Source organism: Bos taurus, chromosome 4, assembly GCF_002263795.3.
Source record: "Bos taurus isolate L1 Dominette 01449 registration number 42190680 breed Hereford chromosome 4, ARS-UCD2.0, whole genome shotgun sequence".
Classification (NCBI taxonomy): domain Eukaryota; kingdom Metazoa; phylum Chordata; class Mammalia; order Artiodactyla; family Bovidae; genus Bos; species Bos taurus.
The window spans coordinates 19,361,262-19,433,350 of NC_037331.1; positions in this window are offsets into that span (position 1 = coordinate 19,361,262).

A 72,089-nucleotide genomic window follows, 5' to 3' on the forward strand; every position below is an offset into this window, starting at 1 on the left:
CAAAACAGGTTTTTCTCATTAGTCAGAATATTGATGTTATTGAAAACTTCTCTGCCTTTCAGAAATATAGATGGACATTGTTCTGAACCTTGATCCTGGTTATAGCTAGGAAGGGATGACTGTTCAGGTGGTGTCCGTGGCATTATTTCACTCCTAGGCCCTCTGGTTCCCTCTCTGTCTCCTCCCAAGTCCTCCTGATGCTGCCTCCCTATTCCTGGCAGTCCACTAGGGAACATGGCTGTTTTCTCTCCCCACCCCTATCCTGCTTTGCTCTTGGGATTCAGCCTCACTTTGCTATTGACCATTTGTAGCTCTTAAGAATTCTGGAGAAAACACGTTTTCCCTCTTGTTGAGTTATAAATATAACCAAACTCATCTTAATGATGATGTGAGATTAAGATAGTCCCTGGAGGTATTGCCATGCTTTGGGTCATATTTTCCCCACATTGAGGATATTAAATTGTTGCTTTTCTACTTGCTTTTCTGCTTTGATATATTTTTTATTCTCCTTCATCTTAAAACACTTTTTTTTTTACAACCTGGGGTAAATTTGTATACAAAGGAAAAGTAGATAGACCCTGAGTAACGGATGAGGGTTGTTTTCCATTGCATATGCTTATGGACATGTTTTTTTTCAAAAGGTACAGATTCACAACTTTGTTTTGAATGACTAGGACAGCCAAAAATTCATTTCCACCTAAGTTGGGTATTATTCTCTTTTTTCATTTCATTTCACGTTATTTGTAAATATGAACACATTCTTCCTCATTTTATTCCTGGATAATTCTAGCAAGCTTCTATTCTTTCTGTTCACACTGCATTCTCTCCAGTCCAGCCCCTCTATGGCTACGTGAAGAGCTTCTCCAAACCCCCACCTACATTATAGTCTAACTTGATGATGGCATGTCTTCATCAAATAAACTGAGAACTCTTCCTGGGATTAAATACAGTTTGTTTAAATAAACTAGAATGGAAAGTTTAGAATGAAGACTCAGCTAATTAAAGTTGGGTTTTATCTATTAGAAATTATCAAATAGGTTTATGATGTTGTTGTGTTTTAGTTGCTAAGTCATGTCTGACTCTTCCGTGCCCCCACCCCCGGTATCCCACCAGGCTCCTCTCTCCATGGGATTTCCCAGGCAAGAATACTGGAAAATGGGTATTTTTGGAAAATGGGTAGCCATTTTCCTTCTCCAGGTGATCTTCCTAACCCAGGAATTGGACCTGTCTCCTGCACTGGCAGGTGGATTCTTTATCAGTGAGCTACCAGGGAAGCCCCAGGTTTATGATAACTGTACCACTAATTCTAATGTATGGTAAATCACCTTCATGTGTGAAAATGAGTAGGAAAAAGTGATTTCTAATTGAATATGTGTGTGTGGGCTCAGTTGTGTCCTACTGTCCCCTGATTAAATAAAGACTTTTAATATAATAAAAGTCATTTAAATGTCAATATAAATACTTTTAGTTAGTATATTATGTTGCTTGAGCTATGTGAGTAGTAATGGAAGTAACACTGGTGGCAGTTTGATGGAATACCTACAGTGAGACACTGATGGTGATGAGAACCTCATACAGATTCTCTTTTGATCTCCAAAACACCCTATAATGTAGGTACTAATACCATCCTACAATTTACAGCTTATTTTAATTTCAAAAGTTAGCACACTTTTTTTTTTTCAAATTCTAAGTAACTATCAGTCCTATTTTCATCAGTCAATAAAAATTGCATGTTTCTTGCTTGTCTCTCATAGGTGTGTGCAATACAGTGGTTTAGGGAAATGAAATATCTTGTATTATGAAATATACTTCTCTAAATCAAGATTTATTATAGCTGCTTGAAGCTTCCACCTGGGGGAATTTTCTGTCATACAAGTCAAAGAACTTCTATTTGTTCTGCCTAGTTTAGCTGTTCCCTCTACTTTGCTGGATAAAATAAAAAAGATGTGACAAAAGGCGACATTAATATCCACAAATCCTTCTCTACAAAAGTGAAAATTGGTAGCTTTTATGATTCCTTTGGCAAAGAGCTCCTTTTTGAAGGGAGCAGCAATTATAAATAATACTAATAGCTGGGGCTGCAGTAATAGTAGTACATTTGTCTTAGAACCTTTTTTTTAATATACTTTTATTTTTCCAAGTGAACCAAGATAGAATAAAGTCATAGTGTCTCTATTATAGTTGTAGTGTAAAGGTAGATTAGGAAGAAAAAAAATTTCTTCCTAAGTAATTTTCTTTCCTATTGAAATATGCTATAAAGTCATCAAGCATGTCACTATAATGCTCTTAAAGTTGTCAAATCTCTATTCTTTCTGAACTTGTTTGATTTAGAACAATGACTTTGAGATAACAAACTGTAGACTACAAACAGCAGCGAGATAAATAGACTCCAATTTATTTTGCATATGTAGTCAAATAAAAACCAGTCCTCCCAAATATATCCTCCCCCCAAAAAATCTCTCTTGTAGAATCATGTGGTTGAAATAATTCAGAGAAAATTCAAAATTAATTGTGGTTCAATGTATAAAATATATTAGAGAAATAAATTCAGCACCAGTCACAACATCATTAATTCTCTCAATTTTTATCTTTGGGTGTACAATATAGAAGTAATGTGAAATAGAAATGTCAAAGGATGCATTCCAATGAATGAAAAAATAGTAAAACAACTACTAATTTAGGTACTGTACATCTTCCAATGATAAATGCCTTTAACAATCTCTTTGCCTGTACATGCATATGTTCATTTGCCCAGTTACTTGTGACACTTGAATAATCATTTCGTGTTACGTTATTTCAACTAAAATCAGGCAGTGATTCAAGGGAGTAGGAAAATACTTCTATAAATAATAAACCACTTCTGAGTGATTTTGATTCTTCATATTGCTGTAGTACACTCAATTTGGTAAAGTTAGCAAATCAAAAGGTTCACACCCCACCAGCCTTTACATAGTCTTGAGTCTTTTGTGTCTTGTTAATAGTGTGTATTATCAACTCACAATCAATGGAATTAACCAATGTATCCTTCCAACTTAGTCAGCTTTTGCAATATCCATATTATTTGTATTTTTTATTCATACTTAAGGCCCTCTCCTAAGCTCCCAGGCTTGGTATCTTAGTTTCAGTTTGAATTAACACTTCATCCTTGTTCCCACCTACAGCAACAGGTTTTTGTTTTTTTTTTTAATAATTAACTTAAATTGGAGGCCAACTACTTTACAATATTGTAGTGATTTTTGCCACACATTGACATGAGTCAGCCACGGGTGTACATGTGTTCCCCACCCTGAACCCCCTCCCACCTCCCTCCCGATTCCATCCCTCTGGGTCATCCAAGCCCTGAGCACCCTGTCTCATGCATCGAACATGGACTGGCAATCTATTTCACATATGAAATGAGAGGTTGTTGCTGAACCATGAAAGCCGCTGGGATTCTTGTCCTCCAGAGGAGAGGAATTCAATCTGGGGCCAGAGACAAGGCTTGATCGCTCAGAGCTTTGATGTAATAAAGTCTTATTAAAGTATAAAAGAGACAGAGAAAGCTTCTAACATAGACATCAGAAGGAGGCAGAAAGAATACCCCCTTGCTAGTGTTAGCAATGGCGTTATATACCTTTTAATTAGTTATTACAATGAATCAAAAGAATGTCTCAAGTTTGTGGAAATTTTACCAGACCCACTCCCACAATTTATATTTTAGGATACTGCTAAGTCACTTTAGTCCTGTCCGACTCTGTGCCACCCGATAGACGGCAGCCCACCAGGCTCCCCCGTCCCTGGGATTCTCCAGTCAAGAACACTGGAGTGGGTTGCCATTTCCTTCTCCATACATTTTAGGATAACAAGATTAGAATTAAACAATAGAAAGATCCTACCAGACCCACTCCCATAATATACATTCTAAGATATCAGGATTAGTCAGAAAGTTTTCAGGAAGGAGAAACTGTCCTCAAGCAGGATACATTGTTGTTGTATAATCCCTGCTAAGTCACTTCAGTCGTGTCCGACTCTGTTCGACCCCATAGATGGCAGCCCACCAGGCTCCCTCATCCCTGGGATTCTCCAGGCAAGAACATTGGAGTGGGTTGCCATTTCCTTCTCCAATGCATGAAAGTGAAAAGTGAAAGTGAAGTCGCTCAGTTGTGTCTGACCCTCAGCGACCCCATGGACTGCAGCCTTCCAGGCTCCTCCATCCATGGGATTTTCCAGGCAAGAGTACTGGAGTGGGGTGCCATTGCCTTCTCTTGTATAATCCCTAGTGCAGAGTTTAAACTGAGTTGTGTACATCATGAGAAATGCTGGGCTGGAAGAAGCACAAGCTGGGATCAAGATTGCTGGGAGAAACATCAATAACCTCAGATATGCAGATGACACCACCCTTATGGCAGAAAGTGAAGAGGAACTCAAAAGCCTCTTGATGAAAGTGAAAGAGGAGAGTGAAAAAGTTGCCATGATCTCCTTCAGAAAACGGAGATCATGGCATCCAGTCCCATCACTTCATGGCAAATAGATGGGGAAATAGTGGAAACAGTGTCAGACTTTATTTTTTTGGGCTCCAAAATCACTGCAGATGGTGATTGCAGCCATGAAATTAAAAGACGCTTACTCCTTGGAAGGAAAGTTATGACCACCCTAGATAGCATATTCAAAAGCAGAGACATTACTTTGCCAACAAAGGTCCGTCTAGTCAAGGCTATGGTTTTTCCTGTAGTCATGTATGGATGTGAGAGTTGGACTGTGAAGAAGGCTGAGCACCAAAGAATTGATGCTTTTGAACTGTGGTGTTGCAGAAGACTCTTGAGAGTCCCTTGGACTGCAAGGAGATCCAGCCAGTCCATTCTGAAGAAGATCAGCCCTGGGATTTCTTCGGAGGGAATCATGCTAAAGCTGAAACTCCAGTACTTTGGGCGCCTCATGTGAAGAGTTGACTCATTAGAAAAGACTCTGATGCTGGAAGGGTTTGAGAGCAGGAGGAGGAGACAACAGAGGATGAGAAGGCTGGATGGCATCACTGACTCGATGGATGTGAGTCTCAGTGAACTCCGGGAGTTGGTGATGGACAGGGAGGCCTGGTGTGCTGCGATTCATGGAGTCCCAAAGAGTCGGACACGACTGAGCGACTGAACTGAACTGACTGAACTGAGGGATTGTACCACTCCAGTATTCTTGCCTGGAGAATCCCAGGGACAGGGGAGCCTGGTTGGCTGCCGTCTATGGGGTCGCACAGAGTCGGACACAACTGAAGCGACTTAGCAGCAGCAGCAGCAGGGAATGTAGACAATAAAGTTTGTCCTTTCCTCCTCCTTGAGAATTCCAGACCCCTTTCTCCTCCTTGGGGACCCTGGACTTCTTATCAATTTGCCTAGGAATTGACTCTCTCAATAATATACATGTTTCAGTGCTATTCTCTCATATCATCCCTCCCTCATCTTCTCCCACAGAGTCCAAAAGTCTGTTCTTTGCATCTATGTCTCTTTTGCTGTCTTGCATATAGGGTCATTGTTCAGTTCAGTTCAGTTCAGTCTCTCAGTCGTGTCCGACTCTTTGTGATCCCATGAATCACAGCACTCCAGGCCTCCCTGTCCATCACCATCTCCCGGAGTTCACTCAGACTCATGTCCATCGAGTCAGTGATGCCATCCAGCCATCTCATCCTCTGTCGTCCCCTTCTCCTCCTGCCCCCAATCCCTTCCAGCATCAGAGTCTTTTCCAATGAGTCAACTCTTCGCATGAGGTGGCCAAAGTACTGGAGTTTCAGCTTTAGCATCATTCCTTCCAAAGAAATCCCAGGGCTGATCTCCTTCAGAATGGACTGGTTGGACCTCCTTGCAGTCCAAGGGACTCTCAAGAGTCTTCTCCAACACCACAGTTCAAAAGCATCAATTCTTTGGTGCTCAGCCTTCTTCACAGTCCAACTTTCACATCCATACATGACCACAGGAAAAACCATAGCCTTGACTAGATGGACCTTTGTTGGCAAAGTAATGTCTCTGCTTTTGAATATGCTATCTATGGTGGTCATAACTTTCCTTCCAAGGAGTAAGTGTCTTTTAATTTCATGGCTGCAGTCACCATCTGCAGTGATTTTGGAGCCCCAAAAAATAAAGTCTGACACTGTTTCCACTGGGTCATTGTTACTGTCTTTCTAAATTCCATATATATGTGTTAAAACACTGTATTGGTATTTTTCTTTCTGACTTACTTCACTCTGTATAATAGGCTCCAGTTTCATCCACCTCATTAGAACTGATTCAGATGCATTCTTTTTAATAGCTGAGTAATAATCCATTTTGTATATGTACCACACCTTTCTTATCCATTCATCTGCCGATGGACATCTAGGTTGCTTCCATGTCCTGCCTATTGTAAACAGTGCTGTGATGAACATTGGGGTACACGTGTTTCTTTCAATTCTGGTTCCCTTGGTGTGTATGCCCAGCAGTGGGGTTGTTGGGTCATATGGCAATTCTATTTCCAGTTTTTTAAGGAGTCTCCACACTGTTCTCCATAGTGGCTGTATTAGTTTGCATTCCCACCAACAGTGTAAGAGGGTTCCTTTTTCTCCACACCCTCTCCAGTATTTATTGTTTGTTGACTTTTTGATAGCAGCCATTCTGACTGGCATGAGGTGCTACCTCATTGTGGTTTTGATTTGCATTTCTCTGATAATGAGTGATGCTGAGCATCTTTTCATGTGTTTGTTAGCCCTCTGTATGTCTTCTTTGGATAAATGTCTGTTTAGTTCCTTGGCCCATTTTTTGATTGGGTCATTTATTTTTCTGTAATTGAGCTGCAGGAGTTGTTTGTATATTTTTGAGACTAATTATTTGTCAGTTGCTTCATTTGCTATTATTTTCTCCCATTCTGAAGGCTGTCTTTTCACCTTGCTTATAGATTCCTTCATTGTGCAAAAACTTTTATGTTTAATTAGGTCCCATTTGTTTATTTTTGCATTTATTTTCATTACTCTGTGAGGTGGGTCATAGGGGATCCTGCTGTGATTTATGTCAGAGAGTGTTTTGCCTATATTTTTCTCTAAGAGTTTTATAGTTTCTGGTCTTACATTTAGATCTTTAATCCATTTTGAGTTTATTTTTGTATATGTTGTTAGAAAGTGTTCTAGTTTAATTCTTTTACAATTGGTTGATCAGTTTTCCCAGCACCACTTGTTAAAGAGATTGTCTTTTCTCCATTGTATGTTCTTTCATTCTTTGTTGAAGATAAGGTGTCCATAGGTGCATGGATTTATCTCTGGGCTTTCTGTTTTCTTCCATTGGTCTATATTTCTATCTTTGTGCCAGTACCATACTGTCTTGATGACTGTTGCTCTGTAGTATAGTCTGAAGTCAGGCAGGTTGATTCCTCCAGTTCCATTCTTCCTTCTCAAGATTGCTTTGGCTATTCCAGGTTTTTTGTATTTCTATACAAATTTTGAAATTATTTGTTCTAGCTCTGTGAAAAATACCGTTGGTAGCTTGATAGGGATTGCATTGAATCTATAGATTGCTTTGGGTAGTATACTCATTTTCACTATATTGATTCTTCCTATCCATGAACATGGTATATTTCTCCATCGATTAGTTTCATCTTTGATTTCTTTTTTCAGTGTTTTATAGTTTTTTATATATAGGTCTTTTGTTTCTTTAGGTAAATTTATTCCTAAGCATTTTATTCTTTTGGTTGCAATGGTGAACAACATTTCCTTAATTTCTTAATTTCTTAATTTTTCCTTAATTTCTCTTTCTGTTTTCTCATTGTTAGTGTATAAGAATGCAAGGGATTTCTGTGTATTAATTTTATATCCTGCAACTTTACTATATTCATTGATTTGCTCTAGTAATTTTCTGGTGGAGTCTTTAGAGTTTTCTATGTAGAGGATCATGCCATCTGCCAACAGTGAGGGTTTTACTTCTTTTTCAATCTGGATTCCTTTTATTTCTTTTTCTTCTCTGATTGCTGTGGCTAAAACTTCCAAAACTATGTTGAATAGTAGTGTTGAGAGTGGGCACCCTTGTCTTGTTCCTGACTTAGGGGAAATGCTTTCAATTTTTCACCATTGAGGATAATGTTTGCTGTGAGTTTATCATGCTGCTGCTGCTGCTACTGCTGCTGCTAAGTCACTTCAGTCGTGTCCGACTCTGTGCGACCCCATAGACGGCAGCCCACCAGGCTTCCCCGTCCCTGGGATTCTCCAGGCAAGAATACTGGAGTGGGTTGCCATTTCCTTCTCCAATGCATGAAAGTGAAAAGTGAAAGTGAAGTCATGTCTGACTCTTAGCGACCCTATGAACTGCAGCCCACCAGGCTCCTCCATCCATGGGATTTTCCAGGCAAGAGTACTGGAGTGGGATGCCATTGCCTTCTCTGGTGGGTTTATCATATATGGCTTTTATTATGTTGAGGTATGTTCCTTCTATGCCTGCTTTCTGGAGGGTTTTTATGATAAATGTATGTAAAATTTTGTCAAAGGCTTTCTCTGCATCTGTTGAGATAATCATGTGGTTTTTTACCTTTCAATTTGTTAATGTGGTGTATCACATTGATTGGTTTGCAAATATTGAAGAATCCTTGCATCCCTGGGATAAAGCCCACTTGGTCATGATATATGATCTTTTTAATATGTTGTTGGATTCTGTTTGCTAGAATTTTGTTAAGGATTTTTGCATCTATGTTCATCAGTGATATTGACCTGTAGTTTTCTTTTTTTGTTGCATCTTTGTTTGGTTTTGGTATTAGGGTGATGGTGGCCTCATAGAATGAGTTTGGAAGTTTACCTTCCTCTGCAATTTTCTGAAAGAGTTTGAGTAGGATAGGTGTTAGGTTTTCTCTAAATTTTTGGTAGAATTTATCTGTGAAGCTGTCTGATCCTGGGCTTTTGTTTGTTGGAAGATTTCTGATTACAGTTTCAATTTCTGTGCTTGTGAAGCGTCTGTTAAGTTTTTGTATTTCTTCCTGGTTCAGTTTTAGGAAGTTATACTTTTCTAAGAATTCATCCATTTCTTCCAAGTTTTCCATTTTATTGGCATGTAGTTGCTGATAATAGTCTCTTATGATCCTTTGTATTTCTGTATTGTCTGTTGTGATTTCTCCATTTTCATTTCTAATTTTGTTGACTTGATTCTTCTCCCTTTTTTTCTTGATGAGTCTGGCTAATGGTTTGTCTATTTTATTTATCTTCTCAAAGAACCAGCTTTTAGCTTTGTTGATTTTTGCTATGGTTTCCTTCGTTTCTTTTTCAATTTATTTCTGCCCTAGTTTTTATGATTTCTTTCCTTCTACTAACCCTGGGTTTCTTCATTTCTTCCTTTTCTAGTTGCTTTAGGTGTAGAGTTAGGTTATTTATTTGATTTTTCTTTTGTTTCTTGAGGTAAGCTTATATTGCTATGAACCTTCCCCTTAGCAGTGCTTTTACTGAATCCCATAGGTTTTGGGTTGTTGTGTTTTCATTTTCACTCATTTCTATGCATATTTTGATTTCTTTTTTGATTTTTTCTGTGATTTGTTGGTTATTCAGAAGCATGTTGTTTAGCCTCAATATGTTTGTATTTTTAATAGTTTTTTTCCCCTGTAGTTGACATCTAATCTAACCGCATTGTGATCAGAAAAGATGCTTGAGATGATTTCAATTTTTTTGAATTTACCAAGGTTAGATTTATGGCCCAGGATGTGATCTATCCTGGAGAAGGTTCTGTGTGCACTTGAGGAAAAGGTGAAATTCATTGTTTTGGGGCAAAATGTCCTATAGATATCAATTAGGTCTAACTGGTCCATTGTATCATTTAAAGTTTGTTTTTCCTTGCTAATTTTCTGTTTAGTTGATCTATCCATAGGTGTGAGTGGGGTATTAAAGTCTCCCACTATTATTGTGTAATACAGCCACAGTTTTGTCAATGCTTTGTTTATCATGTGTCTCACACCCCATTTTACGCATTTTGATCTCGTTAGTTCAGAATCTTATCAAACCATGTTTTCATCATAACCCTGTAACATATGGGATAATATCCAAAATCTCTAGCCTGCCATTCAAGATATTTAGAAACTAAAGCAAAAAAGTTCTTTCTGACTTCCCTTTCATTTCTTTCACATTCTATTCCAACTAACTTTATCTTTTATCTATTTTGGTACTCAGATTCTCTTTGTCTGTCCTTCCAAAGACCTCATAACCTCCTCAGATCATTTCCATTTATAACAATCATTCCTACATTTGAAGTCCAAAGAATGTTATTCTCAACTTCACTGTTACTCTGTGCTCTTCTTCAGCACAGGGCCATACATATATTTCATTAGTCTCTCCTTTGAGCATATTTTATTGCCCTTTAAATATCATCAAAAATCTTTAGTGTTCAAATGAAGCTACTTAGGAGAATACAGTACACTGAATTTTATTATTCCAAAAGACATGCTGTGACACCCCTTCTAACTTTTTCAGACCCAAGTCCCCTACCAATTCAGAGGTGTATCACTTAGACTGAATTATGACACACAGAGGTTGAGGATTTTTGTCAATGAAATATTTCAACAGGGCCCTTAATTCTACAGGCACATATTGCTTCTATGCTCACCACAGAATAAATAGCAAGGATAGTACTGTTTTGGTTGAACACGTATGTGGGACAGACTTAATCTACAATTAACAAAAGTTCAAAGGTTAAAAAAATACCAAGTTTTGGTGAAAATTAGTCTAAAGTCTGAATTAGTATACTGTAGGGAAAGAGCAAATTAGCCAAGATGGTGTGGTCAGGCTAACTTGCCCCACAGCCTCTTGCTCTTGCTGCATGTTTTGTAAATAATGATTATGTAACAGCTGAGATCACTTATAGTGCTGCACATGTGTGTCACAAGATACTCACCTGGACGTGGGCTACTTTTGATATATAAACTTCACCTGGAAAAGCCCAGAGTCGTATGGTACACCTGTATGAGCTAAACCATGAAACCCCTGGCTGCTGCTGCACTGGGCCTACATTGGAGTGACGTCATGGTTATGTTATATGAGGTTATGTTATGGCTACCTTATGGTTATGTTATGGCTGCTGCTATGGCTGCTAAGTCAGCCAGAAGAAAGGCTGTGTTATGACTGCTGTGCCAGCCAGGAGAGAATAAATGTGTCTGCAGTTCCTATGGCTCCTTGCGTCTTCTTCCAGCCTCTTATGTCATGCCTTGCCTACCCTAGGTTCAGCGAATAGTGTGAACAGTATGAACAGCAAGACAACTGGTCACATGAACAGGATGAAGTGCAGTACATGAACTTATTTTGACATTTATTTTGAGCCTATAAATAGTGGCATTAAATTTTTCCTGGACTTTTATGTATGGTTTCAAATGCTCCTAATATCCTGATGCGTGCTAAGTCACTTCAGTCATGTTCGACTCTCTGTGACCCTATGGACTGTAGCCCACCAAGCTCCTCTGTCCATGGGATTCTCCAGGCAAGACTACTGGAGTGGGTTACCATGCCCTCCTCCAGAGGGTCTTCCCAACCCAGGGATCAAACCCATGTCTCCTATGGCTCCTGCATTGCAGGCAGATTCTTGAACCACTGAGTCACTGGGGAAGTCCTAATATTCTGGTACCTCATAATAAAAAAAAATAGTCTTTACTGATGTCTCTATAAGTTATCAAAATATTCCTGAGTTTTTAATATTTCAGAACTTAAAAATATATCTTCTAGATAACCTCTTGCCAACAGAAAGTAATTTGACCACCTGTATCTATGTATTGAGTCGTTCGTATTGGTTAAGGGCTCCAAGTGGATCAGATAGACAGTTGATTCAAATAGAAAATTTAAAAATAGTTTATGTTTAAAATAGTTCTAAGTTCAGCTAGACCTAAGAACCTAGACCTAGAAGACAGAAGAAATAGAGAAGTGCTTTTGGCTCATAAATTTTATTGGGTAAGAATGTCTTATTTCAGTAAGTTTGATTTTGCATTAGTTACTGAATTTGACAATTTGAAACACAGTCATAATATAGCTTAATGAAAATATTAATACTATAGTTTTCTAAAATAGAAAGCTTTTTGGAAGCTTTCTTGTGAATAGTTAATGGGGTGAGAGTGGAACAGAAAGGGTGTGACCCTTGGGATAATGCAAATAGTTCTTGGAAGACAAACTGATCTATGTTTCAGAACTAGCTCTGCCATGTAATAGATAAATATCCATGGGAAAACTATCTAACTTCTTAGTATATATCTCCATTTATAATAATATTTCCTTCACATACTGATAATGAAGGTTCATTAAAATAATATAAACAAATTAATAGCACTGTGTCAGGCACCTGGACACTTTTATTATATTAGCCCCTTGCCCTTCCTTAATAGAAATAATTTAGATTTCAAATAATATTGTGGAAGAAGGGATTTAGTTAACAGAATAACAATATAATATATAAATGTATAAGCATTTGCTCTCCTATATGCCTATCCAATAAAAATATAATGTGAGCCACGCATGTAACTAAAATTTTTCTAGTAGCTGTATTTTTAAAAGTAAAAAGAAACAAAGGAAATTAATTTTAATATATTTCATTTAACCTAATATTTTCATAATATAATTTCAATATGTAATTAATATGAAACATTGTTAAGGAGGTATTCTACATCTTTTTTTGTAATAAGTCTTTGAAATTCAGTTGTTTTTCACACTTACAGCACATCTCAACTCAGAATAACCATACCTCAGGTGCTCAATAGCCTCTGTGACTAATGGCTGCTCTACTGGACTATGCAGACCTAGGCACTTTTTGTGGAAGAAAAAGGAAAGAGGACATCAGTCTGTACAACTGAGGACTTACTCTGAAAGAGGTTGTTTTAAACAGATAGGAAACTGTTCATACTGGTAGAAACTGGTAGTGTTACCTGAACAGGGTATCCATCAGGACTTTTACTTTCAAGTGGCAGAACCATTGCTGGTTAATTTAAGCAGAGAATCAGATTTACTAAGGCTGAGTTCAGTTCAGTTCAGTTCAGTCATTCAGTCATGTCTGACTCTTTGTGACCCCGTGGACTACAGCACGCCAGGCTTTTCTGTCCATCACTAGCTACCAGAGTTTACTCAAACTCATGTCCATTGACTCGGTGATACCATCCAACCATCTCATTCTCTGTCATCCCCTTCTCCTCCCACCTTCAATCTCTCCCAGCATCAGGGTCTTTTCCAGTGAGTCAGTTCTTTACATCAGGTGGCCAAAGTATTGGAGTTTCAGCTTCTGCATCAATCCTTTCAATGAATATTCAGGACTGATTTCCTTTAGGAGGGACTGGTTGGATCTCCTTACAGTCCAAGGGACTCTCAGGAGTCTTCTCCAACACCACAGTTCAAAAACATCAATACTTTGACATTCAGCTTTGTTTATAGTGAAATTCTCACACCCATACATGAATACTGGAAAAACCACAGTTTTGACTAGAATGGACCCTTGTTGGCAAAGGGTCTCTACTTTTTAATATGCTGCTAGGCTGGTCATAACTTTCCTTCCAAGGAGTAAGCGTCTTTTAATTTCATGGCTGCAGTCACCATTTGCAGTGATTTTGGAGCCCCGAAATATAAAGTTTGTCACTGTTTCCCCATCTATTTGCCATGAAGTGACGGGATTGGATGCCATGATCTTAGTTTTCTGAATGCTGAGTTTTAAGCCACCTTTTTCCATCTCCTCTTTCACTTTCATCAAGAGCTCTTTAGTTCTTCTTAGCTTTCTGCCATAAGGGTGGTGTCATCTGCATATCTGAGGTTATTGACATTTCTCCTGGCAATCTTGATTCCAGCTTGTGCTTCATCCAGCACAGCATTTCTCACGATGTACTCTGCATATGAGTTAAATAAGCAGGGTGACACTATACAACCTTGACATAATCCTTTTCTGATTTGGAACCAGTCTGTTGTTCCATGTCCCTTTCTAACTGTTGCTTCTTGACCTGCATACAGATTTCTCAGGAGCAGGTCAGGCGGTCTGGTATTCCCATTTCTTGAAGAATTTTCCACAGTTTGTAGTGATCCACATAGTCAAAGGCTTTGGTGTAGTCAGTAAAGCAAAAGTAGACGTTTTTCTGGAACTCTTGCTTTTCTGATGATCCAACAGATGTTGGCAGTTTGATCTCTGGTTCTCTGCCTTTTCTAAATCCAGTTTGAACATCTGGAAGTTCACGGTTCATGTACTGTTGAAGTCTGACTTGGAGAATTTTGAGCATTACTTTGTTAGCGTGTGAGATGAGTGCAATTGTGCAGTAGTATGGGCATTCTTTGGTATTGCCTTTCTTTGGGATTGGAATGAAAACTGACCTTTTCCATTCCTGTGGCCACTGCTGAGTTTTCCAAATTTGCTGACATATTGAATGCAGCACATTCACAGCATCATCTTTCAGGATTTGAAATAGCTCAAGTGGAAATCTATCACCTCCACTAGCTTTGTTCATAGTGATGCTTCCTAAGGCCCATTTGACTTTGCATTCCAGGATGTCTGGGTCTAGGTGAGTGATCACATCATCGTGATTATCTGGGTCATGAAGATCTTTTTTTGTATAATTCTTCTGTGTTTTCTTGCCAGCTCTTCTTACTAAGCTATTAGTTGGTTAACAATTGCTGTGACTGCTTGAAAACTAGACTTGGAGGCTACCTAGTCAAAGTCCAAATCATTCTGCAGCAAGCATCCATCAAGACAACGCTGCTGAGAATGAGTATCTCCATTGAAAGTACCTCCATGATCATTGCTGGACAATAGAGATAATGCTGGAACTCTTTCTGTTGCTGCCAACTTTGGGATATGGATGCAACTGTAGCTCTTACTGGCAATATTGAAAGAATGGATTTTGCACACTTCCTGCTTCTGTGTATCCCAGACTCTAAGCCAAGGTCTAGTGTGTGTATATTATTGGTAGAAGCTAGGTCATGTGAAAACTGGGAGAAAAAATTCAGTTCCCAGAGTGAGCAGTAGTCACTGCCTCTTATCAAGAGTCTTGGAGTAGGAGATTCCCCATGAATAGAGTTGGGTGGGAGCAGGGCGATTGCTATAGTCCAAAGAAAGACAATGTCCACCTAAGAAGCTTGGGTTTTCTAGTTATTGAGTAGGATAAGATAAGGGCTCATGAAGAAGATTAGATTTTTTAAATTAATATTAAAATATTATATATATGACACCTTTTATTTCCAATATAAATGTAATACCCATGAAATTTATGACTTTTTTGTGTCAAAACTATAATGTGAGAGGATTTTTAAAAGCTATGAAAGTATGTTTACTCGATCTTCAGTTTTTTCTGTAAGGTGAGTTCTAACATAGCTTTAGAAATGAGTAGATACATAGAAGTGAATGTCTTATTTTGATACTGAACGTAATTTAAATACTTACTACCGCAAAATTGCACTCATCTCACATGCTAGTAAAGTAATGTTCAAAATTCTCCAAGCCAGGATTCAGCAATACGTGAACCATGAACTTCCAGATGTTCAAGCTGGTTTTAGAAAAGGCAGAGGAACCATAGATCAAATTGCCAACATCTGCTGGATCATCGAAAAAGCAAGAGAGTTCCAGAAAAACATCTAGTTCTGCTTTATTGACTATGCCAAAGCCTTTGACTGTGTGGATCACAATAAACTGTGGAAAATTCTGAAAGAGATGGGAATACCAGACCACCTGACCTGCCTCTTGAGAAACCTATATGCAGGTCAGGAAGCAACAGTTAGAACTGGACATGGAACAATAGACTGGCTCCAAATAGGAAAAGGAGTTCGTCAAGGCTGTATATTTTCACCCTGCTTATTTAACTTAGATGCAGAGTACATCTTGAGAAACACTGGGCTGGAAGAAGCACAAGCTGGAATCAAGATTGCCAGGAGAAATATCAATAACCTCAGATATGCAGATGACACCACCCTTATGGCAGAAAGTGAAGAGGAACTCAAAAGCCTCTTGATGAAAGTGAAAGTGGAGAGTGAAAAAGTTGGCTTAAAGCTCAACATTCAGAAAAAGAAGATCATGGCATCCAGTCCCATCACTTCATGGGAAATAGATGGAGAAACAGTGGAAACAGTGTCAGACTTTATTTTTTGGGGCTCCCAAATCACTGCAGATGGTGACTGCAGCCATGAAATTAAAAGATGCTTACTCCTTGGAAGAAAATTTATGACCAACCTAGATAGCATATTCAAAAGCAGAGACATTACTTTGCCAACAAAGGTCCATCTAGTCAAGGCTATGGTTTTTCCTGTGGTCATGTATGCATGTGAGAGTTGGACTGTGAAGAAAACTGAGCGCTGAAGAATTGATGCTTTTGAACTGTGGTGTTGCAGAAGACTCTTGAGAGTCCCTTGGACTGCAAGGAGATCCAACCAGTCCATTCTGAAGGAGATCAGCCCTGGGATTTCTTTGGAAGGAATGATGCTAAAGCTGAAACTCCAGTAGTTTGGCCACCTCATGCGAAGAGTTGACTCATTGGAAAAGACTCTGATGCTGGGAGGGATTGGGGGCAGGAGGAGAAGGGGCCGACAGAGGATGAGATGGCTGGATGGCATCACTGACTCGATGGACAAGAGTCTGAGTGAACTCCGGGAGTTGGTGATGGACAGGGAGGCCTGGCGTGCTGCGATTCATGGGGTCGCAAAGAGTCGGACATGACTGAGCAACTGAACTGAACTGAAGACAACTAGAATATATAGGAGTCTGAATTGGCTAATAACACCCTTATTCTCTGCTAATGTAGAACTGTTGGAGATATAGTTACAGGCAGATGAAGATGAAAATGTCATTACTTTTATTGCTAGTGTGAAGAATGTGGCTTAAATAAAAATAAATTAGGTTTCTAACACTTTCCAGATGGAGACCTACCCAGTATCACTGCCTCCCAATCATTGCTTTGGGTGGCTAGGGAAAAAAAAAAACTAAATTCTTGATGTTTCAGAGATGTAATAGAAGACTCCACCTAATTTGGAAACCTGATTTACTAATTTCTTCCCACAAAAATAGTAGGTGAGCAGTGGCCATGAGAAGTGAGGAAGTGGTAGTGCAAAGGCTTGGAAACCTTAACTTAAAATTTCTCTCTGTAGAGAAGCATTACAAAGAGTGAGGGATGAATATTTTCCGTAACATCTCCAGCTGTTTGTTTCTCTAAACCAGTTGGCTTGGCAATGAGCCTGTGGTTTCCCAGAATGTGTCTATGGGTCCCAGAGGAGATCACTGCCTACAGAGCTATACTCTGAGCTTCATGAAGCTGTTCTCTGAATTCCAACAGGGCTCTGCTGTGCAACCTGGACCACTGGTGAGCAGTGTAGACTTTGGTTTAGAAGGCTCTAAAAATGAGTGAGAATGGTACATTATTTCAATTAATCCCAGATCCTTGCTCTACCCAGTGCTTAGAGGTCACCTCCTTCTATTTCTCCTCCCATATTATTTCTAGACACATGGCCTAGTAGAGGGCATGCAGTGAGATTATACAACAACATATATTCCAAAAACAAAATGCCTCCAATGTAGGAGGCCCTCATACTTGAATATCTGCTCAATGCTATCATTAAATTGCCAGGGGAAAATTAAAGCTCAAAGACTGAAAACACAAAGAAATTAAATTCCAGAATTCTCAAGTTAAATTCCAAAGCAAAGTCCCAAATCATATTCTCTTATCCTTGTGAGTTATAGATCCAATGAATTAAAGTGTAATTTTTTTCCTCAACCACTTCCTATATAATAGGATTAAAAAAAAAAAAAAGACCCTGAGGCCTACTTAGTCACCGTCTCTTTATATATCTGTCCTGAGTCCAGAAACATTAGCCTATAATACAGTTCCCAACAAAAAGTCACATATCCCCTTCAGGAAGAAATCTGGGCCAGTGACATGATAAACAGTAAGTGGTCAAACAGCCACCAGTCACACCTATTAGATAAGTTTTTTTAGATGACACATTGTCACATTTTTTTCCCCAGTTAGAATGAGGAATCAATCTCTCATCAAAAAAATGAGGATGCCACAATTCCAGGACAGTGTCTGTGGTTTTTTCCTTCAGAATTGCCTGGCACACCAAGGATGCTTAGGTCATTTATCATACAACTGGCACACTTGAAATTCTAGCCTGAACTTCCTTAGGGGATGGTTATGTTACAAATAATAACACAGATACACACACAAAAAAATGGTACAAACCCAGCAAAATTTCCCAGGTCTCTAGATACCTGGAGGGTGTTTGATAAAATCTTTCCTCAAATCATAGCTGTTCTTTTTTACATTCCAGTAGCTATCATTGAGGGGCTTCCACCACTGATGGCTCAGTGGGTAAAGAATCTGCCTACAATGCGGTAGATGTGGGTTTAATCCTTAGGTTAGAAAGATCCCCTGGAGAAGGAAATGACAACCCACTCCAGGATTCTTGCCTGACAGAGGAGCCTGACAGGCTACAGTCCATGGGATCACAGAGTCAGACATGACTGAGTGAGTGCAAACACCCGTTTACCACTGAATTTAAGGGATTATCCAAGTCAAGTCCTCCAATGCAATGGTCTCACTCCTTTGGATTGAAGTCGTATGTCACAAAGGGTCAGACACGACTTAGCAACTGAACAGCAACAACCCACATGGCATCATTTAAGAGCTCCCCATTCACACCTCTATAAGGTTCATATGCTTCAAGCCACCAGTAAATCCCATGGAGTACTCCAGTGTAGGTGACAGTCTATATCATATAGGTGGTTCCTAAAAATTATATGATTTCACATTCTGTGCCTTTATTTCTCAGTCTGATAAATTTTCATGGCCACAGTTCAATATATGATTAAATAACTTTTATTAAGAAACACATTCATATTTGTGTTATGTTTTCTTTCTTCTGTCTGTGGAGGTAGAAATCAAGCTCTGGGATATTTGAAACATTATTTTAATGATAACTAAGGAGTATTATAAGAAACACTCCCACTAACTTATGATCCTCTTCCTTTAAGACAGAAAACAGCTACAGTTTTTGCTTTTATGTTTGATACAAGAACAGCTGATGAAATCACACTCATATATACTATCAGAAAGTGTACCTGTCTTGAGAGAAGACCAAGTGGAAAGTCCTGAAGACTTGAATATCATCTCTGAACAGGTGTCAGCCAACCTGGGGGCACATTTACAAATGGGATCCTGCTGTCAGCCCCTGACACCGGGTGGTGTTCTCTCGTCTTCATGGGGAAAGGTTCCATCCATTGGGATAATTGTAGCTTTTTAACACATTTCACTATAATTAGTGAATCTGCATGTCAGTGTTTTTTAGTGTATTCCCTGATTGAATTGGAGACCGTTTTAGTTCTCCCCATGACCCGTCAAAGATAAAGAATTTGTTTACTGTAAATTGCACACCACTCACTCCTATGTGCCATCTGCCACACTTAACTACCCAGAGTTACAATTTTCTAATAACAGCTCTTCGAGCTCAAGAAAAATCATCAGAGGTGCTAATCATACATGCTAGGGGAATATTTACCTCTCTCATCCTTTTTCTTCTTGGTGGGATTTTCATTCTAGTATATTACGGTGAGATGACATTGGGCTTCTACTAAATAGTGCACAGCCAAACAGGGTTCAGAACTTTCCCTAAGTGGTAGTCACTTCACATAATTTGGGAGGTGCACTTCAAGTTTCAGAAAGGAATTTAGATTTTTCCATGGCTCTTATTGTCAAGTCATGGATAAAATCTGTGATGTTTGCTTCTGGAGCTTCTCACCTCCTGGTTTACTGTTTTCTCCTTTTTTCTTCATCTTTTATGAAAATCTTGGGTACCCATGAAGTTTATATGCCATGTTCTTAATTTACTCCTCTCATTTTTTATTATTCCCAATGGCTTTCCTTAGCAGCCATATTGGAAAGAGTAATCAACAAACTTGGAGAAGGCAATAGCACCCCACTCCAGTCCTGTTGCCCAGAAAATCCCATGGATGGAGAAGCCTAGTAGGCTGCAGTCCATGGGGTTGCTAAGAGTCGGACATGACTGAGCGACTTCACTTTCACTTAATGGCAACCCACTCCAGTGTTCTTGCCTGGAGAATCCCAGGGACGGAGAAGCCTGGTAGGCTGCAGTCCATGGGGTCGCACAGAGTTGGACACGACTGAAGCGACTTAGTATTAGTAGTAGTAATGCATTATTAACCAACAGATCTTGAATGTCAGCAAAGTCTTCTTTCAAAGAAATGATTTGTTGAAATTTACCTATCAATGGTAACATTGGATAGATACTGGGAGATTTTATTTGGTTGGAAGTGCTCACAGTCCTTTTTACTGAAATATCTGCCTTCAAATGAGATATCTGTTATGACTGTGGAGTCAGAAAAATTAAATTTTTATTTATAAAAATGAAATACAACAGCAGCAACAACAAAACCGCTAATTCACTACCTCTTTACAAAGCACTATAGACCATTGCTCCTTGAAAGTTTTGTTTTTCTCACTTGGATAATCTTAGAGGACACGGCATGATGGAGAAAAGCCAGCTGGCTGGACGTGAAGGGCAGGTTGAATCCCTTTTTCAACATTTAATATTTATGTTCTCAAATATATCCCCAAACATTTGAGGATATTGATGTTACGACTTTATTTTGCTATCTCTGAGTCATTGCGCTGCCAGAGCCCTCATTTAACTAACTGTGATGAAAGAGCAGCACAGATAGTCTGTCCTGCAGAGGACAAGCTGTAAACTTTTCCTGTGAAATTTATCTTTTGTACTTTGATATTTTTGTCACCAAATGTCCCCTGTGCTTCACAAGCTTGTGGATAAAATGAAATTGCATTTGTATTTACGACCCACATTTCAATGGCTTTAAAACCTCTCCCAGTTTACTAGCAAGGTTCCCCTTCCCCAATTTTTCTAAGACTCCCCAGGGATGCTTACTCATGACCATGAATCAGTTATTTCAGAATAAATAGAAATTCAGACCTTTTGTCTGGACCCCACTGAGACTGACATCTGGATAACTTTATCTGTCAGATACATCCAGTCTGTCATCAAGTGCCTCCAGGGTCATTGGAGCCGCATCTCCTTAAGCCAATGAGAGCAGGCTGAAGGGCCCCAGGAGATTCACAGAACTATGGTTCAGTGAAATTTTCCATTCCTCCTGGTTCTGGTGCCTCATTTGCTGATCCCATTGCTATTACCACTGAATCTCTCATCTCTTTGGAGGTTTTGTTCAGCCTTGAAATCTTCTTGCATTGAGGAAGAAGACATTACTTTGCTTGGTATCACTCTCTGAAGGAAGCTGCCCACAGCTAAACGACTTGGGTTCCAATTTTTACTAGTCATGCTGCTTCAGTTCTTTGGCTGCACATACAGAGTCATTTTACCAGACACACCCACAGTGCAAGAATGACTGAATAAGCATGGGTTCCAAAGTTAACCAAAAACAGAATCCAGAAGCAACATTTCCATCTATAATGCAGGTCTAAACCTCTTCTTCCTTCTGTTACATTTTCAGTCAGAAGCCCTCATTTTCCTTTATTGAAGAAATACATGATTTTATGTTTTTATATATAAAATATACTTTAAATTTTGAACTTTAATGTTGATGGTGGATTACCGAGTGGCAAAAAGAGGAATCATAGTCCAAGTTTTTATCTTCCATGAGATTCCTATTCCTCTACATAAATTTGTGTCATCAAATGTAGGTATTGAGGGAGAGCTTTTTCCTCATTTCCTCTTGAGCCAAGCCACTGGGGAAGGAATGACATTTTATTTCTATCACTCATTACATATAACCCCAGATTTTTACTCAGGTAAAACTTCTTGTAAAATTTTGCATTATTTGTGATAAAATGTTCTGGATTCTTAGAATTAATGTATTCATTTTGAGGTACGTCAAAGACCCTATTATATGAGGTTAGAACGTCAGTATGAGAGTTGAGGTAATGATTGTAATTTGAAGAATATATATGAACAACAGTCTCATTTTTTTCTAACTTGAAATAATAGCATTCATTTAACTTAAATGAAAACAGCATGAATTTAAGTGATGAAGAGGTTTGTAAATTACATGGTAGGTTTTTCCCTTTTCCTCTTCTTAATTACCCATGTTCTCATTATATTTTTATTCAGCTAGCATCTATTTTAATTTTAACTAAGTTATGACTTAGAAATACCTTTATAAATTAGATGCAACCCTCACTCTTAAGGAGTTCATGATCGGAAGAAACTGAATAGGTTAAACACACACACACACTTTGCACTTTATCAGAAACTCAAAAAAGGTCTGAGATTTCACCCTGTTTAAATGCTTACCAGGGCTTCTTACATGACTCAGTGGTAAAAATCAGCTTGCCAATGCAGGAGATACAGGGGATGTGGGTTCAATCCCTAGGTTGGGAAGATTCCCTGGAGGAGGAATTGGCAACACACTACAGTATTCTTGCCTGAAAAATTCTCTGGACGGAGGAACCTGGTGGTCTACAGTCTTTAGGGTTGCAAAGAGTTGACTGGCATAATACATGAGATTCCTGGCTCAGAGAAAAGGACAAGATCAATCTAGTCACAGCTATGGTTTTCCCAGTAGTCCTGTACAGATGTGAGAGTTGGACCATAAAGAAGGCTGAGTGCTGAAGAATTGATGCTTTCGAACATCAAAAGCATGTTGGAGAAGACTCTTGAGAGTCCCTTGTACAGCAAGGGGATCCAACCAGTCCATCCTAAAGGAAGTCAACCCTGAATATTAATTGAAAGGACTGATGCTGAAGCTCCAATACTTGGGCCACCTGATGTGAAGAGTCAACACATTGGAAAAGACCCTGAGGCTGGGAAAGATGGAGAGCAAGGGGAGAAGGGGGCAACAGAGAGAGATGGTTGGATGACATCACTGAGTCAATGGCCATGAGTTTGAGCAAATCCAGGAGATAGTGAAGGACAGGGATTCCTGGCATGCTGCAGTCCATGGGGTAGGAAAGAGTCGGACATGACTTAGTGATTGAACAACAACAACAACTCGTGCACAGCAGGTGGCACGAACCTCATACTCTCATGGAATCCTTCCTGACCCCCACCAAATTCCATGGCGGCAATGTAAAGTGCCCAGGCAGGTGTGTATATAGGAGGTTGATATCAAAGCTGAGGAACCCTAAGCTTAGGAAGCTCCCAGTGTTGTAAAGGAGGCTGCTAGTGAACTTGCCTAACCTCAACTTGGTAAAAGTCACCTTCTTTGGTATCAATGCATTAGGGAAAAAACCTGCCTTTTTCCCCCTCGAAGGAAGACATTCTCTCTGTCTTGAAAGACAGTTTGCCATACAGACATCCTTGAAAAGATAGTTGGAAGCAAAAGCTGTCAATATCTTTGCTCAGATGGGCAAAAAGGCAAGAATCCTATGGAAAATTTTTTCTCACCAGTTATCTAGAAACAATAACAACAGTGTGATAAATGCTGTGGAAGAGTTATGGGTATGCCACAGAGAAGGGCACAATCAAGTCTGACTCCTAGAGTCTAGGAATAAAGAGAGATACATTTTAACCTGATAAGGGAAGAAAAGCCCAGACAAAAAAATTTCATCAGCATGAAAACACTTACTGCTGCTCCAAGACTGCCCTCTAGTGTGTGCAAAGGCTTCACCTCCCTGACATTTGGCTTTGATGTCTGCAGGATGGGAAGATGACCTGTGCATCTCTGAACACTGTTTTTCGTTTGTTTTTCTGTATTTTTTTAACTTAATTATTATTTTATATTGGAGTGTGTGTGTTAGGTTGCATTAGTTCAGGTATACAGTAAAGGCAGATCAGATCAGATCAGATCAGTCGCTCAGTCATGTCCGACTCTTTGCAACCCTATGAATCGCAGCACTCCAGGCCTCCCTGTCCATCACCAACTGCCGGAGTTCACTCAGACTCACTTCCATCGAGTCAGTGATGCCATCCAGCCATCTCATCCTCTGTCGTCCCCTTCTCCTCCTGCCCCCAATCCCTCCCAGCATCAGAGTCTTTTCCAATGAGTCAACTCTTCGCATGAGGTGGCCAAACTACTGGAGTTTCAGCTTTAGCATCATTCCTTCCAAAGAAATCCCAGGGCTGATCTCCTTCAGAATGGACTGGTTGGATCTCCTTGCAGTCCAAGGGACTCTCAAGAGTCTTCTCCAACACCACAGTTCAAAAGCATCAATTCTTCGGTGCTCAGCCTTCTTCACAGTCCAACTCTCACATCCATACATGACCACAGGAAAAACCATAGCCTTGACTAGATGAACCTTTGTTGGCAAAGTAATGTCTCTGCTTTTCAATATGCTATCTAGGTTGGTCATAACTTTCCTTCCAAGAAGTAAGCGTCTTTTAATTTCATGGCTACAGTCACCATCTGTAGTGATTTTCGAGCCCGGAAAAAATAAAGTCTGACACTGTTTCCACTGTTTCTCCATCTATTTCCCATGAAGTGGTGGGACTGGATGCCATGATCTTCGTTTTCTGAATGTTGAGCTTTAAGCCAACTTTTTCACTCTCCACTGTCACTTTCGTCAAGAGGCTTTTGAGTTCCTCTTCACTTTTTGCCATAAGGGTGGTGCCATCTGCATATCTGAGGTTATTGTTATTTCTCCTGGCAATCTTGATTCAGCTTGTGTTTCTTCCAGTCCAGCATTTCTCAAGATGTACTCTGCATATAAGTTAAATAAACAGGGTGACAATATACAGCCTTGATGAACTCCTTTTCCTATGTGGAACCAGTCTGTTGTTCCATGTCCAGTTCTAACTGTTGCTTCCTGACCTGCATACAAATTTCTCAAGAGGCAGAGCAGGTGGTCTGGTATTCCCATCTCTTTCAGAATTTTCCACAGTTTATTGTGATCCACACAGTGAAAGGCTTTGGCATAGTCAATAAAACAGAAGTAGATGTTTTTCTGGAACTCTCTTGCTTTTTCGATGATCCAGCAGATGTTGGCAATTTGATCTATGGTTCCTCTGCCTTTTCTAAAACCAGCTTGAACATCAGGAAGTTCACGGTTCACATATTGCTGAAGCCTGGCTTGGAGAATTTTGAGCATTACTTTACTAGCGTGTGAGATGAGTGCAATTGTGCGGTAGTTTGAGCATTCTTTGGCATTGCCTTTCTTTGGGATTGGAATGAAAACTGACCTTTTCCAGTCCTGTGGCTACTGCTGAGTTTTCCAAATTTGCTGGCATATTGAGTGCAGCACTTTCACAGCATCATCTTTCAGGATTAATTCAATTATGCATATATATTTATCCATCCCTTTTCAGATTCTTTTTTCTTTTTTTTAATTTTTGGCTGCACCACAGGGCATGTGAGGTCTTAGTTTCCCAACCAGGGATCAAACCCACACTCCCTGCAGTGGAAGTGCTGAGCCTTAACCACTGGACTGACAGGGAAGGCCCCTTTTCAGATTTTTTCCTGTATAGGTTATTACAGAATATTGAGTAGAGTTCCCTGTGCTGTAGAGTAGATCCTTGTTGATTATCTATTTTATATATAGTAGTGTGCACATGTTAATCCCAAACTCCTAATTTATGCCTCCCTCTCCACACTTTTTCCCTTTGGCAACAATAAGTTTGTTTTCAACGTCTGTGAATCTGTTTTGTAAATAAGTTTATTTGTATCATTATTTTTAGATTCCACATATAAGTGATATCATATGACATTTATCTTTGTCTGACATTTCACTTAGTATGATAATCTCTAGGTCCATCCATGTTGTTGCTAATTTCATTCTTTTTTAATGGCTGAGTAATTTTCTATTGTATTTATATATATATATATATATATGCACAAATACATATGCTCAGGCACTAAGTCAAGGCTGTCTCTTTGTGACCCCATGGACTGTAGCCTGTAGCCTCCCCTGTACATGGAATTTTCCAGGCAAGAATATTGGAGTTGATTACCATTTCCTTCTCATAAATATATATATGCCACATTTTCTTTATCTACTCCTCTGTAGATGGACATCAGTTGCTTCCATGTCCTGGCTATTGTAAATAAGAATGTGTGTATCTTTTCAAATTATGGGTTTCACGAGGAGTGGGATTGCTGGGTCATATAGTAGTCCTATTTTTCATGTTTTAATGAACCTCCATACTTTCTTCATAGAGGTTGTACCAATTGTATTCCCACCAATAGTGTAGGAGAATTCCCTTTTCTCCACACCCTCTCCAACATTTATTGTTTGTGGCTGTTTTGATGATAGACATTCTGATTGGTGTGAGATGATACGTTATTGTGGTTTTGATTTTTTTGTTGCGCTAGAACTTAATAATGTTGAGTATCTTTTCATGTGTTTTTTGGCTATTTATATGTCTTCTCTGATAAAATGTCTATTAGAGCTTCTGCCTATATTTTGATTGGGTTGTTTGTATTTTTTATATTGACCTGCATGGTCTGTTTGTATATTCTGAGGACTGTTGCTTTGGAGCTAAAAATTGGCTCTCTAGTATACCACCTGGATATCTATTTCTCTTGATACTTCTAAGAATTTATACTAGTACTACATATTTCTCTCGCCTTGAAGCTTTGTGCCTTTATGTGGTGAGTTTAAGGGAACATTTTCTCTTGGAACTGGACAACAGAAGAATAATTTATTGGTTTTGATAGCTACCCTCTTACTGCCTGTAGATTATAAGTGTATGACATGACAGTCTGGCCCAAATAAAAGGCATCATGAAGACAGAATTTTAGAGCTAAAAGGTTCCTAGCATTATCTAGTAACCCCTTCTTTTTTCCTTCCCTATTTTCTCTTTCTCAAATACTTGAACTGCTTATTATATATTCATGAACCTTGCTGGAGATACGAAAGTGAAGAACAATGGTACTTTTTCTTAATGTCCTCACAGAATAGTATGAATAAAGAAACATGGTCAGTCAATTATGAGAAACTGAGATAAATTCAAAGACAAAGGAAACTGCATGGAGCTGTGACTAGGAAGCCTGATTGAGATAAGGAGGCCATGAATGAATATTCACAGGGGATAATTCTTGAGTTGGGTTTGGAAGGATAAGCAGGGGATATGAGGCAAAAATGGGTAGGGAAGAAGTCTTCCCTAGTGACTCAGATGGTAAAAATCCTCTGCAATGCAGGAGACCTGGGTTCAATCCCTGGGTTGGAAAGATCCTCTGGAGAAAGGAATGGCTACCCACTCCAATATTCTTGCTTGGAGAATTCCGTGGATGGAGGAGCCTGGCAGGCTACAGCCTGCTGCTAAGTCGCTTCAGTTATGTCCGACTCTGTGCAACCCCATAGATGGCAGCCCACCAGGCTCCCCCGCCCCTGGGATTCTCAAGGCAAGAACACTGGAGTGGGTTGCCATTTCCTTCTCCAATGCATGAAAGTGAAAAGTGAAAGTGAAGTCTCTTAGTCGTGTCCGACTCTTAGCGACCCCATGGACTGTAGCCCACCAGGCTCTTCCATCCATGGGATTTTCCAGGCAAGAGTACTGGAGCAGGTGCCATTGACTTCTCCGAGGCTACAGTCTATAGAGTTGCAAAGAGTCAGACATGACTGAGCACTAACACAAGTCCTTATCAGGGCTTTTAATCTCATGCTGAGAGTCTGGATTTTATCCCAGCTGGTACCAAGGAAATTTTGGAGGATATTTATCAAGGAAGTGATATTATCAGATTTGCATTTTAGGATGATTATTTTGGCAGCAATGTGGAGAAAAATTGAAAGGCAAAACACTGGGGACATTGGAGATCAATTAAGATACTGTTATAGTGACCTAGGCAAGAGATTAATGGGGCTCTGATTCAGCCATTAACAAACAGAATGAAAGGAGTGTCTAGACACTAGCAATAAAAGCAATAGAATTAGTAAAAGATGAGGGGAAATGGGAGCAAGTGAGGATTCAAAGATGACTCTGAGGTATGTTGTGTAACTGGGTAGCTGGGCTATCATCAAACAGGATTTGGAGAAAGAAAATCTGATAGCAGTCAAGATTAGTTGAGGTTTTGATATGCTGTGACTTAATCATGTCTGGATCCTCCATACAGAAGTAGCATCTGGACTCAGGTATATAGGTGTAGGAGCTCACTTTTATTGTACTCTTTCATTACTTGATCTGTATTTATTCTAATTTTTTATTTCTTTCTGCAATCCCTTTTGAAGTCATCATTCTTGAACAATGGACAGGCTATTGCAAAGCATTGCAGGTTCTCTACTTCACTGAGTACATTTCTTACCTCTGAATGCTCATACATCTAAAGGTACTTCTTTCATGTAAATCTTTGCTTCATATTGAATGTGACTTGAAATTACTGTAGGGCTCGCACCTTTATTTGAAAGTCACTTAATTCATTGGTTCTCTGTCATGAAAATGTTTTTCAATAGAATCTGCATTTCCCACCCCCCACCCCCCCCTCCCCCATGGGAAGTGTTTTGATTGTTCTGCAAATGTGCATAGCATTCGCAGAACTCTATTCAGCTTGCCCAGTACTTTTTGAATCTGTTGTAGATTCATATGATAACAAAAAATAGTTTCAATTCTTTTGTTACTATTTGCTGTTTGTGGAAGTTGGTTTCTACATTATATTTATTCAGCATGAATAATTTAAGAATAGGGTATATAATGTGGCATTTTACACACTTAAAAAAATGATTTTTGCTCTCATTTCATAGTCATATTTTGCTCCATGCTGTACAATTCAGCCTCTTAACAGTTGCAGTCAATTTTACTGGTAGCTTAAGATCTACTTCATCTTTTGTATTATGCTGAATATTGAGTATAGACTTACTTTTTAAAAGATTTTTCATCTTTTTTTGAACAGAATGACTCTAAGAAGACAAAAAGAAATGGTTTATTTCCATCAGAGAAATGAAACAATTAGAAAGGAAGCAGCCTGCAGTGTACATTTAGTGTTAGTTGCTCAGTTGTATCTGATTCTTTGTGGCCCCATTGACTGTAGTCTGCCAGCCTCTCTGTCCATGGAGTTCTCCAGGCAAGAATACTGGAGGGGGTGGCCATTCCCTTCTCCAGGGGATCTTCCCGACTGAGGGATTAAACCCAGGTCTCCTGTATTTCGAATAGATCCTTTACCATCTGAGCCACCAGGGAAGCCCTTGATCCTTTCAGATGTTTTGAGTCTGCACCTTTTCCTGGGCATGTATGGTCACTTTCTAATTTTCCCTATATAAGCAGTTGCTTTAGGATGCCCTAATCTTTAGTTTCTGGCTTTCAAAAGAGAGAAACAAAAAAAGTTATTTGAGGAGAAATAGAGCTAACCCTTTAGGTCCCACTTCAGTCCTGGAGGGTGGGGCTTGTCAATAACAGAAGGCGGCACAACCACGGTGACCACCCACGGTGACCACCCACGTCTATGTCTGCACTTGGTGATCACAAGCAGCAATCAGAGCACAGGCCTCTGGTATTTGGAGGTCAGGGTCACTTTTGTCCACCCTGTCTCCTCCAGGCTCTGTGCAGATGGCTCCAGGATCATGTGCACAGCTGCCTGCCATGGAGTTGGTATTGGGAGATGGGCAGCTGCTACTGTACTAATAGCTGAAACTGACCAAAATTAACTGCAGTTGTCCAAGGCTTCCCCTGGAACATCCAAGGTTTCAATAGAGTCCAGCATCCTAAAATAGTTATATCAGATAGATTCTGCCAGTACAAGTTATTTTCTTGGTGAGGAAATAGGTTCCTGGTGCTTCCTAATCTGCCATTTTCATTTTTTTCCTCCTCCCTCCCTCCTTTCCTCCCTTCCTCCCCTCTTCCTTCTTTCGTTCCTCCCTCTTTCCCTTCCTCCTTTCCTTCCTTTCTTCTTTTTCTGGAGAGCCAGTTTACCAGCATGCCACTGGAAACGCTGCAGACATGTGCTCCTTGGTACAAGCTGCATTGGGATCAACGGGGCCAGCTGCTCTGACTGTAGTTCTCTAATTAGTCTTCTTCACATTGCCCTATGGCCATCTCCCATTGCTGCCTCAATTCACTGACTCTGTGAGCTATTTTTGGGGAAAGTGCTTGCATCCTGTGGTCCCTAATTAATTTCAAAATATGGATCTCACTCTTTCCTCACACAGGGTTCTCATATATGTCCTTTTTCTGCAGACACTTGTCCTACCTAAGCACAGAATTGCTTTCTCCCACCTTCAGGCACTCTATCAGATGTAATCCCTTAAATCTGTTTGTACAGTGGAAGTGACAAATAGATTCAAGGGATTAAATCTAAAAGAGTGCCTGAAGAACTATGGACAGAGGTTCATAACACTGTACAGGAAGAAGTGAGCAGAAGCATCACCAAGAAAAAGAAATACAAAAGGTAAAATGGTTGTCTGAGGAGGCCTTACAAATAGCTGAGAAAAAAAGAGAAGCAAAAGGCAAAGGAGAAAAGGAAAGATGTATCCATCTGAACGCAGAGCTCCAAAGAGTAGCAAGGAGAGATAAGAAAGCATTTTTAAGTAAACAGTGCAAAGAAATAGAGGAAAACAATAGAATTGAAAAGACTAGAGATGTCTTCAAGAAAATTAGAGATACCAAGGGAATATTTCATGGAAAGATAGGTACAATAAAGGACAGAAATGGTATGGACCTAACAAAAGCAGAAAATACAAGAAGAGGTGGCAAAAATAAACAGAAGAACTATACGAAAAAGATATTAATGACCAGGATAACCACAATGATATGTTCACTCACCTAGAGCCAGACATCCTGAAGAATGATGTCAAGTGGATATTAGGAAGCATCACTACACACAAAGCTAGTGGAGGTGATGGAATTCCAGCTGAGCTATTTCAAATCTTAAAAGAAATGCTGTTAAAGTGCTTACACTCAATCTGCCAGCAAATTTGGAAAACTCAGTGGCCACAGAATGAAAAAGGTCAGTTTTCATTCCAATCCCCCAAAAGGGCAATGCCTAAGAATGTTCAAATTGCTGCACAATTGCACTCCTTTCACATGCTATCAAAGTAATGCTCAACATCCTTCAAGCTAAGCTTCAACAATATGTGAACTGAGAAATTCCAGACGTTAAAGCTGGATTTAGAAAATGCAGAGGAATCAGAGATCCAATTGCCAACATCTGTTGGGTCATAGTAAAAGCTAGGGAATTCAGAAAAACATTTACTTCTTCTTCAATAACTACACTAAAGCCTTTGACTGTGTAGACCACAACAAACTGTACAAGATTCTTAAAGAGGTGGGGATACCAGATCACATTACCTGCCTCCTGTGAAACCTGTATGCAGGTCAAGAAGCAACAGTAAGAACCAGACATGAAACAATGGACTGGTTCAAAATTGGGAAAGGAGTACATCAAGGTTGTATATTGTCACCCTATTTATGTAATTTCTATGCAGAGTACATCATGTGAAATGCTGGGCTAGATGAAGCACAAGCTGGAATCAAGACTGCTGGGAGAAATATCAATAACCTCAGATATGCCAGTATACCACCCTTATGGCAGAAAGCGAAGAGGAACTAAAGAGTGACAGGTGAAAGAAGAGAGTGGAAAAACCTGGCTTAAAACTCAACTTTCAGAAAACTAAGATTATGGCATCTGGTCCTATCACTTCATGGCAAACAGATGGGGAAACAATGGAAACAGTGAGAAACTTTATTTTCTCAGGCTCCAAAATCACTGCAGATGGTGACTGCAGCCATGAAATTAAAAGAGGTCTGCTGCTTGGAAGAAAAGCAATGACAAACTTAGACAGTGTATTAGAAAGCAGAGACATTACTTTGCCTACAAAAGTCCATGTTGTCAAAGCTATGTTTTCCCAGTAGTCATGTACGGATGTGAGAGCTGGACAATAAAAAAAGGCTGAGCACCAAAGAATTGATGACTTTGAATGGAGGTGCTGAAGAAGACTTTTGAGAGTCCCTTGGAATGCAAGGAGAAGAAATCAGTCAATCCTAAAGGGAATTAGTCCTGAATATTCACTGGAAGGACTGATGCTGAAGCTGAAGCTCCAATACTTTGGCCACCTGATGCAAAGAGCCGACTCATTGGAAAAGACTCTGATGCTGGGAAAGATTGAAGGTGGGAGGAGAAGGGGATGACAGAGGATGAAATGACTGGATGGCATCACTGACTCCATGGACATGAGTTTGAGCAAATTCCCAGAGCTGGTGAAGGACAGGGAAGCCTGGTGTGCTGCAGTCTATAGGGTCGCAAAGAGTCAGACACTACTGAGTGACTGAACAACCACCACCATCAGTCCATACTTAGGCTCTCCAATGTTGTCCTCTATCATTGATTTCTCATTATTGACTAGGCCATTTCTATGAGTATGCACACACACCCTCGGGCCTTCTTCCTATTGAAAAAGCAATAACAAAAGCAGACTGTCTTGATCCATCATCTCGTTCTGGCTACCATTCTGTCTCCACAGCTTGTCTTTTTTTTCATGCTTCCTGTTGTTGTTCATTCACTAAGTCATGTCCAACTCTTTGCTACCCCATGGACTGCAGCACTCCAGGCTTCCCTGTCCTTCACCATCTCCCAGAGTTTGCTCAAACTTCGCACTTCCCATGTACCCTTTTTTAAAAAATTTTTTATTTATTTAATTTTATTTTTGACCGCGCCGGGTCTTCATTGCTGACCGCAGGCTTTCTCTAGTTGTAGTGAGCAAGGGCTATCCTTCTTTACGGTGCTCAGGTTTCTCATCGTGATGCTTTTCTTGTTGCGGAACGCGTGCTCTAGGTGTGTGTGCTCAGGAGTTGTGGTACGTGGGCTTTGTTGCTCCGCAGCACGTGGAATCTTCCCGGTCCAGGGATTGAACCCATGTCCCCTGAATTATCAGGCAAACTCTTAACCACTGTGCCACCAGGGAATTCTTCCCACTTACTCTTAATCTTGCTTCATCACTTCAATGAAACTATTCTTGTCAGTCACCAGTGACCTCCATTTCCCTAAATTCAGTGGAATACTCATTCTTGCTTTAGAGCTTGTTCTTCATATATCTTCTTCTGCTTATTTCACTCTCTCCACAGTTCTTCTAAACCCATTTTTCTAATACAACTTACATGCTGATGATTATCAAATGTATTTATCTAACCCTGACATTTTCTCTGAGAATGTCATATAGACAGATGTTTAATTGACACTTTTATTTGGAGGTCTGCTAAGGTTTTTAAACTCTACACATTGAAATCTGAACTCCTGACTTCACTCCCAAACCTATTAATCTCTTAGTCTGTCCTCAGATCAGTTATTTCCTCAGTGACCCAAATAGAAAGTCAGGGAATTGCTTTCATTTCCCCCTTTCTCTCATGCCCCATTCACAAACCACAAGAAAGTATTCTTAGTTCCTCTGTAATATATCTTAAATCTGTCTACTTCTATTCTTCACTATATTCTAAGCCCTAATATTTCTTACCTAGAGTACAGCAAAAGTATCCTGACTAGCCTCTCCATAATTCCTTCTTTACAAACTAATATTTAAAGAATACAATAGATCTTGCCACTTATGCACAAAACAGTTGGTGGCTTCTCCATGCTCTTAGAATAAAGTTATATCTCTTCAGTATGACCTAAAAGTCCAAACCAGCTGCTTACTTAAACTTCATTGCATATTTCTCCCTCCCCTTTCTCTAGGCAAGGTCTTTTCTGATTTAGTGGAACCACTCTAAGGACAACTATTATAATTAAAGGGTTATATGATATATGATCTAGGGTTGGAAACCAAGAGGTAATTATTTTTACCCCGTTACTGAGCTTACAAACAGCTACACTTTGGATATGTGGATTAGTAGGAAAAGTCAGATTTATCATCTTTTCCTGCTGTTTTGACCCTCACTTCATCACCTGGCTCCCCAAATGTCTATAAAGACCTCTCTGCTGCTCTCCCCCAGGGCTTGCAAGAAACAGAATAAAGACATGGCACACATGTTGGGAAAACCATACCTGAAGGAGATCAACCCTGGGTGTTCATTGGAAGGACTGATGCTAAAGCTGAAACTCCAGTACTTTGGCCACCTCATGCAAAGAGTTGACTCATTGGAGAAGACTCTGATGCTGGGAGGGATTGGGGGCAGGAGGAGAAGGGGACAACAGAGGATGAGATAGCTGGATGGCATCACTGACTTGATGGATGTGAGTCTGAGTAAACTCTGGGAATTGGTGATGGACAGGGAGGCCTGGCATGCTGCGATTCATGGGGTTGCAAAGAGTCGGACACGGCTGAGCGACTGAACTGAACTGAACTGACCCCTCACCCTCTTGGGTGTAGAGGTAAGATTTCTTCTTTTGTACCAGTGTCTCTTGTCCATATTCTTAACTAGCACCTGGCTTATTTTTTATACTCTGAAGTTAAACATTCTATTGTTTAATTTACATTCTCTAATTTTTTCACACGGTATTAGTTGTCTGATTTTGTACAGCCTAGGATTAAAAAAAAAAAATCCTGCAGGGGGAATGTCTGGTGCTTATATCAAGCATTTGTTTGGTTTGTTGTAACTGAAAATAAATTTGGGGTAATATTAGAAACTGACAGTCTGAGTAGATTTTTATCTCCCCTAAGTAGGATCAGGATTACTGAATACTTCGTAGATATCTGCACATGTGATTTAGTACTTTCAGGCAACCCATAATCTCTATGCTGTAGAAGAGTGAGTGGAGCAGTCATACTACTTTCATTCTGTTTTACTAAGAATTGGCACCCACTCCAGTACTCTGCCTGGAAAATCCACGGACAGAGGATCCTGGTGGGCTGCAGTCCATGGGGTCTCGAGGAGTCGGGCACGACTCAGTGACTTCACTTTCACTTTTCACTTTCATGCATTGGAGAAGGAAATGGCAGCCCACTCCAGTGTTCATTCTTGCCTGGAGAATCCCAGGGGCGGGGAAGTCTGGCGGGCTGCCATCTATGGGGTCGCACAGAGTCAGACACGACTGAAGCGACTTAGTAGCAGCAGCATTTCTTCCTTAGCAATCACTGTGCTTATGTGATATGCTATCTCGTGACTACTTTACCTGATACCCATAACCCATTTGTGATGTTTAATCCTGCTCAGAACCTTAGATACCAGCTGGTTTTCCTGATAAATCTTATAACTGTTCTTATTCCCTCTGTTTAGGCATATGTCCCATGTCACCCCAGAAGTGATTGTCATGTCACACGACATATTGTTACTGATAATTCTGGAATTATTTCCCCCTCAAAACAGTATCTAACGTAGTGATGATTTTGGTGTGTTTTTTCTTAAGCAAGAGCAATATAATTTATCTTTAACACTGTCATTTTTAAAAGTCCATTAGTAAGTTACAATTTACTATTCCTTTTACACAAAGTGCCATTAAATAACATTGAGCTATGTACACACATCAAGGATTTTACAGACTTGTAAAATAGCAGGCCATTTCAAGGATTTCTTTCTTGGTAGAGACATTTATGGGGAAAAGAGAAGTGAAATTAAAAAGTAAATTTAGTTTCAGGTCTAATGACAGTCATCTGGGTTGGGTGGGTTACTAGATTCTTCAAAGAGGTTTTAATCCATTTTACATTCATCAGAAACTGCTTAAACAGTTCATCAGGACTACCAATCTTTTCTTGAGATGAGGTTGTACATTATATTACCAGAAAAAGATTCTGTCTCAGAGCAGATTTGGACAGTTTTTTAAAGTCCTCCTTTTGACTCAGAAAATCTTCAAAGATCTCTCTCAGACCAAAAAAAAAAAAAAAAAGATTCTCATTGCATATTTGTGCTAAGATCACTCACTGGATGTTTTTGGCCCAGTCAGTCTCTTTTACATTTTGTAATAAATGGCAAAAATTAGACATAGTTTCATCTATGCACTATATATGGAATCATGCTTGCAATGGTGTTTCATCATATACTGATATCCTTTCCCAGTGTAATAGGAAAATTTCCAAACAAAATCTTGTGGCAACTCAAGATCAATATTAGCTGTTTTATATAGTCTATGGACTAAAGATTTTATATTATCTATGTTCTTTTCAACATGGCCTATCTTATTTACCTAAGTTCAATTAAAAGTGTTGATTAATGCCTTTGCTGTTAGCTTAACAAAACTAGAACTACTCCATTTTAAAGACAGATAATTAATTTCTATTCAGAGATTAAAAAAAAAATCCAGGCTCCATTATTATTCCAGAATTTCCTTTTCTCTCCTCCCATCCATGTCCTTTCTTCTCTTCTCTCTCCTCCTTATTCATCTCCTTCTTTACTCAACTTTTTCTCTCCTTCCTCTCCTCAATTCTGTACTTTCTAGTTCCCTTCCCTTCCTTTTTTTATTTAATTTTTCCCTCTTTCTTTCCCCCTTCCTTCCAAACCTCCTTACTTGTATCTGCTCTTGTCACCTTGTCTACTCTGAGGCAAGGAATCAAAGAAAAAGTGGCTGTTTTTTTCTAGGATTAACCACCATCCCTAAAAATGTAGGACTGATGCTGAAGCTCCAACACTTTGGCCACCTGATGTGAAGAGCCAACTCATTGGAAAAGACCCTGACTCTGGGAAAGATTGAAGGCAAAAGGAGAAGAGGCAACAGAAGATGAGATGGTTGGTTAGCATCCCCGACTCAATGGACATGAATCAGAACAAACTCTACTTGATAGTGGAGGACAGAGGAGCCTGGTGTGCTGCAGCCCATGGGATCACAAAGAGGCAGACACTGCTGAGCAACTGAACGACAACAAAAATAATTTTTCACCTCTAAGAACTCAAATTCATGATTGTATCTGACTTTCCAGGAGTGATGATATATATTCTTGTAAGGCTGGAATCCTATTAGTCATAGAATGGGTACCAAACCAAATCCCATACATGAAGTTCAGTTCTAATTCTTTTAGAGTGGGCTTGTCCACTTAATGAAATGCACTTTGCCTTCAAGTGTGACATTTCTGGTACAGTTATGATTATAAATTTGTTTTTTCTAATTATGTTGAAACCATGCAAACAGCTACATTGCCATGAATGGTGTACAGGGAATCAGGAAAGACACTGTGCTTATATAATATTTGACCTATTTAATAAGTAGCTTTATAGCAAGGCCAATTCATATATGTACTATTTTTACAAAATCATCATAAGTTCTATCAGCACTTTGATTGTTTACAGATATTATGTGGTTAGAATTCAGTTCAGTTCAGTCACTCAGTCATGTCCGACTCTTTGCAACCCTGTGAATCACAACACGCCAGGCCTCCCTGTCCATCATCAGCTCCCAGAGTTCACTCAAACTCATGTCGATCGAGACGGTGATGCCATCCAGCCATCTCATCCTCTGTCGTCCCCTTTTCCTCCTGCCCCCAATCCCTCCCAGCATCAGGGTCTTTTCCAATGAGTCAACTCTTCACATGAGGTGGCCAAAGTACTGGAGTTTCAGCTTCAGCATCAGTCCTTCCAGTGAACATCCCAGACTGATCTCCTTTAGGATGGACTGGTTGGATCTCCTTGCAGTCCAAGGGACTCTCAAGAGTCTTCTGCAACACCACAGTTCAAAAGCATCAGTTCTTTGGCCCTCAGCTTTCTTCACAGTCCAACTCTCACATCCATACATGACCACTGGAAAACCATAGCCTTGACTAGATGGACCTTTGTTGGCAAAGTAATATCTCTCCTTTTCAATATGCTGTCTAGGTTGGTCATAACTTTCCTTCCAAGGAGTAAGCGTCTTTTAATTTCATGGCTACAATCACCATCTGCAGTGATTTTGGAGCCCCCCAAAATAAAATCTGACACTGTTTCCCTATCTATTTCCCATGAAGTGATGGGACCAGATGCCATGATCTTAGTTTTCTGAATGTTAGTGAACTTTATAACAACATCTTTTATCCAAAATAATTGTGACTTTTTTCCCCAAGCTCAACTCATTTTAAAACACTCCTGAATTCCAAATATTAGAGTCATTACACTTAAATTCTTTTGAGAGTCCACTAATTACATTTACAGTTCCCATATTAAGAATTCATAAAGTCAAAGCTTTTTTTGGTGTGTGGATTCCATTGGCTCTTCTACATAGACAATGATATCATATGTGAATAATGACAGTTTTACTTCTTCTCCTGTATAAATTTCTTTTATTTTTTGTTCTAGCTTTATTCATCTGGTTAAAACTCCTGGTACACTATTGAACTGAAATAGCTGAAGCAGACATCCTTGTCTTGTTCCTGAAATTAAGGTGAAAACATTCATCATAAAGTCTAATGTTACCTATACATTTTTCATAAATGCCCTTTATCAGATTGAGGAAGTTCTTTCTTATTTTCAGTTCATTGAGAAATTTTTTATTAGGAAAGGATGTTGGATTTTGTTAAATCCTTTCCTGTATCTATTGACATATCATATGTTTTTTTCCCCTTTTCTAGTTGTTTAATGTGGTGAATTATATTTGTTGATTTTCAAATTATAAGCTGATCTTACATTCCTGGAATAAAACTAACATATTAAAAAGTTCAAAGTGCTAGTTGATCAGTTATGTCCAACTACTTGTGACCCCATGGACTATAGCCTGCCAGGCTCCTCTGTCCATGGAATTCTCCAGACAAGAATACTGGAGTGGGTAGACATTCCCTTCTCCAGGGGTCTTCCTGACCCAGGGATCAAACTCTGGTCTCCCACATTGCAGGCAGATTCTTTATTGTCTGAGCCAACAGGGAAGCCCCATTCATGATGTATTGTACATTTTATATATTGTTATATTTGGTTTGCAAAAATTTTATTTCAAATTTTGACATGTATATTAATGAGGGATACTGATGATTGGTCTTCTTGTAGTATCTTTGTCTGGTTGTAGTAATACAGCAATGCCCTTTCTTTTAGAATGGATTGTGAAGTATGCCCTCCTTTTCAATTTTTTTAGAAGTGTTTCTGAAAAAGTGATACCATTTCTCTCTAGATATTTGGTAGAATTCACCATTGAAGCCTCCAGGGCTTGAAGTTTCCTTTGTCAGAAGGTTTCTACCTAAAAACTCAATTTCTTTATTTAATATACTATATAATATTCAGTACATATAGGGCTATCCAGGTTATTTAGTTATTCTTGAGTGAGTTTTGGTAGTTTATGCCTTTCAAGGAATTCTAAGTCATTGAACTTGTTCAGTTTATTGGTCCTTTCGTCCATACTCTGGTCTGAAATTCTGCCAAAGTACTAGGTTGGGATAGTCATAGGGCTCACCTTATTCATTGTTCATCTCTCAAGGATCGCTGTCTTCCATTGCTTGATGTTCAGTATCTTGAAAAGTATTACATATTTTGTATTTTTTTTTTTTTAGGCAAGAGAGGAAATCGAAAATTCATTTGGCCCAGAACCAGAGTTGTTGACCCAGGTATTTGAAACCCATAAATAAAATTTTCTTAGAAGTGAATTTGTTGGAAGTGACCATATCAGCCCAAGTTCATGAACACGAATATATTTCTATCCAACATTATATTCATATTAATAATTTAGGTTTGGCTGAGCTTCTCTTTTTTACTTAACTAAGAAAATGTGGAGCCTATCTATCCTAACTCACTATTGATAGTGTACTTCCTTTCCAGGGGCCAACCCTTGGTTCCAAAGAGAGAGGGTCTGTGCTTCAGGGGAGTAACAGAGATGATGGAGTATGAAAAACACGTGGTCAGTTTAATATGGCGTTTGCGGACTTATCCTGGATAGATCATCAATGGAATTATGGTTGAGTAAAATCATAAGTTTCTAAGAAAAAGAAATAGCCACGTATTTGCCTAAATTATTAACCAGAGTAGTCAATATACATTAATGTATTAGTAGGTAATATACATTAATGTATTAATGTAGTTAATACATTACAACTACCAAAGGAATGTTAACTTTACACAAGTGAGAAATCCCTTATTTTTCTGGTGGATTTGCTTATGATTGTTTATATTTGTGAAATATGCCAGAATAGCTCAATTCTCAATAAACCCTTCCCAAAGGAAAAAAATCCTGACATCTGGGTAGAACATGAAGAAAACAAAAATATTTTTGTACAGCCTACAAAGACCAATTTTATTTGTGAGCTACCAGAGCTTGCTTTCTCTATTATACATAACTTCTTTTAAAATTTAATCTTATTACCTCCAAATGTTTTTATTTAAAATATATATGCACTACATAATGAGATGATACTGCTTAAATAAACCATTAGTTTTTAAATGCACATTTTTTAAAGATTTATTTGTCTGTGGCTGTTCTTGGTCTTCTTTGCTGTGTGAGGGCCTTCTCCAGCTGCACTGAGCAAGGGCTACTCTGTAGTTGCAGTGCGCGGGCTTCTCATTGCAGTGGCTTCTTTTGTTGTGGAGTACGGGGTCTAGGCATGTGGGCTCTAGAGAGCTGGCTTAGCAGTTGGCACAGGGGCTTAGTTGTCTCTCAGCATGTGGGATCTTCTGGGACCAGGGATAGAACCTGTGTCCCCTGCATTGGGGGGCAGATTCTCACCACTGAGCCACTAGGGAGGCACTCAAGCACATTTTAAGACAATATTTCACTCTGCTAATTTTATCCTCTTAAAATGAGTATTAGCAAGAACAAATGTGTGAATGAATAACAGCACATAAGTAAAAATTACGGTGTAGTCACCCAGTGTTTCTGTTTGACACTACTGCTTGTGTCTCTGCTTGCCAAGTACCATATCCTCCGTCACAAGGAGAGACTTCTATTTATTTTAATTACTTAAGTTTTCCTAAGCCTTAGGTCTTAAAGTTAATTAAGTCTGAAGTCATAAATTTAATTAAGGGTCTTAAACTTACAATTTAAGTTGACATTAAAGAATGCTAAGTTTACTTGTTATTGAACATTTATACCCCAAATTTTACTCAGATAATACAAACAAGGTAACTGTGTGGATTTAGGTAATATATAGCATTGCTTGAAGTTTACAAGAACAGTGGTCAGATGTTCATAATTTTGACAGAGTATAGTTTTAGATACATATCTACATCTCAGCGATCTTAAAAGCTCAGTGCAGTTCAGTTCAGTTCAATTCAGTCACTCAGTCAGTCATGTCTGACTCTTTGCGACCCCATGAATCGCAGCATGCTCTGTCCATCACCAACTCCTGGAGTTTACCCAAACTCATGTCCATCGAGTTGGTGATTCCATCCAGCCATCTCATCCTCTGTCGTCCCCTTCTCCTCCTGCCCCCAATCCCTCCCAGCATCAGAGTCTTTTCCAATGAGTCAACTCTTCTCATGAGGTGGACAAAGTACTGGAATTTCAGCTTTAGCATCAGTCCTTCCAAATAACACCCCGGACTGATCTCCTTTAGAATGGACTGGTTGGATCTCCTTGCAGTCCAAGGGACTCTCAAGAGTCTTCTCTAACACCACAGTTCAAAAGCATCAATTCTTCGGCGCTCAGCTTTCTTTATAATCCAACTCTCACATGCATACATGACCACAGGAAAAACCATAGCCTTGACTAGATGGACCTTTTTTGGCAAAGTAATGTCTCTGCTTTTGAATATGCTATCTAGGTTGGTCATAACTTTCCTTCCAAGGAGTAAGCGTCTTTTAATTTCATGGCTGCAGTCACCATCTGCAGTGATTTTGGAGCCCCCAAAAATAATATCTGACACTGTTTCCACTCTTTCCCCATCTATTTCCCATGAAGTGATGGGACCAGATGCCATGATCTTCGTTTTCTGAATATTGAGCTTTAAGCCAACTTTTTTCACTCTTCTCTTTCACTTTCATCAAGCGGCTTTTTAGTTCCTCTTCACTTTCTGCCATAAAGAGTTCCAAAGAATAGCAAGGAGAGATAAGAAAGTCTTCCTTAGCGATCAATGCAGAGAAATAGAGGAAAGCAACAGAATGGGAAAGACTAGAGATCTCTTCAAGAAAATTAGAGATACCAAGGGAACATTTCATGCAAAGATGGCCTCAATGAAGGACAGAAATGGTATGGACCTAACAGAAGCAGAAGACATTAAGAAGAGGTGGCAAGAATACACTGAAGAACTGTACAAAAAAGACCTTTATGACCCAGATAATCACGATGGTGTGATCACTAGTGGGCCTTAGAAAGCATCACTATGAACAAAGCTAGTGGAGGTGATAGAATTCCAGTGGAGCTATTTCAAATCCTGAAAGATGATGCTGTGAAAGTGCTGCACTCAATATGCCAGCAAATTTGGAAAACTCAGCAGTGGCCACAGGACTGGAAAAGGTCAGTTTTCATTCCAATCCCCAAAAAAGGCAATGCCAAAGAATGCTCAAACTACTGCACAATTGCACTCATCTCACACGCCGGTAAAGTAATGCTGAAAATTCTCCAAGCCAGGCTTCAGCAATACGTGAACTGTGAACTTCAGTGAGTACAGTTAGTGATTATTTATTCATCTATAAGACAGATGTAAGTTATTTCCAATAAATTGACTCCCTGTCAGAAAAGAAATGAGGATCAGGTGTCAACAAAAATGTTGTTTGCATTTTATCCCACACGGTGAAAATATTTAATCCATCCAAGTATTACCATAATTAGGAGTACTGAATATTGTAACCTTTTAATAAGATATTTATTTATAAGCATTTATTCATAATTAAAACACTTTTATACTGTTTAAAATTTTTTGAATAATGGTAAAATCTTAATACAGAAACTTTCTTAAGATTGGCCTGATGCCTATCTGTTTACCTTTTGTTTTGTTTTGTTTTTAATTTTAGTCACCAGGGACTCCCACAGTTAAATGATATATATTCATTCCCTGTTTTGGAGAATTTTGTGTCTTTCTGTAGTTGGAACACAGTTATTTTTAGAACTGTATGATTGGGCCACCTAATTGACTTCTCTCTTACCGTCTCTGTAAATCGCTCAACCAGTGCCTGCTTCGCCTACACCTACACTCACATAGCTCACCTAACTACAAACTTGTCCCCATCCCAGCTAGTGATTGTCCAGCTGTGCTTGTGTTGAGTCATGTGCGACGCTTTGCAACCTGTAGCCCTCTGGCAAGCTGTGGCCCACCAGGCTCCTCTGTCCATGGGATTCTCCAGGAAAGAATACTGGAGTGGGTTGCCATTTCCTCCCATAGGGGATCTTCCTGACCCAGGGATCGAACCTGCTTTTCCTGTGTCTCCTGTATTGCAGGCAGATTCTTTACTGCTGAGCAATTGTGGAAGCCCATTAGTGATTGTTCTAACCTTTAAATCAGCTCGTCTCCAACTGTTAGCTAATCAAAGGGCCATGAGAGACGTGCCCTTTTGCTAGTTTGTGGTAACCAATAAGCCACCTGACACTAATTACACCATAAATAGTAACCTCCCCTCCCCTGGGAGCATGGACTGCCGCCATGTCCTACCCACCAGTTGCGTAGTGCGCATGTTGCTCCAGGACCTTGCTTCAGAAATGTAAGTAAGATCCCCTATCCATTGAACAAGGGGTCCCCGACCTCTGGGGCCTAATGCCTGATGATCTGAGGTGGAGATGTAGAATAAAAATGGAAATAAAGTGCACAATAAAGTGCTTGAATCATCCCCAAACCATCCCCCAACCCCTGAGCCTGTGGAAAAACTGTTTTCTGTAAAACTGGTCTCTGCTGCCGAAAAGGTTGGGGACCCCTGGGTTAGACCGTTGATGCTTCTGTTGCCGCCAACTCCAGGCTCTTCCTTTGGTCTTAAAGCTGGGCAGGTACAGGGCTTGCAAGCCTGGCAGGTGCAGCCCAACAACCATTTTACAATCTAATCAACAATATATACGAGTTCAGTTGCTCTGTATCCTCACCAATATTTGGAGCTGTCAATTTAAAACAAATTTAGATTTCTAACCTTTTAGTGTAACTCTAATGGAATTTCATTGTGGTTTTAATTTGCATTTTCCTAATATGTTGAGGCCTTTTCACATGTTCATTGTCTTCCTTTGTGAAGGTTTATCCCTGCCGATTGCCTGTTAGATTTATTTGGATTGCTTCCCTTTTCATATTAAATTATAGCAGTTATTTATAGATTCTATAAACCAGAAATCTGAAATAGATTTGGACTGATTTGAACAGCTCTGAGATCTTTGTGTTTACATGAGTTTTCCTAACTGCTACATTTCTCAAACCAAGACTTATTTTTGCAGATTTTTAAAACTGTTTTCTAAGACTTTTTGTTGGCAATGTTCTGATGCATCTTGAATCTCATCCGAAGTGACTCTTTGATGATTGAACTTTCACTTTTCACTCAGCTTTGAATTTCAGAATTTAGTCTTAAAAAGTACCAGCCAAAATGTTCCTGTGTTTATGTTAGGATATGTAATACCAGAGTGTTGTAAAAATAATATATGCAGACTTCTCTACTGGTTCTTTTAAGTCTTGCATACAATTTTATATTTTGGCTCAAGAGAAGATCATTTAAATTCTCTATCTTTGAAGAGTAATTTCTAAATTGATTTTGTTATCAAACCAAATGAGTCTGCTCACCAGTGCAGTAAAACCAATCTACTGACACCAGGTTGTGGTTAAGGAAAATGTGGTATATACTGCAGGGCACCAAGCAAGGAGTGCCGAAAGCTAAGGTACAAAGGAAAAGGTCTGAACTCCCTGATGGCTTCCAGGGAAAGGGTTTAAAGACAGGGTGAGGAAGAGGGTTGTAGGGTATGTGATCAGCTGGGGGAAATTCTTCTGATTGGTGGTGAGATAATCAGGAGTCAACATCATCAACCTTCTGGTTCTGATTGGTCTGGGGTCTACATGCTTGTGGATGGCATTCAGTTAGCTTCTTCCATCTGGTGGAGGTTTTTCCAGTGTCTGCAAAAACAGCTGAAACGATATGGCTCAGAATATTCTCTACAGCCCTTGAGAAGGAGCTAAAGGTTCTTGCCTTTTTAGTGGATAAACTATTATTCTTTTGTCTTGCTTGACTATTTTCTTTTGTTACTGCATTTTCTCACTTCTCTTTGGAAGAATTAAATGAATTCTTTGTAGCTTAGGGAAGGCCTAGGAGTCCAAAATTTTCCTGCAGACAAGAGACAGACAGAGGAAAATGGTAGGATCTGCCTTAGGAAGGCCCCATGAGGTTCTGCTCAGTTATAGTTTTATTTAATTTTTTATTTTAAATTTAAAAGTTTATTAAATATAATAAATTATTTCAGGAAAAGTAAAAAAAAACTATGAAAAACTGTGTAAATTACCTTTCACACTGATGCTTCAAACATTAACACTTTAAACACACTTACCTTATGTTTTCTCTTGTATTAGGTAAATATGTAAAAAGTATTATAATTTTTGAATCATTTGTGAATAAGCTGCAGGTTTGTAACACTTTGCATGCAGGCTCAGTTGTTCAGTCATGTCCAACTCTTTGTGACGCCATGGACTGTAGCCCTCCAGGCCCCTCTGTCCATGCAACTTTACAGGCAAGAATACTGGAGTGGGTGGCCATTTCCTACTGCCGGTTATCTTCCCGACCCAGGGATGGAAAACATTTCCCCTGTATTGACAGGCAGATTCTTTACCACTGAGTCATCTGGGAAGCCCCCATAACACTTCATAATGCCATAAACACTTCAGTATATATTTCCTGTTAATAAGTATATTGCTTTTATAACCATGGCATAATTACAAAATCAGGAAATTAACACCAGTACAATACTATTATCTAATCCCAAGACCTGATTCAGATTTCACTAACTGCCCTGCTAATGTACTTTAAAAAACATTTTAGAGTATAAAATCCAATCTAGAAAGACACATTGCAATAGCTTTCCTATCATTTTACTTTCCTTCAATCTGGACTAACTCCTAAATCATTCTTTTTCTTTCATACCCAACATTTTTGAAGAGTAGTTCATTTATTGAGGTGGAATCTTCCTCAATTCATAATTGTCTGAGATTTCATTTTGATTAAATTTGGGCTATGCAATTTTGGCAAGAATGTTACAAAAGTTGTGTTCTTCTCAGTGTACATTATCAGGAGCCCGTCACATTTATGTTTTTTATTACTGGTGAAGCTAACTTTGATCATTTGGTTAAGGTCATATTTGCTGGACTTCTTCTTTCTTTAATTAAAATGTCTTCTGTAAGAAATTCCTTTGAGATCTTGTAAATTATTCCTCTTCTTGTTACTGAGTCCAGGCTTGTACTACTCAGTAGTACAGGATAGGCCAGTAAAGGGAGAGATGAGTTGTTAGAGTCAAGGAATAGCAACTTTATTTAGAAAGCCAGCAGACCAAGATGGTATCTCAAAGAATCATCTTACCCCAGTAAGAATTTAGGCTTCTGTTTTGTGAAAAGGTGGGGGTGTGTGGCTGGTGGCTGAACACTTTTTGGTGCCAGACTCCTTTGTTCTTGCAGTTGTTCAAGTGGGTCCAGTCACGATGTTCCTGTAAACCTCCAGCAAAACAAATGTTATTACCTGTTCAGCAACTTTTTATCTCGATATGAATGGAAAAGTGTTATACCTCTAAAGATCAGGGCCTTGAGAACGAACTGTCCTGTATATTTCAGGTTATAGCCAAAATTCTTGACTTATAGCAAAAAGCAACTATAAGAGGTCAAAGTTAAAAAAAAAACAAACCCAGATCCAATGTCGAGTCAGATTTCGGTTTCCCTATTACATTCTCCTCAACCTTATGCCTAGCAGCTTTAGTGTCTTGAACGATTTTTGCCTGAAGCAATTATTAATCAGTGGTTGTCAAATGGTGATTTTTCTAATTCCAGTATTCCTTCTACATTTATTACTTGGCATTCCACTATAAGGAAAGCAGTCTTTTCTGTTAATTTGTATCAGTACGGATTCATGGGGTCTTCTTTTATTTAAATTGAAATAATCTATTATTACTGTTTCTTATTTTGATACTGAAATTGTCTTTTATTTGGCCCGTGGGAAGTTTTATGACCTTTTGCCAGGTCCCCATCCTTCTTTAAACATGTCCTTAAAAAGCAATTGAGCAATATTTTAAAGAACTCACACTTAAGACTTGTGTTGTCTTTTTGGGAATACATTAATCCCCATCATCTAAGGCAGACACTAACAATAAGAAATTTTGTGGCTATTTGATTTGAACATTTCTCTAAGGTGACTTGTTTTAATTACATTAAAAGAGACCTTCAGTGGCCATTTATGATGTATTAAATATGGCCATAGTGTCTTTGCAGGCCCGTCCATCAAACTTTGTGACATTCTTAGGCTAATGGAGTGTGGCAAGTTCTACTTTCACTTTTTTGAACTTTTGCCCTGATATCACCATGTTTGGAAGCCAGTCTAGCCTACTGGAGGATGAAAAGACACCAAGAGAAAAACCAGGGTTCCCAGAGATCACAGTCATTAACTGTCTGACGTGAGTGAGACCATCTTGGATCTTCTCACATGGTTGACTCTCCAGCTGAACTGGCTGCATGAATGAGATCAGGCAAAACCAGCAGATGAATCATTTGTTTAAATCATAGTATTATGAAGAATGATAAATCTTTTCTTTTAATGCTTTAAATATTGGAATTGCTTGTTACTCAGCAATAAATATACCATCATAAATTCAAATTATCTGTAATTTAATAATTCCATGTTTTAAAGTATTTTAGAACTTTTGTCAATAACTCAAAAACAGGCCAAAAGTTCTTCGGGGTCCCCTTGGCTGGAAGGTCTATTTGATTTGAATTCGATAGCCCCACTGTGATATAAATGACAAGCCCTGCAACTAGCAGCATTTTTTTTCATTTAATACTGCTTTTATGTGAAGGAAAAACTGGGTTATTCAGTCTTGGTAGTTGGCAGACACATTTCTGAAAATGAATGAGGTTAGTGTCACATCAAGAAAAAGATTTCATAGTATTTGTTGCCAGTGATAAAATTTGAACTGTCAAGTACAAAATTTGCATTTTGGAAAACTTATTTCTGCCACAAGAAGCTTCACAGCTTCATAACAGTCTTTTGATATTGGTGATGATACCAACTAAAGTGATATTTTGGCTATTTTATAATGAAATTTTTGTCAGTATTTGGAAGATCCTCATAACTCAGGGAATCTGTATTTTCCAAATGACAAATGCATGATGTTGCAAAATTATATATGTGCCAAAAATATGCATTCAAACAAATTAAAACCATGGATTTTAATGTAATGAGATACAAAAAGTTTGTTCATATGGTATCAAATTACACATGCAACTAACCTTTTCAAAAACTACCATTTATAGACTTGTAGTGTCAAAGAGTTCACAATTATTTGAAAGGCTGTTAACTATTTCTCCCTTTTCCAAATATTTACCTGTGAAAATCCAGGTTGCTTCATTACTCAAATCAAAACAACATATTACAACAGGCCGAATATAGAAGTGGACATGAGAACACAGCTCATCTTCTATTAAGCCAGATATTAAAGAGTTTTGCAAAACAGTAGCACAACCCTTGTCTTATAACTAAATATGCTTTTGTCCTGGGTAATTTTTAGCTCTTCATAGAAATATGGTATTTATGCTATATGAAATTGTTACATTTATAAAAGAATTAAGAAATATGTTCATTTTTTCTTGGCTTTTAATTTGAAATATTAAAAATCCATGGATAGAACTCCCATTAAAAAGCTATTTGGCATCCTTAATTCTCATTACGAGTATAAAGGAAAAGAGACACTGATGTATAGAACAGTCTTATGGACTCTGTGGGAGAGGGAGAGGGTGGGAGAATGGCATTGAAACATGTAAAATATCATGTATGAAATGAGTTGCCAGTCCAGGTTCGATGCACGATACTGGATGCTTGGGGCTAGTGCACTGGGACGACCCAGAGGGATGGTGTGGGGAGGGAGGAGGGAGGAGGGTTCAGGATGGGGAACACATGTATACCTGTGGCAGATTCATTTTGATATTTGGCAAAACTAATACAATTATGTAAAGTTTAAAAATAAAATAAAATTTAAAAAAAATAAAGAAATGGCACAAAAGGTCAAGACTAGCTCACCTGAAAAAAGAAAACTGAAATAAAAAGTTAGATGCCTTAATTTAGTATATATGATAGCTTTAAAACCCTTGCCACTATGAATATTAAACTCTACCAGAATGGCAAAAAAAAAAAAAAGAGTATAAAGGAATCCTAAAACCAAAAATTAGAGAACAGCTGCTCACAGCAAACGGGAAGCTGTGTATCTAAGATTCCCAGAGAATTTCTACTGACTGCGAATGCAAGGGCCTACAAGCAGCTTCTGAAATACACAGGCAAACATATAGAGAATTCTGAGTCAAATACAATATTCTAGCCCGAAAGCAGACACAAATGTGTCCAAAAATAGGCCCTGCAGGAAGGCAATATATACTCATGAATTCCTCAAACATCTCTAGAAGTTCTCAACATTTACCGCAGAACTGGTAAGTGCATTTACCAAAACCGTGGGATATCATATCTAGTTCCCCTTCCTGAGGGAAATTGATATCCCTTGCATGTCAAATCACACAGTCCTACTCTGAAGGAGGTCAGTGATAGGACCCAAACTGCAAACCTAAACTAACTTAACAAGTTCTCACCTTGGATGGCAAAATGTGTCAAAAATAGTCATCTTTTAAGATGGCTGATAGACAGTCATCCTCTAAAATGGCTAAATAATAGACCCCCCCCCAAATATGCCAATGCCCTTATCCCTGGAAACTATGAATCCCATGGATCCTATGTTACATGGCAAAAGGGACTTTGCAGGTGCAATTAAGATTATATCCTGGATTATCTGGGTGTTAAGAATCATGTGAAAATGTTAGTCACTCAGTTGTGTTTGACTCTTTATGACCCAATGACTGTAGCCTGCCAGGCTCCTCTGTCCATGGAATTCTCTAAGCAAGAATACTGGAGTGGGTAGCCGTTCCCTTCTCCCAAGGATCTTTCTGACCCAGGGATCGAACCTGGGTCTCCCACATTGCAGGTAGATTCTTTATTGTCTGAGCCACTACATTTGGACCTGTAAAAGTAGAGACTTCCTCCAGCTGGAAATAGAAGAGATGGGGTTGAAAGGGAAGTCAGAAAGATTTGAAGTGTGAGAAGGACCTGATGCACTGTTGCTGGTTTAAAGATGGAAGACAAGGGAACTAAGCAGATTTAAGAGAGCCAAGAAAGGTGAACAGTTGATAGCCAGCAAAGAAATGGATACCTCGGTCCTATAACCACATGAACTGAATTTGTTCTTCAACTTGAACAAGTTCAGAAGATTTATCCTCAGAGCACCTAGAAAGGAACATAGTCCAGCCGACACTCTGATTTCAGTCTGAGACTCTAAGGCAGAGGAACCAACTGAGCTGCCCTGTTCCTGAACTTCTGATCTAAAGAGGCATGAGGTAAGAGGCTTCTGTTGTTTCAAGATGCTAATGTATGGTAACTTGTAATAATAATAGAAGACAGATACAATGGTCATTGAACTTTGATATGTGAACATGAGAGTGAGCTCAAGTTTTGACATATTAGCAAAAACTTCCCGTCAAAATCCAGGCACAGGAAGGTTTGGGCAACACAACACAATCTCACCAGCATGCTTTGATCCCCTTCACTCTGGTGGGTCCTCCAAAACTGTAATAAATACTTTTCTGACAATAATTATGAGCTTGTATGAGCATTTTATTACAATTTTATTACAATTGAAAAGATCTCTAGTAGATCATTTAGAGATTTCTCTTGGTAGTGATATGTATAGAAAAAAATAACTCGGCTTCAACAATCATAATCACGGATGAACCAGAGAGAAAGGAAAATGAATATCTAGTTACAGGTCAACTGACAGCAGGGTTACTAGTTCCCAGACTCCTAAAACCAACTAATATCCATCAGAATATTGCTTAAGCATTTTATCAGAAATGTTAATTCCTTCTCGGATATAAAATGTGAATTATATTACAATGATCAAGTCCAGTTCAGTTTTCATTCAGTCATGTCCAACTCTGCAACTCAATGGACTGCAGCACACCAGGCTTCCCTGTCCATCACCAACTCCTGGAGCTTCCTCAAACTCATGTTCATTGAGTCGGTGATGCCATCCAACCATCTCATCCTCCATCGTCCCTTCTCCTCCCACCTTCAATCTTTCCCAGCATCAGGGTCTTTCTAATGAGTCAGTTCTTTGCATCAGGTGGTCAAAGTATTGGAGCTTCAGCCTCAGCATCAGTCCCTTCAATAAATATTTAGGACTGATTTCCTTTAGGATTGACTGGTTTGATCTCCATGCAGTCCAAGGGACTCTCAAAGTCTTCTCCAATACTACAATTAAAAGCATCAATTCTTTGGCATTCAGCTTTTTTTATGGTCCAACTCTCACAACCATACATGACTACTGGAAAAACCATGGCTTTGACTAGAAAGACCTTTGTCAGCATAGTAATGTCTCTGCTTTTTAAATATGCTGTCTAGGTTGGTCATAGCTTTTCTTCCAAGGAGCAAGCGTCTTTTAATTTCATGCCTGCAGTCACCTTCTGCAGTGATTTTGGAGCCCAAGAAAATAAAGTTTGTCACTGTTTCCATTGTTTCCCCAACTCTTTGCCATGAAGTGATGGGACCAGATGCCATGATCTTCATTTTTTGAATGATGAGTTTTAAGCCAGCTTTTCCCACCCTTCTCTTTCACTTTCATTAAGAGGGTCTTTAGTTCAAGTCAAAGGTGAGACAATTTTGTTGTTGCTTTTTACGTCTTCTTTTTGGCAAGGCTCTTTCCTCCCCTCCTTACTGAATTAACTCCTCCTCACACTCAGTATCTCATACCATGTATTACTTCCTCACAGATACTGTGACCTTTCGAACTCCTAGCTTGATCCCTGTGTTGGGATGATCTCCTGGATAAGGCAATGGCTACCTACTCCAATATTCTTGCCTGGAGAACTTCATGGAGGAGAATTCCCTGGACAGAGGAGCCTGGTGTTCTACAGTCCATGGGGTCTCAAAGAGTCAGACATGACTGAGTGACTAACACACACACACACAACACAATGTACTTCATGTCTCTGTCTCCATAACTCTTTTTACACTTCTAATTTTACATGTGTTGATTTTTTTTTTTTTTTTTTTCTGGCTGTACTGTGTGTCATGTGGTATCTTAGTTCCCTGACCAGGGATTGAACCCATGTATTATCGGTGTAGAATCTTGACCACTGGACCACCTGGGAAGTCCCCTGTTGTCCTTTAAATAATGCTTCTTGAATTTACTAGATTTTAAACTCCCAGGCCCAGGGGCTATATCTGTTTTTGTTCAATATTAGATCCTCAGTGTTTGGTAGTGCTGGCCACATAATAAGGGCTCAGCAAATGTTTTTAAATGGAGAAATGAGCATCAGATCAGATCAGTCGCTCAGTCGTGTCCGACTCCTTGCAACCCCATGAATCGCAGCACGCCAGGGCCCTGTCCATCACCAACTCCCGGAGTTCACTCAGACTCACTTCCATCGAGTCAGTGACGCCATCCAGCCATCTCATCCTCTGTCGTCCCCTTCTCCTCCTGCCCCCAATCCCTCCCAGCATCAGAGTCTTTTCCAATGAGTCAACTCTTCGCACGAGGTGGCCAAACTACTGGAGTTTCAGCTTTAGCATCATTCTTTCCAAAGAAATCCCAGGGCTGATCTCCTTCAGAATGGACTGGTTGGATCTCCTTGCAGTCCAAGGGACTCTCAAGAGTCTTCTCCAACACCACAGTTCAAAAGCATCAATTCTTCAGCGCTCAGCTTTCTTCACAGTCCAACTCTCACATCCATACATGACCACAGGAAAAACCGTAGCCTTGACTAGACGAACCTTTGTTGGCAAAGTAATGTCTCTGCTTTTGAATATGCTATCTAGGTTGGTCATAACTTTCCTTTCAAGGAGTGAGCGTCTTTTAATTTCATGGCTGCAGTCACCATCTGTAGTGATTTTGGAGCCCAGAAAAATAAAGTCTGACACTGTTTCTCCATCTATTTCCCACGAAGTGGTGGGACCAGATGCCATGATCTTCGTTTTCTGAATGTTGAGCTTTAAGCCAACTTTTTCACTCTCCACCTTTACTTTCATCAAGAGGCTTTTGAGTTCCTCTTCACTTTCTGCCATAAGGGTGGTGTCATCTGCATATCTGAGGTTATTGAGTATGATACCCTTTAAATGTGGTGAAATATATGAATATCCTTAATAGGAACATCTTGCTACTTTCTTTCACAGTGTTTTACCACCACTTGCAAGAACTGGTGAAATATACGGTTGAATGTCTGAGAACAATTGCTGTAGTTCACAGTGTTAAAAAAAAATGGCTTGATATTGATAAGCTTTGTTCTGGTAAGAAAATGACCCATTTTATAGTTGGAGAAAATCTGGTCTTTCCAAGTTTACTGAGGGGCTTCCCTGGTGGCTCAGATGGTAAAGAATCTGCCTGCAGTGTGGGAGACCTGAGTTCAATCCCTGGGTTGGGAGGATCCCTTGGAGGAGGGCATGGCAACCCACTCCAGTATTCTTGCCTGGAGAATCCCATGGACAGAGGAGCCTGATGGGCTAGTTCATGGGGTCGCAAAGAGTCAGACACAACTGAGTGACTAAGCACAAAGTTTACTGAGCCCAAATAGGGAATCAGAAGTGAGGTTATTTTCTTAGGTTTCTCATCTCTTATTTTAATAAGTAGAAAAGCATCCTTAGGAAAAGAAAATAATTTTTTATATCACTGAGCTGCAATTGCAGGATAGTAATAGGAATGAGAATATGTCTGTAAACTCAATATTCATTTTCTTGATTACAAATAAGGTAATATACCTTGGTATTCTACAGAGCTCATCTATGCAGGGAGAAGGTTGTGAAGCCCTTTGTTTCAGTGTCTTTCTATTCAGGATATGAAATATTCATTGAGCTCACCATGCCTTCTTCCTTTCTTCTCCACACTCTATTTTGGTCACCTACTTATTCTTTTAGTGAATAGCTGTAGAATATCATGGTGCTTAGAAAAATCTTTTTGTAAATGTTTTTCTTTGCTTCTTTAACCAGGAGCCAAAAATATCATGTGTTTCTGTTTTGGGAGTGTAACAAAAAAAAAAGCTTCTGAAAAATATGGATGGTGTAGCTGAGATAGGATGGCAATATTTTTTAAAGACACGTTTTTGTAGAACCAGATGGTCTACTATATTCTCAAACAAATATGTCACCTATAATTTGATGAATACCTTCCAAAGGAAAATAATTTTTTCAGGAGATAACAGATGGTATCAGTCAAAAGCATATCGAGATGCTTTAAGAAAAACTTGATGGCTCAAGTGATTTAATTTTCTCCAATGTACCAAGCATGTTTTAGGGTCTAAAATTTGTCATCTGCAAATAATTCAGCCTCATTTCCAAACTTTACTCCATGGAGAATTAAATGCAACCTGCTTTATATGATACCTATAAAAATGACGAAAATTCCAAAGTTGTTTTCTGGCTTTGTTTTTCAAGTATCTACTATACTATGAATAAAAGAGGAGACAATGGGGTGGGGGGAGTACATATCTAAGTGTCTTAAAAGATTAAATAGTCTATATTAAAATATAAAAATATTTTAATAGGAGTAAACTTCATTTTACCTATGGGAGCATAAAGTTGTATTAATATTGAAATTTTATTATGGCTTTTCTTAAAGCAGCAGTATATGAACATAGTAGAAAAAAAATTATGAATCCATTTATTTTGGTTTTTGGCAAATGATACTGTAACTAACAGGGTTATGGTTCAGGACCAACATGCCGGTATGTTGACAGTCTAATGACATACATAAGCTTGAAGTGCAGGAGGTACGGTGAAATTTAAAAGCTTATCTTTCTTCAGGCCTCATATCCATGCATAAACCGAGATGGGACATATAATTTATCATTCTACCTGGGATGTGTTTGTGAGTAAAAGAGGCACTGATTGTAGTTACAACATAAAACTGTCCAGGGAAAATTGGGATATATAATCATCCTATGTGTATACGACTAGTGTTGTAATGAATGAGTCAACTGCTTTTTAACTGGCATATTTTGGAGACTGGTTATACCCTGGCCACTTTAGACACTGGTGAGGGGGTAATGCCAGTGATTCTGTATTGTCTAGAGTATCATTACTGTTTTCAGACTTTTGTCAACAGTAGAGGAAAAGGCTTGTTTTTAAGACCATTTACAATTCTGTTTCTTAGCATGTAGCTCAAATAATTAAACATACATTTGTTTGTTTAGGTGTAATGGGATTAAAATCTTGCTTACCAGTTTGATGTAATAGACCATGGAAAGGCAATAGTCCCACTAAAATAGCAAATTAAAAAAAATACAGGTTTATTTTTTTAAAGAAATTGCACTGCTTTATTAGTAAGGAGAATAGATGAAATAAAATTCCAGACAGGGAAGAGCCTTTCCTAGATAGGTTCATAATTGCCAGCCATTTTCTTCTCTAGGGGCATTTCTAACTTGGTCCAGGAACAAGATTGGTCTTAATCTAAACAGAGGAATTCTGCTGAGGGAGAAACTAGAGCTTTTAAAAAAGCTTTTATGACATATAATATAAACTGGAGCTTTTTAAAAAGTTGAGGTATAATTGACACAGTATAAATTTACCATGTAAGTTTAAGGTGTACAATGTTTTGAACTGATGCATTTATATCATAGTAAGATTGCCATTGTAGCACTGTCATGCCACATAATTATCATATCTTCTAGTGGTGGGAATAATTAAGATCTAGTCTTTTAGCAAGCTTAATGTTTATAATACAGCTTTTGTTGTCTATAATCATGTACTACGTATTAGATATCCATGACTTTATCTACTAGTTTCAACTATATATTCTTGTAATTTAGTGAGATATAGTTGATTTACAATGTGTTTAATTTCTGCTATACAGCAAAGTGACCCAGTTGTGTGTGTGTGTGTGTGTATTCTTTTCATATTCTTTTCCATTAAAGTTTATCACAGGATGTTGAATATAGTTCCCTGTACTACACAATAGGACCTTGTTTGCAAGTACATACTCTTATTCTTATCCTTCCCCCAACTGCTCCAGCTTCTGGTAACTACCATTTTTTTTCAAGTTTGGTTCTTTTTTGTTTGGTTACCTCTTTTAAGAATTGTATAAGATAGTATGATTGATTGAATTCAGAGGGGACTCAAAAGCATAGTTCCTTTTTCCCCTGAGACCTTGCTTGGAGATGGGGTCACCACCTGTAGAAGGTGAAATTTCTAGCAATTGTATTGCTTCCCTGCTGGCTCAGAGGTAAAGGGTCCCCTGGAGAAGGGAATGGCGTGGCACTCCAGTGTTCTTGCCTGGGAAATCCCATGGACAGAGGAGCCTGATGGGCTACAGTCCATGGGGTCACAAAAAGTCTGACACAACTTAGCAACTAAACAACAGAGATAGGTACTACTTGAGAGAGAAGGCTTGTCATGGCCAGTCTCCACATCAAAATACTTGGCATATGTTTGATATATATTTGAAATAGTATGGAGTAGGAAACTCTGGAGTTCAGCTCAATGTACATAAAACACAGAATAGAATCTCCTATAGTTTTTCAGGATTAAAGAGACAAAGACCTTCCAGAGCCTAAAGCAAAAGTCCAGAATGCCCATGACTAAGGAACATTTTAAAATGAATGGAAACTTCATTTGACTGAAGTTGCAACCTAGACCTCACTCAGTTAAATCTCTGATTGGATTCAAATAATCAACTTTTTTATTTATCTACTTGAGAGAAAAAAATGAATAACATTTCTTTGGGGAAAATAACATTCTCAGCAGGTGGTACAATTATTTTTTATACAATGTAAAATATACAATAAAAATTATGAGACAATGAAAAGATAGGACAATACAACCAATAAGAAAGAGCAAAAATAATCAGTAAATGCAGACCTCTAACATTGCTTGTAAGGCCTGTTTAGGGGTGATGAACACCTTTAGCTTTTGCTTGTCTGTAAAACTCTTTATTTCTCCTTCAATTTGAAATGATAATTTTGCTTGTAAATCGTTCTTGGTTGTAGGTTTTTTCCTTTCAGCATTTTGAGTGTACTGAGTCAGTCCTCTGTGACCTGAGAAGTTTCTGCTGAAAAGCAAGCTGGCAGACATACGGGAGCATTTTTATGACCATTACCTCAAACTCTCTATTAGGTAGATTGCTTATCTCTCTTTTTAGTTCTTTTCCTGAGGGTTTGTTTTGTTTTCTCTCTTGGAACATAACCATCCATCTCCTCATTTTACCTAGTCCTGCTTATTTCTTTGTATTAGTTAGGTTTGTTATATCTCCTGCTCTTGGAGACATGACCTTATATAGGAGATGTTTTCTGGGACCCAGCAGCATACTGACCTCTGGCCATTACAGTCACATACTTCAGGGTTTTCCCTATGTGGGCTGTATGAACCTTTCTGTTGTGTTGGGGCCAACTGCTGAAGGTGCATTGGTGGGTAGAACAGACCTCCACTGCAGCTGGCTGTAAGGCCATTGGTGTTTGACTGCTATGGCCACCTGGTGGGTAGGGTGAGCCAGCAGCACAGCCGAATGTGTGACCTGGTGGCACATGACTATTATAGGTATGCTGATCAGTGGTAGAATGCCATTTTTAAAAGAGATGGAAGGAAAACAGTGACCAATAGAGAGTTTTATACACAGTAAAATATTCTACAAAAAATAAAGTTACTGCTGCTGCTGCTAAGTCGCTTCAGTTGTGTCCAACTCTGTGTGACCCCATAGACGGCAGCCCACCAGGCTTCCCCGTCCCTGGGATTCTCTTAGATGCTATTATCTTATTATGTACTTTAGGAGAGAAAAAGGACATTAGTGGAAAATATGGTCAAATATGAATAAAGTTTAGGTAATGAGTGTTAATGTTTTAGTTTTGAAGTATTTCAGATGCTGACATTAGGGAGTTCTGAGTGAAAGCTGTAGAGAAGCTCTCAGCACCGTCTTTTCAGCTTTTATATAAATCTCAGTTCAGTTCAGTCGCTCAGTTGTGTCCGACTCTTTGTGACCCCATGAACCGCAGCACATCAGGCTTCCCTGTCCATCACCAACTCCCGGAGTCTGCCCAAACCCATGTCCTTTGAGTCGGTGATACCATCCAGCCATCTCATCCTCTGTTGTCCCCTTCTCCTCCTGCCCTCAATCTTTCCCAGCATCAGGGTCTTTTCAAATGAGTCAGCTCTTCGCATCAGGTGGCCAAAGTATTGGAATTTCAGCTTCAACATCAGTCCTTCTAATGAACACCCAGGACTGGTCTCCTTTAGGATGGACTGGTTGGATCTCCTTGCAGTTCAAGGAACTCTCAAGAGTCTTCTCCAACACCACAGTTCAAAAGCATCAATTCTTTGGTGCTCAGCTTTCTTTATAATCCAACTCTCACATCCATACATGACCACTGGAAAAACCATAGCCTTGACTAGATGGACCTTTGTTGACAAAGTAATGTCTCTGCTTTTGAATATGCTATCTAGGTTGGTCATAACTTTCCTTCCAAGGAGTAAGCGTCTTTTAATTTCATGGCTGCAGTCACCATCTGCAGTGATTTTGGAGCCCCCAAAAAATAAAGTCAGCCACTGTTTCCACTCTTTCCCCACCTATTTGCCACGAAGTGATGGGACCAGATGCCATGGTCTTCGTTTTCTGAATGTTGAGCTTTAAGCCAACGTTTTCACTCTCCTCTTTCACTTTCAAGAGGCTCTTCAGTTCTTCTTCACTTTCTTCCATAAGGGTGGTGTCATCTGCATATCTGAGGTTATTGATATTTCTCCTGGCAATCTTGATTCCAGCTTGTGCTTCTTCCAGCCCAGTGTTTCTCCTGATGTACTCTGCATATAAGTTAAATAAGCAGGGTGACAATATACAACCTTGATGTATTCCTTTTCCTATTTGGAACCAGTCTGTTGTTCCATGTCCAGTTCTAACTGTTGCTTCCTGACCTGCATACAGGTTTCTCAAGAGGCAGGTCAGGTGGTCTGGTATTCCCATCTCTTTCAGAATTTTCCACAGTTTATTATGTTGCACACAGTCAAAGGCTTTGGCATAGTCAATAAAGCAGAAACAGATGTATATAAATCTAAAATGATTCAAAAATACAGATGAAATAAAGAAATTAGATAAAATCTGAGAGTGTTTGTCATGAGTAGAAGTAGACTGTAAGATATGCTAATAGAAATTCTTGAGACCAAAGGTAAGTATTAACAGTTCCAGATGGATGCATAAAACTAGAGAAAGAAATGAAAGGCAGTGGAAAGTGTAAATATATGAGTAAATATCAAAGGATATAGGTGTTTAACAATACTATCTTTGTGGTTTAATTTTTATATTAATAATATATAAATGTAAAATATATGACTGTAATGTCATAAACATCAAGTGGCATGTGAATTGAGTTAAATTGTTACAAGGTTATTGCATTATTTAAAAATGATAAAAGTACTAATATTAAGAGGATTATGTGATAGCAAAGAGAATATAATAATCTCTAACTTCTAAAAATAATAACAAGGTAAAATAAACAAGCTAAAGAAGAAATAAAAGGAAACCTTTATTAAATTTATTGAAAATGTATTGAATTCTAAAGAAGGGAGGAAAAGACTAAAAAAGAAACAAAGACCAGATGGAACAAAAAACAGTTATTGAGATACTGTTAAATGCCACTGCATTGGTTATTACGTATAATGGAGTAAGCACTATTTAAAACACAAATGGATTATAAAAATGAAATTCAATTATATGCTTTCTACAGAGATCCATTTAAATATATAGATTGAAAATAAAAGGATGAAAGAAGGTACACCAAAGAAACAATAGCAAAAATTCAACATGGCTATAATAACATTAGGCAAAAAAGAGTGCAAGAAATATTGAAAGGCATGAAAATGATATTTCATAATGAAAGAGGATCAGTTAAGCCAGAAGCCAAAAACAATTCTAAACATGTATGCACTTAACAAAACAGCTTCAAAATATATAAAAATTGACAGAAGTAATTATGACTGTGGATTTGTCTATTTCTCATTTTAATCCTGACAGTTACATTCTAGATCTTAATCTGGGTAGTAATTTCATTTCACATTTGTGTTCTGTGTATATGGTGTACTTCAATTTAAAAGTGTATAAAAATATATTATGGGCCGTTATTAAATGTTTAATGCAGTATATTTCTTTTATGTTTTACCAAATACCTGAAATTAGTGAATAGTCCTATATTACACCTTGCTAAGTCACTTCAGTCGTGTCCAACTCTGTGTGACCCCATAGACGGCAGCCCACCAGGCTCCCCCGTCCCTGGGATTCTCCAGGCAAGAACACTGGAGTGGGTTGCCATTTCCTTCTCCAATGCATGAAAGTGAAAAGTTGAAAGTGAAGTCGCTCAGTCGTGTCCGACTCTTAGCGACCCCATGGACTGCAGCCCACCAGACTCCTCTGTCCATGGGATTTTCCAGGCAAGAGTACTGGAGTGGGGTGCCATTGCCGTCTCCTAGCATGTTTAAATGACATTTGGTGAAGAGGTCACAAAACTCATCATAGTCATGAGGACTTTGTGACACATAGTATACGTAAAGTTTCCATTATTCTAAAAACATAGTGAGAAGTATTGGTTAAATAGTATTTTAAGATATTCCTCAAGAAATTATCTTCTTTATAAAAATTATGGGAAAAAGATATTACCATAAATATTGCCAGATCTAGGGAGACCAATAAACTGTGGCTAAACTTTGAGGAACTTTTAGGTAAGCAAGTTCTGAAATTCATATTTATTTTCTGGCATCCAATCAAGCAAATAAATTATATTCTTTAATATACTCTAGTTTCATTAAGTTCTCTTAACAATTTTTTAAGCTATTAATGACCTATATTTTCCATATGAAACACTTGCATTTGCTGGTAGATAATACATGCCATATGTTTTTCATGGTTGTTGCTAATGATAATTTAGACAAGAGTTTGGAAAACTGCTTGAGAAATCTTTGTGGTGTGTATAGATGGTCCCTGAATTATGATAGTTCAAAAACAGTTTAAGAATTTTAAACTTTCCTGCTGCTAAGTCGCTTCAGTTGTGTCCGACTCTGTGCAACCCCATAGACGGCAGCCCACCAGGCTCTGCTGTCCCTGGGATTCTCCAGGCAAGAACACTGGAGTGGGTTGCCATTTCCTTCTCCAGTGCATGAAAGTGAAAAGTAAAACTGAAATTTCTCAGTCGTGTCCGACTCTTAGCGACCCAATGGACTGCAGCCTACCAGGCTCCTCGGTCCATGGGATTTGCCAGGCAAGAGTACTGGAGTGGGCTGCCATTGCCTTCTCCGTTAAACTTTGCAGTGGTGTGAAATAAGTTACATGAGATATTCACCATTTTACTATATAATAGACTTGTGTTAGATAATTTTGCCCCATTGTAAGCTAATATAAGTATTCTGAGCATGTTAAAGCTAGACAGGACTAAGCTTGGGCATCCCATCTCTCTTTAGCATGTAGTTAGAAAACTTACCTTATTGACTGTAATGAGTAACTTGGACATTTAAAAGGGCTTTAATAAATTTATAAGCCTGTTTTTTTCTGTTACTTGATGTAATACTTCAAACAAATTTGTATTTTCTTTTGTCCACAATTCCCAGTGTATGATCATTTCCTCAGTGATCAGAGATTTTCACATTTCCTTGAGGAGAGTTAAGATTGTTGTAACTGGAATGCAACAAGAAGAATAAAAATCAATGGATGTTCAGCCTTTGACTTCTAAAATAGGCTTTTGAAACTCACATCAAAATCAGTATTTTCAAAAGCCAAAGACTGCATAACAAAAACTGAGTTTGATTGAAGGAAAAACAGTCTCTTGACAATCAAAAGGGAAGACTCTGAAGGAAGTAGATACAGATATTAGGACAATGACAACAAATAGAAAAGAGAACAGAGAAGAGTTCAACTACCCCACCTTCTAGGACACTAGATGAATCACGACTAGCATATCAGTTAGGAACTGCGTTTGGTTGCATGTAATAGAAATCAGCCAAAGTTGCCTTAACCAAGCATTGGTTTATTTAAAAAGAAGTCCAGAAAAGGCATTGCAGGCTGCCACAGCAGTTCCTTAATATCAATATCAGAGCTCTATCCTTCTGCTCTGTTACCCAGTTATCTCTATATGGTTCTCATTTACATGGTGATTTCATGGTCACAGTAGGCCTGCTCCAGCTACCATCCTAGGTAGACAGAAAATGAAGAAGGACACAGAAAGCAAAACTCTGAGAAGTACAATTAGGTATTAAAGGCCAAAGTTGGTTCTTCTACAGTTAGTTGCAAAGGAGTCTGGGAAATGTTTTTTTTTTTTTTTTTTTTTTAAGTGGAGTTTCCCCAAAGAAAAGTCATATTGGGCTGGGGATAAAAGAGTGAAGAGTGGATGGGAAATACTTGATGAGGGTGTTGAGAGACTTAAGTCTTCCCCAAGGGTTTCACATGGAGAGAAGCTGAATGGATATCAGTATGCCAATGCTTTGAGCTGTAGGTAATCTGTGCAAAGAATCCTCATTAATTTTAAGAAGGGAGGGGGCCGGGGAGTACTTTCCATTGACGTCTGCCTGAAGCTTTCTGAACTGCTCCCTTTGGAACTGGCTTTTCAATGGAACTGGCTTTTCAAATTCATAGCCTCAGAAATAGAGTGGGTTTAATGACATATGGGCTTACCTGGTGGCTCAGTGGTAAAGAATCTGCCTGCCCGTGCAGGAGACACAGGTTTACTCCGTGGATCAGGAAGATCCCCTGGAGGAAGGAATGGCAACCCACTCCCATATTCTTGCCTGGAAAATTCCGTGGACAGAGGAGCCGGGCAGGCTGCAGTCCATGGGGTCACAAAGAGTTGGACATGACTGAGTGACTAAAAGTTTCAACACAATTTTTCAATAACAGCTTGTCACAGAAAGACCAGACAGGCCAGGGGAGAAAGGAAAATTGCTCTTCTTTTCAGCAGGACTTTATGGGGACAAAATTTCCTCCCACTCACCCCTATGAATAAATATTATAGACTATCTCTTTTGTGATTTAACATGTTTTCTTAAACTCTATAGCTCAAATGTCAGTTCTAAGAAAATTTCTGGGATGGAAAAATGTGGAGAAGGAATGGGAAAAAACTCAAGAGGAACTTTCAAATAAAGCTGTGCCTGAGTTTAATACTGCAATAAATTCAAGAGACTTTCACCAACTATTCATACTACAAAAGCACTTAGAAATATTCTTGGACAACTTTTGGGAATGACCTTCATCATTGCTTTTAACCTTTGGGTGTGTGCTTCCCATTACCTTTGCTTGATTTATATTGTCATCAAAGTTGTTAACACTTCTATTGCAGGGACTTGCCGTAATGGATGTTCATGGGCTCACCATTTTTTTAAAGAGTGTTGGGCAAACAAGATGTTTCCTCTCACAGACTATGCCAGAGAGAACACATTGTAAATAAGTAATGCCTCCTAAAAAAAAGGAAGGGAAAAAAGAATGTGTAGATTTTGATAAATATAAGCCATTTTTATTTCACTTCCATAGTTTCTGAAGTGAGAGACTAGATATTCTTTCTCCACCCAAAATGCATTAGATGGAGACTTCCAGAGGTGTGCACTTTTATTATGCTATCATTTGATTCATGATTCATAAAGCACCTTTGCATGAAAGCTGGCCTGTGTCTAAGCCAACACGCTGACTTTAAAGATATACTTGGCCATAATTCTCTGTGCTCTGACTAGAGCAGCAGGGAATGCCAACTGCATTTAAACTCCTAGTCTTTCAAAGTAAAATTTGATAAAGAGAAGCTTATCTTATATATCATTGGTAAAAGTAAAGAAAAGACAGGGATGAAGATGCAAACAAAAAAAGAAACTGAATTGCTCTCTTCCAGAGTTGTGTTTTTGGGGGGAAAATGATTAATCTTTTCACTCTCGCTATTAAAATATTTCTCCCACCTTCAGAAAAATAGCATTATCCTTGCAGAAAAGGGTTGTCAGATGTTTTGTTTTTGGCTGGAATCAGAATTCTATGATTCTGATTGGCTAAGTTTTAAAATCTAAGAACCTCATTAGAGTCAACAGTATATATGGGCTTTTAGTGGATGGGGAGTCTCCCTGTTTATATTCTTGACACAATTCCAAGAGTACTAGATTCCAACAATCACAGACAACTCTGCCTCCATTTGTTTTGAGGAGCAGAGTAGTACACACAATACCAATAAATTCTTTAAATGGTTTTTCTTATGTAATAGGCTTTTCCTCTTGGTAACATAATCACGGAGGTAAATAATAGCAGTTGGAGCAAAGTGAAGCCATGTAGCCAAACGGAGAGCCAACTATTACTCTTAGTATTCCTCCCCACTAGAGCTAAAAGCTTTAAAATAAACGGTTTTTAAAGAAAAATTTTAAAATTCTCCTAACAAACGATGGCATCTTTGAGGAGATAAATTTCCTATTAAGCATATATTCAAAAGCTTTACACACATGCTAAGTGGGGAATAAAGGAAGAAATATTTTGTGTCTAGCACAAGCAAAATTCTTTGGATTTTATATCTAGGGCCTTGGTTAGCAGTTGACATTATTGGTGAAGAAATTAGAATCTCATAAATTCTACCTTAATTTTCTATGACTTGTTAGGAAACGCTAACCCAGCCTCTGCCCTTTTTCTACTGTGACTTGGGCACCAGGCATATATGGACGGAAGTCTAGGGCCTTCCTGATTAGCAGCGAAGTGGCTCTTTTCTTCATTTATTCCTTTTTTTCAAAAATAATAACCACTTCTAAATAATACATACATAGCATTTTTATCTTTTAATTCTTACAGTGCTTTGTAGGCATCAGAGTATGTGATATCATTCCCATTTTGCAGATGTGTGTCAGATCTTAAGACCTGAAAAGGTAAGGTGACTTACTCATGCCTAGAACATCCTAAAGACTAAAGTGTCCTAAAGTCTGGAGTCTCTTCTTGCTGTCAAACATTTTGTGGCTTTCCATGCCAGCAAGATTGGATGACCTCCAGAAATGTAACTGGGCCAGTTGGCTTGACTTCCAGCATTGGTTGAGCCCAGCTGTTCACTCACCAACCTGAAGGAGGGGAAGATCAACTGAAAGAAAACCATCTGATTCCTGTCCTGAGCTAGCTCGCTCTCTCCTACAGCTTTGGCTGTTTGAGAGTAGGGATTCTGTCTTCTGGGGTAGTTTGATGTCTGGCACAGAGCTCTGGAAAGCGATCTAATGAAACACTTGTAGAAACAGGTAAAGAGCACTTTACTTATCTCTGTAGTGCTCAGATCACTTAGTTGTGAGTGAGCAATGCCTAATTGCATGGAGATTGCTGTAAGGAATAACTAAATCAATTCACATTTGATATCAGAGTACAAAGCTGATGGCAGCTATATAGTAACCAGTTAAATGCACCTAGATATTCAGTGCCATTACCTTTTCTGCCATGAAGTTGATATGTTGATAAAAAATGACTTTTGTTATTAGATGTTCATTTTAGAAAGAAATATTCTATATTTAAGAGCGATTTTTCTATCTCATTAATGAGGTACTAATACATATAATTTTCCAGTGGTCATGTATGGATGTGAGAGTTGGACTGTGAAGAAAGCTGAGCGCTGAAGAATTGATGCTTTTGAACTGTGGCATTGGAGAAGACTCTTGAGAGTCCCTTGGACTGCAAGGAGATCCAACCAGTCCATTCTGAAGGAGATCAGCCCTGGGTGTTCTTTGGAAGGACTGATGCTAAAGCTGAAACTCCAGTACTTTGGCCACCTCATGCGAAAAGTTGACTCATTGGAAAAGACTCTGATGCTGGGAGGGATTGGGGGCAGGAGGAGAAGGGGACGACAGAGGATGAGATGGCTGGATGGCATCACCGACTCGATGGACATGAGTTTGAGTGAACTCTGGGAGTTGGTGATGGACAGGGAGGCCTGGCGTGCTGTGATTCATGGGGTCACAAAGAGTCGGACACGACTGAGTGACTGAACTGAACTGAATATATATAAAAGAAATTAAGATCTCATTAATGAACCCACAAGAATAATATTTTGCAAGTAGTAAATACATCACACAGTATCATCTAAGAGTTGGAAGTGTCCTCGGAGAAGTCAGGTATCCTACCTGTTGCATGAATTTCCTCTACAACATCCTGAATGCTATCTCCAGCCTCTGCCCAGGTTCCAACATGGACAAAACCATTTTCTTAAAACAGTTGATTAGAGTGCTGGATTCCTGTAACTGTTACAGCCCTTTCTAATACTGAACTTAAATCTATTTCCTCTGGATCCCACCCGTGCTGCTAATCTCTTAAAATTTTTTTTCTTCCCTTCTGGGCAGTACAATGGCTCTAAACGTGCTGGGCTGGCCTTTAAACTGAAATTGAAAAATCAGTGGGTGGTACAAAGCATACGAGTGTTTAAATATGCTTTATGGATGGTTGTTTGAACTGGATCCTTCAAAGAATGTAAAGGGATAAAGAAAATTTGAGAATGCTTCATTTTTTTCTCATTTGTTCTATTTTTAAGCACCCCTATCACACTATTTGACTCATCTAAGTGAAATAGGGATCTTTGGACTAAAGTGAAAGTGAAATGAAAGTGTTAGTCGCCCAGTGGTGTCCAACTTTTTGCAAACCCATGGACTGTAGCCCACCAGGCTCCTCAGTCCACGGAATTCTCCAGGCAAGAATACTGGAATGAGTAGCCATTTCCTTCTCCAGGGATCTTCCTGACCCAGGGATTGAACCCAGGTCCCCTCATTGCAGGCAGATTTTTTACCATCTGAGCCACCTGAGATGCCCTGGAATTCAATTATCTGTGGGCATGATTGGTATCTAGTGAGTAGATCCATTTGTAGTAAAAAATAATGGTGGGTGGGTGAGGGGGTGGGTAGGAAGAAAATGGTTTGTTTTATTTGATCACCTAACTGAAGAATTGAGATGTAGAGAGAAGCATGGTGTTTGCCTGTCATACTGTCTCTACATCAGTCTGTAGACCTACAGCAAGAAGGTGGAGGACATGTTTGCATGAAGGGCTCCATGAGATATGGAAAGAGTGAGGGTCCTTTGGCTTTCTCACAACTTACAAACTGTGACCCGAGTCATAAAGGTGTTGTCTTTGCACCTCTTTGAGTTGCTGGGGATTTACTACTTTGAGAGGTTTCCAGTGTTAGCATTTTGGTCTGGATAAATTGCACTGGGTGGAGTTAAACAAGACGTTATTCCAGATAATTATAATAGGGAGAGAGAATGAACTCAACTTCAATAGGACAAAAGGTCGGAGGTTTTTAAGTAGTGGGGTGAGCTAATGGAAAGGAACTAGAGGTTATTAGTGGGGAGGTTGGGCCATGTGTTTAGTCCATCTGTGTTTGCTACTTGGCACTCACTGAAGTCAGGCTCCTACCTCCTACAGAGATAAAGAGATAGGTGTCCTGTCTTTCCCTATGATTGTATTTCACAGGTATGACTCCCAAGTCCTTGAGAAGGATATTTCTGGGTTGTGAAACTGGCAAGAGACTGGGAGATGATTTACAACTTAAAGGGGCAGAGAATAAAATGTACAGATGCAAGTTTTCCTCAATAAAGTCTCTAAGAAAAGGGAGATCAGGACACTAGAGTGAGGAAGAAGCCCATGTGAAGTTGGTTAGTCAAGTTGAGCGAACATTAAGGCTGTCTTGGTCAGACGTCAGTGTTCTCATGGAACGCGGCTGTAGTAACAGCACTGTGAGGCACTGCTCTCAGGTGGCGTCAAGGGAGTGGGCATCACTGAAAAGACAGGGTTGGGGGATGCGTGAGGCACCCCTGGAGCTCCCAGAAGTGTATGGAGGGGTTTGCAAAGAAGTGAGAGTGTGTGTAATGCAGGGAAAGGAAAGACCAGTGCAATTTGGGTTATTGCCATTAATGAGGTCCCACAGATAGCCAACAATGGCAAGGCCTGGGAAGTACTAGATTACTGAAGTCAAACATTTTTAGCTCACTTTGGAACTTACTGCATCATTCACTTTGGAACTTACTGCATCCTTTAGTCCAGGAGTGCATGCATTGTGACATGTTGCTTCTCTGTCCGTCATACAAAGGGTGCTGTGGTAGAATGGAAATAACACTTCTATACAATGAAAAGAGGATTTTTGTTTGTTCATTGTTTTATTCTACCATTTACCAGCTAAATAGTCTTAATGTGCGTGTGCTCAGTCGTGTCCAACTCTTTGGGGCTCCATGGACTGTAGCCCACCAGGCTCCTCTGCCCATGGGATTTTCCAGGCAAGAGTACTGGAGTAGGTTGTCATTTTCTTCTCCAAGGGATCTTCCCAACCCAGGAACTCAACCCGCACCTCTTGAGTTTCCTCTATTGGCAGGTGGATTCTTTACCACCAGCACCACCTGTTTCCTTTACTTCCTTGTGAGGAAACTGGGGATAGTACATCTACCTCAGACTTGTTATCAGGATGTAATCAATGTACTTGATATCCTTTGCAAAGCCTTATGAACGGCAAGTATGATGTATTTCTTTTGACTTCCATTATTTAATGGAAGTGTCTCATCCATTACTTAAACACAACCTTCATGTGACCCCAATAGGGTCTCTTTAGGGACCATTGTAACTTTTCATAATCAGACTAGTTCTCCTACGCTCTGTTTAAGCAAACTTACTCTAGTTCCCATTCATCTTAACTTTTCATAATCAGACTAGTTCTCCTACACTCTGTTTAAGCAAACTTACTCTAGTTCCCATTCATCTAAGTGGCATATACATGTTCTAAATAGATTTTTTTTTTCTATATTCATCTTTCATGCTTCATCCATCTCCCAGCTCACCAAGTTCTGGACTTGAACTTCTGTGTTTTCTACAATACTCTCTCTTAGGAGGTCTTTTGTGATAAAATAGAACTGAGTAGAAGTCCTGCCCCTCACACTCATACCTGAATACACATGTTGCTATAAGATCCCAGTGCTTGCTTAGTGATTTTGATGATTTTAATGAATCTGTTTGAATTTGACTAAATTATGCTATGTAGCTGTAAGTTGCTCAACATCAAAATCTACACTTGATAAATCAATCCGGTTTACGGAATATCTAGAGAAGATACCAAATAAAATTCTGTGCTCCTTGATAGAAAATGTGCGCGTTGACAAGTAAAGAAAAATCATTGTTTGGTGGGAAAGTTAAACATTTGCTTATCAGAAAAAATAAATAAATTCTTAACTGCAAAGGAATTGCTAATTTTTCCATTAAATACTCAGGACAAAGAAATAACTATTTTGAGAGGTCTATCTAATGATGCAGTCACAGTTACTATGTTATTTGGCCCTTATTCTGTAGCAATTTAGTCTGAACAAGACCCGAGTGTATGCTATTCTTTGGCTTTATGGTCCTCTAACCATAGGCACTGATGGCATTCATGATTATAGATTAAATAGGGCCAACTCTTGTCAGTAATATGTTAGAAAACTCCCACAGAGATGTCTATGGTGCAGCTGAACAATGATGTTGGGAGTGTGTTATTTTGCTTTAGAAAAAGCTACAGCATTCCAACACAGGGTTCAATGCCTGGTACTGGAAGGCTCTTCTCTATTTGATGCAAATTAAACCTTGAGTACACTCTGCCTGGTATTGCAATTAGCATCTGGGGCTGCACCAAATTTTAATTTGTGCAATTGCAGATTATTTACTACTGGATAAGAAACAGACTCCGTCATATCCTTACTTCGTTATATAATTTTGCCTGGGGTTGTGAAATCACTGTTGCATTCTGCCACTGTGTGCAGCCAGTGGGCTTTTAGAATTTTCAGCATGAAAGGCTCTCAAGAAAACATGAAACTCTTTTAACATGAGGTTATCTCCAGGAGACTACTTTTTGGTTTAGTTACGTGATTGCTTTTGAACAAATGTATTTTTCTTTAGTTCTACTTAGTGGTTTTTACATTAATGGACTTTTATGATAGGTTCTCAGATCTTGTACTTTCAGTTTTATTTTTTGGAGGACTAAAAGTTTCAGAATGAGATATTCTGGGAGATATTTTCAACTGTTTTGAGTTGAAAAATAAGTTGATCAATTAGGCAATTGACAGCTCTAATTGAGTTGATCAATTAGACATCATTTTGCTGATTTGATTTTTTTTTTCTGCAAATAGCATTAGTAGAAGGCAAATATTCTTAAGAGAAAATGAAATTTTTTGGACGAAAGCTGCTGGATAGTCTAATTTTTTAAATTTACTGATGAAATCGTTCACATTTTGAGGAAAGTATTCACTGAGGTGCAGTGTTAATTGGATTCTTTGTGAGGTGACAACAAAGGGCTGCTTGGTTTATACCAGTGTCAGCAAACTAAAACCTAGAAGCCAATTGAGGACACCGCCTACTTTTGTAAACAAAGTTTCACTGGAGCATGGCCATGTCCATTTATGTAAGCTCGTTCTGTGTCTCCTTTTTAAAAGACTGCATGGCTTATAAGGCTTAAAATACCTATTATCTGACCCTTTCTAAAAAAAAAGTATGCCAACCTGTGGTTTACACTATTAACTTTTCTTGTGGAATCAGAGCAGAGTGCGTACATCCTCAAAACTATGGGAAAATCAAACCACATATTTGATAAAGAGTTAAGCCTCATTCTTTCCCATCCCTTGTACTCTGGATAGACATTTGTGGAAACCACAAGCAACCCTCATCTCTCCTGTGAAGTCCCAACTCTTGTCTATGACTGTGGCACCAGAAACTGTTGGATTATTGATTTTTTACCTAAACCCTTGAAAGTGTTTTGAACCCGATGGAGACATTATGTGTTTTTCAGTAGTGTCATATTTTAGACTGCCTGTTTAGAACTGACCCTGTGCTGCAGTTTGCACTTACATTATAAAACTAGAGCAACTTATTTCTTTTATTATTAGCTCAAACTAATCACACACCCTTTTCCAAACTATCACTGTGGGCTAATCAGAATCTATACCTGCATTTTGGAATAGGGTTACTTACCCCTGCATCACTTGGGAAAAGAGAGGACACCCGCCCCTCCAAAACTACCCTTTTCTGTCTATTTTATCTTAGGTTCCCTAGAGCAGAATTTGAGAAAGGGATACATGAAGGTAGTCATTTGGGGAAATGATATCAGGCAATAGGAGTCAAGGGACTGGGAGTAGTAAAACAGAGAAGGAAGTAAAGTTAATTCAAGAGTTGAGTTATTAAAGTTGAATGCTGGTTACTGTTATGGGTACCTGGGGCTCAGTCTGAGAACCTTTGAAGAACTGTGTCTGTTCTGTGAATCTTTTTTCATCTCAGAATTGTCTGCTCAAGACATGAAAAAAATTATGTTTTTCTATTGGTTTCCAAACCCAATCCAACAGTTGCCCCAGAGGCCGCTAACCTCCTTACATGTATAGCTTGAATACGCTGCAGAATGGGTAAGCAGGCTAGTCTCGTGTAGGGGTCTCAGACGATGAAGGTAAAGGATTCTGGAGAAACAAGAGACATACTATGAAACTGAGTCCAGGGGCTATTGCTGCAGCTGGGTGACCTAGCAATGGCCAGGACAAAATGGTGGGCCAAGGAAATGCAATACAGGATGTAAAATATGTATATTTCTCTGCTTTTCTTAAGTTGCTACCTACCTCAAGGGCTGATATCTATAACCTAATCTCCTTTGCTATCTGGCTTCTCATTGAGTCTTGGTACCAGGAGACATGAGAGGAAATCTGAAGGCAGGAGGTTAAAAAAAAAAAAAAGAAATGGTGAGGTATTATTCTCCCCAGCTTCCTCCCTATTTGGGCTGCCACTGGCACAACTCCTCTTGGGTAAGTAGTCCAGCTTCTGTGGCTCCAGCTCTCTTTGGGTTTTGGTAACACCATTCTCTTTATTCCAAAGGCCACAGCTCCTTCTAGAAGATATTCTCCTGCAACTGTAGCTTTCCCTTGGGTTCAATAACCTCTTGTCCCTCTTCTCCTTCAGGCCTAAAGTAGGTTTTACCTCTCTACTGTCGCTGATCCTTGGAACCTGCTCAAACCACTCTAAGTAATCATTTCATTGAACTCTCGTCTATTTAATCCTTTTCTTCATTTTCTGTCTAAGCAAAATTGAGATTTTGTTAGCAGTAAAGAAGGGGAAACATCTTTTGGGTTGGCGTTGAAGAGACTCCATAATTCTTGCTACAAGGGCCAAAACCAACAGAAAGCTTGCCAGTGTATTACTGGCTTTGATACACTTTGAAAAATGGCATAGAGATGAAATCCCTCTTATGGGGCAACTTTCACATTCAGTGGTCCCTGTTCCCATATTGTGGGCTGTTGAACTGGGAATGGTATATTTTAAATTTTCATGGCATTATTTTTTCTTCTTGTAATATTGATATTTTTCCAATGTAAAGAATTTAAGCAATATAAAAGGCATAAAAATGAAAGTGAAAATCTCCTATAACTCAACCACCCATAGATAAATATTAA